Here is a 71,237-nt window from a genome sequence, read left to right as displayed (position 1 = left end):
TTTTTAGGTTATATTGTACTTTTTTTCTTTCCTCAAATACAATTTTTGTATTTGTTTGTTAACAGCTGAGGATTTTGGAAAAAAAAATTCAAAAAATTTAATTTTTTGAAAAGAACTGGATTTTTGTAATTTTTTTCAAAAAAAATTGATTTTTTAACCTTTTTTCAAAAAAAATCCAAAAACATACCCCCTCCCGAAAAAAAGATCTTGCAGACGCCCCTGGCCACGCATTATTTAAAGTCCCGTGCTTTCTTATTTAAAAAAAAAACAAAAACATTTTTTGGCGCCCTTAGCCTTTGTCCATACAACCCATACCAAGGATCCGCACTGTGCAGAATGCTCCTAGTTCTCTAAGCATTTTGAATTATAAAAATATAATATATCAATTCTTTTAATGATCGAAAGGCCTATGGTTAATTTTGCGTATTCTCAGTCCCATTGGATAATAACGCATTCTTGTATATCACGTGCGTTACTCAACTTCTATTAAAAACTGTTCAAAAATATCCACTCTTCACTATAATAATAGTAATATAACGTGATTATCATTAGTAAATATAATATCAAAGCAAAGCACGACCAAGTGGATTATAAATAAATATATATATATATATAATATTTGAAAGGTAATTCCAATTAAGCTTCTCGCAAAACGAAGAAGAAAAAGAGAGAGAAGGATAAAAAAGTGAATCTGATAATAATAAAAAGAGATAACAACTACAAAAGATAAAGGGGGAAATTCATTTCGTTCTTCTTTCATACTCCAAAGCTACTTATCTAATATATTTATATTATTGCACGTGTCAGGAAAAATAAAGAGACGTTTAAGGATTTTGGGTAGTACTTTCTTCCTTTTGCAATTAGTGATGGATGATTTGCTGAATAATAATATATGTATACCAGAGTTTCTCCCTCAGAATCCCGGGACGCCATTGTGCCGGATTTCTCAGGGGTTATACATCTACCAAAAAAATCCGGCATTTAAACTTATTATAGTTAAAATCTATTATAAGGAAACCCCAAGACTAAATTTATCTTGGAAGAATGGTTAAAATCAAGTTAAATCAAACTTTGACAAATCTTTCGAGTTTGCATTTTGAACAAATTGCACTGAGATTAATTAGTATAGATAAACAATCTTGAGAAAAACTTAGACAAGAGTTTTAACACGTTTAACCATGAATCACTTCTAAATATACATATTGGTTATGTATTTCATAGTTATACAACCCCTAGTTCCAACCAAAATTAGCTTCGTAACTATTTATGTTTGTTTGACACAAATCGGATTGGGCTTTAAAAATTAAACAAAGGGGGATTGGCGGGCTTTTAAAAGCTATTAATTATTCTGATATAAATGAGAATATTTATTAGGTAAAAGTTAGTTCAAAATAATTATTTATTCTTAAAATAGTATATAAATAAATAAAACAGTACTACTTTGTATTCAAAATACGGATTCCCGGAATTCAGTCCAAAGACAATTTCCCGGGATGAGCAACCCTAGGGTATCCACTATGTATACATATAGGAACAATGATGAAAGTAGTGTTAAGAGACACACAATATGTATCATGTTTCAGACTTAAATATCAGGGTAAATAACTGAGTATAATGTATCGATGGTCGGTTCATAAATGCTATTCTATGGTATGTATATGATACGTGTGTTTGAAAACACATTAAAAACATACGCATAAGTTTCATGTACTTTATTGTGTATACATACAGGCCGTAATTACCGAGGGTGGGATGCTACAACCCTCTGACTAAAATATTGTTGACAACTTTTTGGTGAATTACTTCTTTTTTCGTCACAGTTTTGACATCAACAAAACTCATGATTAATTTGCAATTTCTAAAAAAAAAAAATTAAAAACAATATTTCAAAAAGGGTTCCAGGACATTATGGCGAAAGCTTTCTTGTCAAAAGCCACATTGCCGAACAGAAAAAATAAATAAATATATTTGATGATGATTCATTCTAATTATCATTTTCGTCCAGATTACAATTTTTCAATTATAAAATATTCGGTTATTTGTCACGAATTGCATGATTAAGTGTTTATAAATTAACTATCGTCTCCTACTCTATAAGTCTCTCAAGATGGTTTATTTATCGAACAAGAAACTTACATCACATAAGGAACATAAGTCTCTATAAAAAAGCAATACGAACAATATTCACCCAAGAAATCCAAATGTCGACAACCGACAACAAAATATATTGTATATTGTTGTTCTAACGAGGTACTACCGTGATTGATAGGGCATGAGTTTAGTTACAAGGGTTCTAACAGCGGCTTTGGTCAACTGTAGAAGAATCATCCTAATGAAATGCCTCAATTAATTATTAATTAATAAACAGTTCACATCAAACACACATTAATGATAAAAATAGACAGGCTGTAACTTTTTGAAGCTTTGCACTCCAGTTTTATAAAACCAAGTGGAAAAACAACGATCACGTTATCAATGTATTCCAAAACTTAGTTGGCTATAGTAATACTTTTTTATCCACATGGAGAATCACTGAGAGAACCATGAATATTACTCCATAACAAATTATGCGAATCCTTTGGAAATTTTTATTTTTCTTTCGGAAAAAAATTTCAATAAACTTGAATGAATTAAACTTCTTAATTGAACTAACAATGTCCATTTTGCAAAGGATATAAAAGTTAAATAAGTCACGAGAAAAACGTCAACTGTCTAAGAAAACGTTTCCAAACCTATTTACCTCTCCAGTAAATTATCGAGAAGAAAAGTTTTCTAGTCCTAACAGACACTTTTTCTTATAAATCCAAGAAATACCCGTTACATTGTAGGTTAAATTATATAAAAATTGACATAATATAAAAAGACTAAAATGAATTATATTTATAGTTTAAAATAACAAGAATCCAATTGATTAGTATTTTGTTTATAAATTTATTCATTTCAAAATATTAACCCCTTAAAACAGACACTGATTATAGGTTACATGTCACCTTTGTTTGGAAATTAAAATATGGTGATCCTATGATATGTTGTATAATTTTTTTTAAACATCATATTGCTTTTATGTGACGCAGTTTAGAGAGTAAAAGATTTGTGTCTATGAAAAATTTAGTTTTTACGAAAATTTTGGTCTTATCCGGGTTTGGTTGTTTATGCAAAAAAAAGTAATTAATCTGTCAGATCTTTTGGCAATTTTAATTTTTCGAAAAACAATTTCAAAAATCCACAGCTATTCACAAAAAATAAAATTTTTGCAAAAAAAAATTTTATAATTTAATTTCATATATTAATTTTTTAGGAACCAAATTTCAAAAATTATATTTTGAATATAAAATTTTTGGAAAAAAAATTCATAGCTCCACAGCTATTCACAAAAGTTAAAAATTTTTGGGAAATAATTTCAAAATCCACAACTATTCATAAAAATTTAAAAAACTAAACAATTTGAAAAAAAGTTTAAAATATTAAATTTTCTAATAAAAAGCAAAAATTCTTGCATTTGGGAGGTCTACAACCCCTCCAGCCCACCCCTGTGGATGCCCCTGAATGAGTCCAAGGTAGATTTTTTTAATCATACACCGAGTCCAACAAGGACTTACAATTATAACTCCACACAATTTTTATTTTTTTCCAAGAAATTTAATTTTTGAATTTTATTTACAAGAAATTTAATTATTGAACTTTTTTTACGATGAAATTTAATTTTTGAATTTTTTTTCCATGAAATTTAATTTTTGGAATTAAAAAAAAACCAAGCCCCCCACAAAAAAAGAAGAATATTTATATATATATAGTTCTGGAGAAGCCCCAGGGGATGAGGTCATGCCTTCCCCACCTATTAATCTTGAGGGATTAGTTATGCCAAGTCTAAAATATGTACCATACGAAACTAGAACACTAATTTCTCACATCTTTTTGAACAGGAAAAAAGTACTTTAAAAAGTAGGCAAAATACATCTATTAAAATTTGTATTAATAATTATGTATGTTAACAAACTAGAGGCCCCGCCCATTTCCTTCTCTACAGAGAAGAAGAAATTATGATTTTTTTATTACAATTTCAAGGTTAAAATAACTAATATGTAGGTATTAAGATCTCGTTTTATGAAGACATTTTAAATTTATCGTCTTTCAAAAGGTATCATCTATCACCTGATAAAATTTCATAAGAATGGAATGAACTATATTTGCGCAATTGGCAAAACAAAATTTATAGATTTTTATAATGATAAAAATAGCCACTTTTGTCAATTTGTAATTCTAATTTTTTCTATATTATAACTATGAATATTTTTTTGTTTGTTTGTTTTTGCCTATCGTCTTTTAAAAGATATCCTCTCTCACTGCACAACATTTCATAATGATGTCATTAACTACATTTGCACAATTGCTAAAACAAAATTGAAAATTTACGTAGAGAAGAAGGATATGGATTATTCCATCAAAATGTTTCAATTACTCCGTTCTTATCGAATAATTATCAAAAATATTGGCATCACGTAAAAAACTAGAACAAATTACATCCATTAAAGTTAAATTTATCATACAAATATATATTTTTTTAAATATTTTAAAATACATGATGCTTCAATTCTGATGAAAGGTTGCGAGACTGCATAGGTAACAAAATACTTAATATTCTATCTATGTACAATGTACATACATATAAATAAATAAATAGATTAATAGACACATGTATGTATGTATTCGTCAGTATTATGCAAATTTGCGTCACTCCTAAACCAAACAAGGGTGGAAAAAATGTTGATATAAACAAAAATGATTCATTCACAAACTTATGTATTTTCAATATGATCGTCGTCATCGTCTTATTTTACTTTCTTTCTCCTCCTTCCTTTTTACATCTCATCTAACATCCTTCCATTGGTAGTAGGGTAAATAATCTTTTATTTAAAGAGTAAACTCTTTTTCTTTCTTGCTTGCTGTAAGTGTATAATATTTACTTTTATTGAGCGTGGCTCCCTCTATAAACAAACCATCTTTAACGAAGGAAAAATATAACACACAATATTAAATGTTTTATTTTTCTGTTAAATTATAAGCACTTCCTAATATCCAAAAAGAAGGCGTTCTCGTTCTGACGTCATCATCGGCCATCTTGAAATTGACATAATCAATCAAAAAAAAAATCCTTCTTTGAAACTTATTTGTGTTCTGAACGTTGATTGCTTGAATTTGAATTATCTCTGATTAAACTGTAAAGAATTTCTAATAATAATTTAATTAATATTTTTTGTCAACACTCAATGTGAAACTTTCCTAGGCACGGGAAGTTTTTTAAAGGTCTGGCAAAGTGATAAATTTGAGATTCGTCATGACCCTAATTATCTTTTAAGTTTGATGTTAGTTGAAAAAGTACTTCTGTTTTCAATACAACATTTTTTTTTTTCATTTTAAAGTGATTAGAGGAAGTTTCCGTAAGTCCTTTATCCCCCAAGAGTTTGGGGTTTGTCATTTCATTCGACAAATCTTCCCAAAAATAAAAATTAAATATGCCAAACTTATGAATTTTGAGCAATACGTTTTTTTTTTTTTTAATTTACAACAAGAGCAAATCTATTCTATAAATATATGTTTTTCGTCGCATTTTTCTGCTTTCTTTGAATAGAAAAACAAAACAAAAACGATATAAGTGTGTTATTTTTGTTCTAAACGTCATTGATTCAACTTGAATTAAGATGTTTTTGATCGTGAACAATTTTCTACTATGATGCAAGATTAATGTAAATACAAGGTTAGACTATCATGTAATCGGGCTTGATAGAATTTTCAATCTCATGTATTTTGACAAAAAACACAACAAATCATAGTCTATAACGTTACTATTGCTAGAATTTTCATTTTAATGTATCGTAACAACTGCTGGGTAGGAAAAACAGATTTTGACAGAACACCCAACCACTCATCTACTGTGATGTCAATATTAAAAGCACGGTGGAAGACAAACATTAGTCGTACATGCGTTATGGTATAACCTTGTATTTCTTTTAACCTTGCTATGATGTAAATAATGAATAGATCATCCTTAAGCTTTAAAACAAAGTAGTAAAACGTGACTGTTAGCTTGAAGAGATACATTCCCCGTTGTGTTATCTTTATCACAAATGACGTCCCTATATCATTATTTGTCACATTCTCTTATGTAAACTTTTCTTCCCGTCGCAGAATTTACCTTGTTGATTCAGTTAAAAGGGTGAATTCGTGTAGGATGTTATAGAGTAATATTCAAGTTTATTCAAAGCCCCTGATCCAACAAAAAAAATTGTCGCTACAAACACTCCATTGTACAAGTGTTGATCACGCTGTGCTTCATTGTTTTAAAACTTTACACCAGGGATTCTCGACAAGCGGCCCACGAACGCATTTCTTACGGCCCGTGAAAATTATTCGATAACAACAATAAATAAACATAAATGCATTTAATGTTGGTATAATTAGCCTAAATTTTGCTTTCATGGCAAGACTGACATGTACTACCAGGGGCGTCCACAGGGTGTAAGTTCAAGGGGCTGTAGCTCCCCCCCCAAAAAAAAAAAATACTGGAAGGATTTTAAAAAAAAATTTAATATTTAAAGTTTAATTTAAATTTTCATTTTTTTTTTTCCTAAAAATTTCATTTTTGTGAACAGCTGTGAAAATTTTTGAATTATTTTTCCCAAAAAAATATTATTTTGAAAATAGCTGTAGATTTTTGAAAAGATGATAATATTTGTCATATTTTTTTTGAATTTTTTTTACAAAAATTTAATTTTTTTGAGAATGGCAATGGATATTTGAAAAAAAATTCCAAAAATATTATTATTTGTCAACAATTGTAGGCTTTTAAATTTTTTTTTCTAAAAAATTTCATTGTTTTGAGAATAGATAAGGATTTGTGCAAAAAAAATCCAAAATTTTTTTTTTTTTTCAAATAGCTGTGGATTTAATGTCAAAATAATATTTGACATATAATTTTGAAATTTTTTGAGAATGGCAATGTATTTTTGAAAAAAAATTCAAAAAATATTATTATTTGTGAACAGCTGTAGATTTTTGAATTTTTTTTTCCAAAAAAAATTAATGTTTGAATTTTTCCCTGAGTAGCTATGGATTTTCAAAACTAACTGATCATTCTTTCTTTTTTTTCTCTTTTTGGATGAGAATGGTTGCTAGATATAATAAACTTGGTGATATATTATAATAAGAGAATTTAAATTCATTTATTAAAACCATTTGAATTTAAATGAAGTAAATAATTATTTATTCATTTCAATATAGTTAATATACGTTCATCATGTGTACCTCTTTATTATAACGATGAATTAGTCCCCCTCCGGCACATTCTCAGTACAAATAAAGAACAAAGTATTTTATATGATTTTGATTCAGTACAGAATAAACACAATTCTTCTCATCTTTAACTGAATGCCCTTCATTTGATCAGTTGATCATCGAGGAATGAGTCTGAATCTTTAATATGGGCTAAACAAATCAAAAAATCAAAAATGTAGACCATAAAGGCAAACATTTTTTTACTTAATTATTCGATCTAATAGCAAACATGTGACCAGCAAACACAAAAACAGTCTAGAAATATTTTTTCTAAAAATTGTATGGGTTACATTTGTATTCTTCGACAAATTAATCTTATAAGCTCTTTGGGTGTATCACGAATTGCACTTAAAGTAGCCAAATTTGATCGTCATATTAAACAAAACCACCATATTTAAAAAAAAGTATTTGCTTCTAAAATAAATCATTCAACAGCAATCAAAATTTAAATTTAAACTTTTTAAAGCAGAAATTTATCAAGATTAAGTGCTGAATTTTGAAATTAAACCTTTTAGAAGCAAATACTCTTTTGTAAAATATATCAGAGCCATTAACGTCAGTATTGTCGATAGCAGTCATCTTGCGGCCTAGATAACTAAGGCCCAAAATAATAAGACTCTTTTTCATTCAGACTAAGGCAAAGGGTAAATTATTGCCATTTGCTTGGATTTCAAAATGGAACGGATAAATAAATTGACTTAAACCTTTACTCTTCATCAAAAATTCATGTTTTTAACTAAAAATAGGATTTACATTTATTGACAGTGAATTAATTATCACATTGGAGGGATATGATATTTTTTTCAAGCCATCCTACTTTTCTCATTCCCAATTTATCCAAAACACAATTATTTATAAAATAGGGATTTTCAGTAGGTTTTTATTAATTTAATTTAATTCTAATGTCACTGTTTATTATTGGCGTAAAGCAGTATTCAATACAGATGATTGAGTTTTTTTCCCTTTTTAAAACCATTTAATCCAAGCGTTCTAAAAAAACATTTTATGCAGTAAAAATATCAACTAGAATGAGCACTTGGGAGTCTGTTAAACTTCCGCCTAAAATCAAATTGAGTTATGTATCTCACTGTCTTCCAAAGTTATGGTCGATTATGCATTTTTACTTTTTGTGTTACCTTGATCTTAACCTCTCAAAAATTATTGGTCTCTTACTGTGACCATATATAATCTTCGTACCAAGTTTGGTGACTAATAAACAAACTAACTATAAAACAAATAAACATCGGCAAAAACATAACTTTTTTGCAGAGGTAACAATAAGCCCCCAGGATGATGTGGGCTTTAATAAAGATGCAATTTGTGACATAAGTGATATCGATATGTACTGAATATTATCCAGGGTTGACCCCTGGCTATTGCAACCACTGCGGTTGCAGTGGGTCTCACACTTCTATAAGGATTGATGAAGAAGAAAATTGAAACTATTTTTTTATAAAAAAAGGTCTTTTGAGAGAAATAAATAAGAAATGTCATTTTTCGTTTGAGAAGAATGAGATAAATTTCTTCTTTAAAAGAATAATTAAAATCAAACTTTGAAGGAAAAGGATCGGGCACAAAAATCTTTGCTCCAGGCTAAGCTCACACTGAAACCAACACTGATCCCATAATTATTATTATTCTCCCTAGTCAGATTGTAACTCTGGCCTGCGCAATCTGTTATGCATAGGACCCTCCAATAGATTAGCTCTCTGATCTGTCCTGGTAAAACTATTTAACAACAAAACCAGTGTTGAGTATATGTTAATATTATATACAACGCAAGGATTTCCTGTATTATTTTTTATATTTTCTTCTTATTAAACTTCTTATTTTCTGTTTACATTTGCATTTTATTATTATTCAAGTGAATTTGATGAGTCAGAAGTTGAAGGGTTTTGTTATTTGATCATTATGGTAGTACCTAAATAATAATGGAGTTATTGTCAATATACCACACTCAAATTTAATCATCAAATGCATAAAATACAAATTAGAGTTTATCTGCCGGGATCCCACCAACGGAAAATCCCTGGAAAACATATATTTTCCTGGGAAATCCCCCATTTAATCATCTCCAAATATATGCTTCAGCTAATCTTATGTATTAATAAAACAAAGTTTGTTTCTTTATCTGTCTGTCTGCTTGACTGTTTGTGGAGAACTTATTTTTAACAATGAGTCTGTGTAGCTTAATCTTAGTGCATCTAATTAAAAAAGAAAAGAAATGGGAGTTCATATACGTCTGTGTGCGCCGGTGCAGAGTCTTGATTGAATATATATATATCCAATGAAGTAATATACCTCCTGATGATACCATGGGTGACTTTGTGCTCACGTACATGGGCTCTGATTGACTTTGTTGGGTCTACCATGATTTATAAAACCGTCCTTTAGAACAAAGGGAGTTGTCCCTGGTCCTAACTTCCTCTTGAGGCTTACCCCGTCTCTTTTCATCTTACTACACGTTCCACAGTGCTAACAATTACGTAAATAATGGATGATATATATTTATGCATCGGCTGGCATCCAGGAAAGTGCATACCTGTTTCCATTTTCCCTTTAGTTTCGCCATTTCATATCCGTGTTTTTTTCTGCTTGTTTATATAGACAGCTAAATAACAATATGTACAACTCTTATTTAATGGAACAAGCTCAATTTCATAATTAAACGGAGATATTTTAATCTTAAAACTTGATCGTCCACCCAGTATTTACAATTATACAATCCCGAGCTCCACCAAAAATTATTTGAATATTCCTCTTGAAACCAGCAATTTAAAAATATTTTTCTGAAGAAATTAGAAAACCTAACATCGATATATTAGGGTTTCTTTATTGGGATCCCAGGATTTTTTTTTTATGGAAGTATTTTTCAAGATGCATGGGCTCTGAAATAGAAAAATATTACTGATGATGATAAAATAACAAAAATGGGTTAATTGATAATATTATAACATAGAAAAAACTAGCTTCAAATTTATAATTTCTCCATAAAAATATAAAAATAAATATTTAAATTTCACAGTATTTATTATTGACTAACAACAGGAGCTATAGATTTATTCAAATTTGACTTTTAGCCTTTAATTATTTCCTTTTTTTCTTTTTTTTTTAAATGTTCCTTTCATTGATCAGATAGAGTTGAACGGATTAAGTATAAGTAAACATTATAGTAGAACAGTTACTCCATTTGACCTAGGAATTGTCTTTGAAGTCCATATACACTATGTATATTTCATCTCTAGGAACTACCTTCTCGCGAACCTACGCAGATTGAACTCAAAAGAATCATTTCTCTCGAGCGCGTTTAAACTTTTGCAAAATGATACTATTCCAATTTTCAAAAGTCTAAATGAACTAAATATACTAGTTACTTTGATATTGGAAATGAAAATTGTCTGGAAAAAAATTGCCGAACAAATATTTTGCAGAAAAATATTTTCAATTATATTCATTACTGATTATTATATAAACACAATAGAGTAGAATGTTATTCTAATGTAGTTCGAATCATTACCATTGTAGTATTTTAAATAAGTTAAATGATAAACAAACCCGACAGCGATTCGAATGGAAGAAATGCTAATCACTTCTCCATTATTAATTAATGATCATCCGACATTATGAATTATTTTTGAAAAGAACCAAACATTAATAAACAGGAACGTCAGCAGGGGGTGGGCTGGTGGGACTGTATTAAGGAATTTTCGGGCTAATTATTCAGGTGAGCAAAAAATGTAATATTTAAAAAAAAATCCCAAAGATTTAATTTTTTGTGAATAGCTGTGAAAAATTTGTATTTAAATTTGTATCGAAGAAATTTAATATTTGAAACTTTTTTTCCAAAAAATTTAATTTTTGAGATTGCCAATGGATTTTTGAAAATTTTTTTCATAGATATTTAATTTTTTGTTAATGACTGTAAATTTTTGAAACTTTTTTCCAAAAAAATTTTTTTTCTCTGAGTAGATATGGATTTTAGAACTATTTTTTTTTCAATTAAATTTTTTTTAAAGATATTTAATTTTTTGTGAGTGGCTGTAAATTTTTTCCAAAAAAATTTCAAAAACCAAGCCCCAAAAAAAAAAAAAATAATAATATATAAATAAATGCCTGCGGACACCCCTGAAAAATAAACACATTATCAGGTAAAAATATGATTTCCACTTAGGATCCAAGATGTCTCTGAAGAATTAGCTCGCCTCGGTTAGCTGGGGTGAGGTAAACCACTGAGAGGATTAGGGGAAGCACTCAAAGATTGGGCCATACGAGACACGAGAAAATGAGAGACGTAAGCGAGGAAAACTGTAAAGCTCAGTCCAGTTGGAGCAATCTGGAATTGGAATAGAGAGATGGGAACGATGGTCTTTGTCTCTTCATGAACTGTATTGTTTGTCCAAAGAGTACAGAACAGTACCCCATGTAGTCACTTAAAAGATTCGAATCTTTGGATTTTTATAGCTAGGACTGGGAATTCATACCTCCGATGGATCTCAAGCCAATATATGGGAACTATAACAAATATAACATAATAGGCTCCTTCCACACATTTTTAAGCTTAATATTCTACTATGATAAAATAATATTTGAATATGTGACTTCATTTTTAATAATTGTTTTCTGTGGTATTCATCAAACAATATTAATATAACAACTATATTTATTAATTCATTCCTATTTTCTATTTATAATTACATATAATTATTCTAGAACTTCATTTATTTGTAAAACAAATATTAATGTCAATTTCTAAGTCAGTGTTTAATTCCATACATTTATTTATTTATTGAATAAATGTATATAAATACTTAATGACTAAAGAAACGACTTAAAAAAAAATTATAAGACACTTTATATAATTATATAATTTGGTTAATTATGGTACGTTTGGTTGGGGTCAACTCCTTGGGAAGGTTTCAAGACTTCGAACTACATTCGAATCACGTGCTAATGTGTTGTTTTTATATAATGATCCTTAAGGAATATAATTAATTTAAAAATATTTTTGTGCAAAATAACACAAATAAATGACATATGAACAATATCTATCATAGTATCATTTTAAATTGAATTAAAATGTGGAATTACTTATATCAATATATTAGATATCATTTATTGGGCATATATACCACATAGTCCTTGGGTGAAATGTAAGTTTGGCAAATTTTGCTTTGGCAAAATGTTTTGGTTCATAAGTCTTCTCACGAAGCCTTCCTTTACTCATGAAGCAGGCATTCCCAAAGTCCAAAATCAAAGTAAATGGTATTTTTTAATTAGTTTTGACCAGGGAACCTATTAAATTAAATTTCATGAAAAATGGAATTATAAAACAAAACTATTAAATACATATTTATTTCAAATATAAAAGTCTAATTTTTCTAAGCCAAACTGCTTGATAAAAGGCCAATCTAGGAACCCTGTTCAGGGACTTCCGCAAGATTCTTTTTTTCAAAAAATAAATCATACGCTGCATAAATTAATGAAAAAAATACTATTGAAGTGACAATTTGGCCGCACTTAAACATTATGCGGGCCACTATGCGCCCCGTGGTCCATGTGTTGGAAATACCTGGCTTAGACCTTTGAAAATGGATTTTTTGGAAAAAAATATGCAGATTATAAAATAATTAGACACAAAAATCCATGCAGAATTGCAGCGGATAAAATATTTCTGTTTTGTGGAGCCCCCTCATTTCCTTGGATCCCGATAGTTAAAAAATCATTTCCCGGGATCCCAATCAAAGATAATTTCCCGGGTATTAAGGTACCCAACTACATATAATATATATTTGATAGATGTCACAACAACAATTATTATTTCAGAATAAAAATCGTAAACAAATTAAATTGTTTTTATATTTTCTTTCTGGCACACACACTTTTTTGTGTGTGTTTCAATAAGGGATTAAGAAGAAAAAGAAACTCCATTTTCTCACGGGTGGTATAGTAGTACGAATGTACATACATAAACGTGATAATGACATTAAGAAGAAAAAAGAAGAAATCCAAACATATCCTTAGAAGGAAGGAAGTGAAGGGAAAAATCCCCAAAATGCGCAAACCAGTGGTGTCAAAAAGCAAAAGAAATAATTTTTTCGAGCTTTCACTGTCATTTCCAGAAGTATGAAAGAATGTTCTTATTCTTTCATACTTCTTCGTTCCCCGCTTCATTCTTTCTACTTGAATATATATTGTATATATATATATACATTTATACTGGGTGCCCCAGAGAAATCAAACTACATAAAACAAATGTGATCCGTTAACAGGAAAGCAAGCCCCACATCCGTCGAGCAAATCTTAATTAAATTGAAATCAAACAAACATGTACAGGGGTGATCATATCTAGTCGTACACTTAATTTAAATTTTAATAAATTGCAAAATTATTCGTTGATTCTCTTCACACTCGGCGAAAGATAGGTTTTGTGACTCAGGATTCCTTGTGTGAAGTTTCGACTCAATTAAAAACAAAATAAACGAGTAAAATGGAGTAACAAAGGTCTGCTACCATGGTCTTGGATGTTGTGGTCAGTACAAGTGAAGTCTGTCCTCCCATTTTTGTGGAAAGGAGAGGCTCAATGTAGATGCTTAAATCGAACTTTTGGATAAGAAAGTGCTACTTTGGGCCTAGAGAAAACTAGGGACAACTTTGTTTTGGCTCTAGACGGAGCTCCATGTCATTGTTCCACTAAGACCCAGAACTTCCTGAGAGACAGCTTTCCGACTCTTAGGATCTCAACATGTGACCGCCCTTATCTCCGGATGTGAACCCCTTGGACTACTCTATCTAAGCGGGTCTGGAGGAGAGGATGTATGCTAACTCTGAAAGGATGGTCCAGTCTCTAGGGGATTCCGTCAAGAAGGAGTGGATCAACCTCTAGTTTGACTACATATTCAAGGCCCACAAGGGATTTAGGCCTCGTATGGAGTCAATTTTTGGAGATGATGGTTCAGATATTGAATAAAAATTGTGTCGAGCACTATTTTCAGATGATTTTGTAAAATAAATGTCCTCGCAAAAACCTCTGGTTTAAATTTTACTCTAGAATTTTTTTGAAAATAATATACTGTGAATCACAGGATGAGATCAACCCTGTACAGTGTATATTACCTAAATAATTTTAGATGTTAAAATTTATGATAATTTGTTCATTTGTCTTTTATCTAAACATTTTTCAGTATTTTTTCTTGTCTCAAATTTGGTATTGATTAAAAAACAATCAAAATTTTCAAACAAAACAAGTCATTTCACTAAATTTTCATACAGGCTCAAAAAAAAGGACTTCAAAAAGGTCATTTAAAAAAATTATAATAATTACTTTCTAAAAAACCATCATTTACTTAAAATTTATTTTTACAGAAACGGCTTTTATTATTTTTCATAAAAAATTGTAGAGATCCAATCTTATTTTACAGGCTACACAGCTAAGAAAAGAGGACCCAAAAAGAGCATTACAAAAATAAAAACGTCATTCGATTAAAAATGATCCAAATTATTTTCACAAAAATGGTAATTATTTTCTGGGGAAAATTGAAAGGGTCCTACCTTTTTTTTTAAATACCTTATATCAAAGTCAGAAAAAGATGAAATGTCTTTCAGGAAAATGAGGAGTTAGTTTGAAAATTTGAAACGTCAGCTGAAATAAATGAGAAGTTTTTCGGTAAATTTGAAATGTCAATCGGAAAAATTAGAGTCAATCGAAAAATTTGAAAAAAATATTCAAAACCACCCTAAATAAAAATCCTAGTGCCGATCTTGTGTACTAGCTTATGTAAAAGTTCACATTTGTATCTCAAATACGTACCTACATTATTGTTACATTTAAATTTCAAATTGGTTAATCTTGAGCATGGCCATGGCCTACACTCTGGACAAGGAGCTGGAACAGACACTGACCATGAAATCCTGATACATATGATCCCACGCTTCATCAACGGAGATCTTAAGAACTTTCAGAATTCAATGGAAAATGTAATATGCCTTTTTCTCCACATTACCCGAAATGTAATCTTTGGTAAGAATGCGACCACATTCCTAGTAATCCAACAAATGCTCCTCAATCCATATGTGAGTTTTTCACTCGAGGTAGATTGATGATGATGTAACTAGCTCATACCTATGATGACGCTAATTAACAAATATTGTTCTATTGTACCAGTATCGTACAACAAATTCTCCATGGCACAGGGATGTCACTAAGATTTTTCCGTACAAATAGCATAAGATGTTCAATTTATTTATTAATTCTTTATTTTTTTACCTGGGCATGTTCTTTTTTAACATCCTGTCCAGGAACTTTTTTATAAATTCATTAAATGTCTGGTATTATTTAGGGGAAATTGCTTCTCTAAAAAATTTACTTAAATTAAAAAGGGAAAAAAAATCCAAAATATTTTACAAAAATATAATTTAATAAAATGGAAAATACTTTATTCCTAAATTTACTCAATTAAATTATTAACCTTCTTCCTTAAGTCATAGAATTCTAGACACCTGAAATAAAGACGGTATTTTTTATTTTCCCGCATGCGTCAATTTTTACTTTATGTGTACAAAAATAAATTAGGGTAAAAAAAATGCTAAATTTATTGTGTTTAACATTTCTAAAAATGTGAATATACAAATTTGCAGAAAGATTGATCTACCTCACATTTTTTAAAACAAATTATAATCTTAACAAATATTATATTGAAAACACGACACAAAAATAATAAATATAACGATATATTCTAAGGATTTTTTGACAATATTACTTATATTTTCTTTTAGACATTGATGATATTGCATTCTTTAGTCGCTTTGACAAATTGAATACAGCTGTTGTTAATTTCGTTTGTATCATTTTTGGCAAAAGTACAGAACAGTTTTCAACGTGAAATATATAATAATATTTTTGGACAAATCTAGAATTCTTTTTTTGAAAATCTGTAGAAGGGGTTCTACACGATTTTTCTTTTTTTTTTTGGGGGAGGAGGGGGCTTAGTTTTGGAATTTTTTGAAAAAAAAACCTTAAAATATTTTTTTTTGGAAAAAAATTTGTAAATTTTTTTTTTTTAAATTGAAAAATTAAATTTCCAATATTTAATTTTTCTTTAAATAATTGAAAAATTGACTTTCAAGTATTCAATTTTGTGGAAAGAAATTTGACAAATTAAATTCTTTGGAAAGAAATTTGAAAAACTAAATTCTTAGGAAACAATTTCAAAAATCCACAGCCATTAAAAAAAAAATTAAATTCAATCATTAATTTTTTTTGTATAAAAAAATGTAAAATCCACAGCCATTGACAAAAAATCAGATTTTTCCGAAAAAAAATTCCAAAATCTATAGCTGTCCTCAAAAAATAATTTTTTTGGAAAAAAAAATTACAAAATCTACAGCTAACTTCAAAATTACATTTCAAATATAAAAATTTTTGGAGAAAAATTTCAAAAACCCATAGTTATTGACAGAAAATTAATTTTTTTGCAAAAAAAAATCAAATATTTTACTTTCTAGTAAAAAGGACAATTTCCTTAAATTGGATAGAGAGGCGACAGCCCTTCTAGCCCACCCACTGAGGACGGCCCTGCTTAGTTAAAATGTAGTGTTAATTTACATGGTACACCCTGTAAATATCTGTCTTTGCTTCTTTTTTTTTCAAATTCCAACATAATACATAATACACAATATCCCCATTCTCTTGTTGTGAATGCCGTGAGCACATAATAATCATCATAGTGTTGTATAAACATGTTAGACACATCCAATACATTCTCATGCGTAATTAATTGTCACCCTATTATTCTTCTTCCTCTTCTTTCCCTTGGTTGTATGGTTAAAACGTTCCACCATATCCACAATGAAACCCCATAAAAGACAGAGAATTACAAACATATAAAAAAAGATCAATCTAGTGCACGTTGTGAGCTTCATGTAACAAACATTTGATTTTTTGCACGGCGTATAGTTCACTATACCAAAAATATACAGTGTACTTCATTGACACAGGGGCGTCCACAGGAAGTGGGATGTAGCCCCTCCCCCAAAATATCCCAAATTTCTAAAAAAAAAAATCAATTTTGTTTTTTTTTGCTGACGATTTTTGATTTTTTTTCTCCACAAGGATTTAATATTTGAAATTTTTTTCCAAAAATTTAATAATTTTTGTTGAATTATCGAATTTTTTTTTTTAACCATCATTTTGAAAGTTGATTCATTTATAAATATTATTTTTTTTAAAATATGAATCAGATAAATCTTGATTTAATATGGTTACGATATATTTATTTTAGGTGATACAAAATGAAATGTTTAATTTGAAAAAAACTATAAAGTTATTCATTTTAAATCCAAATCTTTTAATGCACTATCGAGAATAAATAAAAGTTATAAGATAATCACTAATTTCATCAAATTAAACCAAGACATGTAATGAGATTACATCAATTTTAATTTTAACATTATTGATTAATATTCATACTTTAAAACTTAAATTTTCAATGAATATTAAAAATATTTTATACCTATAAGTTTGAAGATAAAAATTTTATACTTTGTAGATCTATAAATTTTTATCGATTTTTTTTTTCAAAGAACTAAATTTTTTGTAAATACCAGTCTATTTGGAAAAAAAATTATAGATAGCTACAGATTTTTGAAATTTTTTTTGATAAAATTTAATATTTTTTATTTTCTTTTTGACATTTTTCCAGAAAATTTAATAATTATGATTTAATTTTCGAAAAAAAATTCAAAAAATTTAATTTATTGTAGATAGCTATGGATTTTAGAAAACTAATTAATTTTTTTTGAACAGATGTTGACTTTTTAATTAGCAAGCTACCAACTGATGTTGGGCCTTCCCCTGTTTTGGTCTAAAGGTTGCAATATACAATAAAGGTAACGACGTGTTTAGCTAAGAATATAAAACAAAAAGAGTAATTCATATGGACCGCAGGGCCAGTTTTAGGGCGTCATGGAGGACACTTATCCCAATTCCCTCAATTCCAGACTTTTTCCGACAGGTTTGTCTTGATAATGATGAAAAGTTTTAATGTTTATTCCTACACGCAGAAGTTACATGGTTAGTAAAGGGAATCTTCCTTAAACTTTTTTATTCTTTTTTCGAATCTAGAACTGAGGTTTGTGATGATTTGAAAACATCAAGGATGATTTTGCTTATTGTAGGATATATTCACAAAATTCAATTAAAGTAATTTCTCGTTGCAAGGAAAATATACCAATCATTTCAAAATTAGACCTGTTACCTCCACCATCCTCTCCAAGTGTAAGTAACGAAATTTAGCTCGCCTTGAACTTTACCAGTTTCCAATCCGCTGTGTATTAGATAAAGAAAATAAAATATCAGATTATCACCTTCAAGTGTATCCTGCTATCCTGCATGAGTCGCAAAGATACATACATGTCTGAACAATTTTTTCAGGACTTTTATAGAGCTAATAGTACCAGACTGTGTTATCAATCCATTCTTAGAAGTCAGCAGTCAGGAAACAAGAGAGGCAGAGCAAGAATTATTTTGTAATCAAGAACGACGGGTTCATTGTATATGTTTGCCCGTACGTCATACTTTATCTTTCTATATTGAAATTGGAAACAATGGATAGTTGAAATTCAATTATTGCAACCTTTTAATAAGGAAGGAAATAACTTTACAAAGCGAAGAATATATTATTGGATTAGAAAGAAAAGGGTCTCGACTTTTTCGAGATAGTCGGACAATTAGCACAATTAGAGAGGCCTTTGAAGCTATTCCAAGATCAAAAATGACTGAGCTAGACAAACAAAAAGCCAGAATGATCTTAAATATCATGGAAACAGTGTCATTTTCTTCAGTGTTGAAAATACCTTCACTGTTGATCCTGTTATTAATAGAAGAAAATGATAGATATATCTCTCGGAAATGGGATCCCGATAGAGAAACCCGTTTTCTGATCCTCCAGACCGTCTAGTTGCAGACGGTCTCGAGTATCAGAAATACTTTTAAGTGAAAAATGGAATCCTTTCTTTTGGATTCCATTTTTCACTTAAAAGTATTTAGTATTATGACCTAAACACCTAAAACTATCGCGTCAAATATTTTAGAGATAGGAATATTAACCCCAATTTAAATATGTTTCATAACAAATGTATTTGATTAGTATTTATTACAGATTAAGTCATCTAATCGACATATTTATATTTAAATTCTGAAATTTTTGACCTTTAAAATATTCATTGCTTCTTACAATTACTTAAAAACCTAATTGACTTAATTATATATCAATTTCGAAACATTTTCACGCAGCCTTACATTGCATAAATATTAAATATCATATAAGAAAATAAAAAATTAAACTGAAAAAATCAAAGTTGTAATAGATGGTTAATTATTTAGTTTTTGCTATTATATAATAAAATTGAATGAAAAATGTGTAAAATATTGGCTTCAAATAGGATCCTTCATTTTACTTGATTTTTGTATGATCAAACAGCTTTTGATGGAACTATATTCAAGATGATTAAATAAATAATTTATTTTTTTGAATACTGCAATATTTTTTATCAATTGTTACTACCTTAAATTTTCATCTATATAGTTATTTAATTTCAAAACATGGCTCTGAATCGAAATTATACTCAAAAAACGTGATTTTAAACAAAGGCCTTAAAAGCAAAATCTACTTCAAATGAAAAGTTAAATAATCATTTACGTGTCCCATGGCTTAAATAACAGATTCATAATTAGCGTTTGAAGTACTATTTATATGTGAAAATGGAATTCAAAATATTTTTGAAAAAGTAAAATTTTGTGGACTTGTGTTTTTCATGGACTGATCTAACTTTGCTTTTAATCTATAAAATTAAAACATTGGCAAAAAAAATAAATGAAGTTGAAAAATACTCTATTTTTCCGGTAAAAAATTTATGTATATCCACTAGAAAATTTGATAAAATGATATCAAGTCCTGTAGTGTTTGATTTGAACTCAAGTCAAATCCCCATCTCCGTTATATTATAAAGTGTGTGCAAAGATAGAATACTGTTAGAGTGCTCAAGTTATGTGAACAGGTGTAAAAAAACACTCTCAAGTCAGCTGTTGCTGCTGGTATTATACATACATATATCCCAACAACAAAAATTGTATATTAGATGGTAGAAAACAATTGAATTTATATACAAAGTGAATTATAAAACTTTTCAATTCAAAAGAAACTTTTTTATTAAATATTATTAAATTATCTGCACTTTATCAAGTAAGTGCCTTCAATGAGTGTAAGAAGTTGTCTATGGTGCATAATTATTAGGTTTCACCTCAAAAAATAGGTTGTTACTATGATTTTACTATATTAAGGCAGAATATATCGTGAGCAGAAAATTACCCGGGGAAAATTGGCCGTACTTTGTTCAAACTTCATGATGAATAATAACAAGTTATAAATTCGCTTAATATTATTTATGACAAATATCTCAACATACTTGTTTGTTCAAATCCCCAAGGGAGTACCTTCAAGTGTAAGGTATATTATTGCAATATAGGAGGAAGGGGGGATAAATAGCTTAGGGTCCCTTAAAATATGGTTGAATACTCTCCGCCCTTGGATTGGCCAGTGTCCTGGAGGTAGTGTCAATTGTATTAGATGAATGGTGGTAGTTTTTAGCAATCCCACACTACCCCGGGACCAATCTAAAGGCGGAGGGTATTCAACCATATTTTAAGAGGCCACAGAACCTAATGAATATAAATTTCGAATAAAATTTGCCATATGAAAAATGTTTTCTTTCAGACTCATTCTATCAAATTACGATAAAATTGAATACGTTAAAAGTGTAAAAACAGTTATTACAATTAAACGTAACAAATAATAACATGGATTATAACTTCCTCTGAAGTACTATTCAAATCAAAGTTTAGTACATTTTTTTTAGTAGAACAGGTAAAAAAATATTAATCATCTGTGCTAAAGGACAGGTTAGGAAAAAGATTAATGTTAAGCCCTGTACATAATAACTCACTAATTTTTTGGGGGTTTTGTCTCATGAGTGAGTCATGACAAAGCTGTTGTTATGACGTTTGACACAAATTAGAGAAAACTGCTTCATTTTAAGTTATATCTATATACAATAATACATTACAAATATTAATTAAATTGAATTTATTTCAAGTAACAAACTAATCACGAAAATGTATTGTAAGATCATTTGTTTAATTAGGTATAGTACATGTATTTAAAAAAGATTGGACAACGATTAATTATCAAACAGAACAATATTTTACCTTAGCTCATTGCATCTCCTTTGGATTTAACTTCCTCGTTAAGAAACAAAAATAAAATATATACTTCCATATATAAAATATATCAATTATTTACAACATGATTAAATAAAAAATTGATAAAAAAATAACTCAAATATATACAACTACATATCAATAAGATAAAATGTCATTATAATGGGATCATTTCTATCGCATATTAGTTATAAAAAAAAAAATATATTTAATAAAAGAGCTACTGCATTTCTTAATTCAAATAAAGCATAGTTATGTAATGTCTACTTATCAATAAACAATGACCGGAGGCGTCCGCAGGATCATATATATTTATTTAACTTTTTTTTTTTTTTTGGGGGTAATTTTTTTAATCGAAAAATTACAATTTTTGGAAAAAAAATTCAAAAATCCACAGCTATTCACAAAAAAATTCAAGTATTAAATTTTCTAGTAAAAAGCAGAGATTCTCTCATTTGGGGGGGAAGAGATGCAGCCCTCCACCTCACCCCCAGCGGACGCCCTTGATGACGTAAATACTTGTAATTAGTGTTGTTTCGGTCCTTATTTATTTGGTTTAGTCCAGTATTAGGACTGGTCTTCAGACCGTCCGTCCTTCAGACTGTCAGTTCAAGAACTGATTAAATACAAAACAAAAAATACAGTTGAGTTACATTTTCAAAGACCAAACTTTATACGTTTTAGGACTCAACTGGACTTGAGTCCTACATAAGAACGAAACGAAACGTAATAAATATATTATTAAATAATTAAATTCTTTGGTTTTGTTATCACGAAATAATAAACTTGTAGATAATGTAAATAAAGTTTGACATATAAAATATTAATATGTTTCTATAAACCAGGGATCCCTCAACTTCTGTGTCGTCAAGAACGTTTGAATTTTAATATTTTATTACTTATTATCAGTTGGAAGATAATTTTATATAGCGACTACTGTGCAGGATATCTAAAAGACTCAGATATACGGCATTGCCTATTTTGATAAAATGAGCTTTGCATTTCAGGGCCGTTGACACTGTATTTAATATAAGGAAAAATATAGTTAAACTATTAAATACTTTTTGATATGCAACACACCAAAAAAACACCTTTTGATATATAATATTCAATAAAAATGTGTCAAATTGTAAGTTTTTTAAATTAAAAAAAAAACCTTTTGGTAAGTGTGAGTAGATATTTGTAAGATTTTGTATCAGCAAACATGCTAAGTAGGTAATTAGAAAGAAAATAAATCAGCAATCTTTTTTTTCCGTTATATTACTTCTATGAAACGTTTCTTTACTTGATAAAATAATTTTCAAGTCAAAAAAACTTATTTAAGGGTTGAGTTATTATTCATTATTTGAGTTCTTATTTAACCTTTGTAATAATCACATATAATATAAACTTCAAAAAATAAAATATCTAGAAAAAACTGGTGCATATGAGCATTGTGTCATTAAGGATTAAGACATAATATAAAATGAATGCTGGTCCGTAAAAATATTTTTTTTATGAAACCTGTGAGTCGAACAAAAAAGGTTAGGGGCCCCTACTTTAAACTATTAGTTAATAAAGAAATGCAGCAGTCAAAAGTATACACAAAATATAATCAGATTTGAATTGTCAATAACTGATAAAAACATGAGGAGCAATAACAGAATATTTGACAATTACATACTGATTAAATTTCATGTATTCAGTAAAAGATCGCTTTCACTAACATCGTCCTCGTTCAGTTCCTCCCTCTCCTCTTCAACTCCTTCTTCGTCATTTTGAGGCACTTCATTTGGCTTGAATAATCTATGAATCTCATCCAATGTTTTCCCTTTGGTTTCCGGTACGAATGCAATTGACAGAATTAATAAAATGATCATAATAGATCCATAAATAAAGAAGACCATGTACTGTCCAACTAGATCAGATAAAATAGGAAATGTCAAAGTGACAAGAAACCCCATACCCCAATTCGAGCCACCTATAAATATCGGTTAAAACAGAAGCTTATAAGAGAAAAAATAAGTCTTACTAGCAATGGCACTCGCAAACCCTTTAACTTCAGGTGCAAATATTTCAGACATAAGAAGCCAAGGAATTGGACCATATCCCATTGAAAATGAGATAACGTGAAGACTCAAACATAACAAAGGCAACCAACGAATTGTTTTAGCAATTGCGTAGTTATGAGAATCCAAAAAATAGTAGGTTCCAATAGTAAATAATGTTAATATAATGGAAGAACCAGATATTTGTAGCAATACCCTTCTCCCTAACTTATCACTAACGATTGCAGCAAAAAAAGTAGCTATAACCATGACTAAATCCATTATAATTGTTTCCGCCAAAGGCTTTAAATTGGTATGAGCAGATTTAAATATGGATTCGCTGTAGGATAGAACAGCATTTATTCCAGAAGCCTGTTGACCCATCATCACCAATATACTTATAAGAAGTGGCTTCAAGTTACAAGATTTAAGCAAATCAGAAAAGGCTGCCTTTTCATTTAATGATGCAACCACATTCTTCAGCACATTAACTTCTTCTTCAATATCTTCATCACCTCTTAATCTCTAAAAAAGAATCAAGTATAGTTTGAACAAAAATAAGATCCATTATACTAAAAAAGTATAATACCTGAAGAACGCTCCTTGCTAAAGGTTCGTTGTTATTTATCAGATGATAAACTGGGGATTCCGGAATAAAATAGAGAAAAAATAACCATATGGAATCCATTATAATAATAGAAACAGTAATCCAACGCCAACTTTCAATCAATCCTATAACATTTATTAGAAGAATTCCAATGGTAACCATAATTTGAAACATTATTCCTAGTTTCCCTCGATTACTCGCTGAAGAAATTTCTGAGATATAAGTTGGGGCACTAATAGAAGTAAACCCACATGACACACCATTTAAAAAACGTCCTGCAAATAGCATCCACTTATATTGCGCAGATACAATAACTCCAAGAGACAATGCATACAATACAGCATTGACTCCTAACGCCAATTTTCGACCAGATTTGTCAATCAGGTATCCAGCGCAAGGACCTAAGGAAAATGAGGATGATTTAATCCTGTTCAAAAGTGAATAGATATTTACCTCCTGCTATGGCACCAAAGAATAATATGGAGGCCAACCATCCCTCTTCTGACTTGCTGAGAACAAATCCATCCTTTGATTTACTTAATAATACGATTACGGGACTTGACCAACCCAAACTACAGCCCATGAGAAGCGCAGCTTGTGATGCAATTGAAGCAGTAAAAAGTTGGTATAGAAATCCGTTCGATGAACGAATTTCAACATTTACAGCATTGTTTGTATCCTCCATACTTGGATATACTATATGTATGTATTAAAAGTTCAATGCTTACAAATTATAGATTAATTATATTAACGACACTTCGTTTAATGTTTTTATCAGATAATTACTGATGTACAAGGTAAAACGCCCATATAAAGATTAAAGTAATGAAATGTGATATTATCCAGCATAAAAAAATATATATGATACTTTTTCAGAAAAGACGTCTTATAATAAGAAAGATATCTACAGTACAATCCACAGAAGAGACCCAAGAAATATATATAATCTAAAGAATTTCTTATGACATCCTAAAAAGAAATAATAACATTAATTATATTGTGCATATAACATCAAATATTATATAAATTGATCAATAATTATATTATTTGCTGATCTTTTACAAAATAAATCATATTTTGTCAAAATATAATATAAATTAATAGATAAATATATTATTTGGTAATCTTTTAGAGAAAATAAATCATATTCGGGCAAAAAATAATTTAAATAAATAAATAAGCCAATGACCACAGATTACTTCACACTTGATTATAATTACCAGCCAATTAGCAATCTACAACAAATGTTGAGACTTCTTGAGTACAAAATTGAAATTTTAGTCTGAGTATATAAAAATTAGGTCCCATTCAGATGATGTTGAAATTTTTAAGGTCCTATGGATAAGAAAAAATACGAGTTATATCAATAATTACAATTAAATAAGTTTTTTTCTTCAATATTCTTTAGTTTTAAAATAATAATTTATTGTATTAAATTACCTAAGATGATTTTCTATTTTTTAGTGATTCAACTCCTGTAATTTCTTGTTTTCCTCAATGACGCTTCTAAGTAAATCTAGATTTATAACTGCTTAATATACTTTAAATTGAAACATATAATATGTTAACTATAAAACTAAGCTCATGGAAACGACGGAATATTTAAAAAAATCTGATTTCGATTTATGGAAGCAGGTATATTATTAAAGAGTTGACTTTGATTTAAATATCGCTTTACCAGTAGAGATAAAGCCATTGTCATTGTGGTCATGGACATGATATGTTATTAATTATTATATTTCTTGTTAAACTCTTCCAATACTGCTATAAAATACAGCTAAAAAAATAAATAGCCTAACAGTTGAAGAGAATGGGTGACGTAACTGGATAACTACCATATCATTTTGGGCTGTTTCCATTAAGAGATTAAGTGATTCGGATAATATATATATATATTTAGCAATATGAAATTACAATATGACTTGACTTTGCATATATTTGAAAAATATTTTTATTGATACATATATACTTTAATTTGATGTATAATGAGGATATATAACATAAATACATGGTACATTTATCATCTCCTTCAATGTTATTTCAAAATACAAAGATTTCATTATCATTATGAGGTGTAAATAAGTTTACATCAAATATAAGGTGTCTAAAGGCTGAGTCTGGCGAGAGTGTTCCTTTGTTGTGCGTCAAAAAAGGAAAATGGCCAAGAGGACTATATATAGTCACCTTGAAAATGGCTATGTTGTAAATGACAGAAACAGAGTTACAAAAGAAAGAAAGGAAAAGAACGTCGAAGCTGAAACTGCAAAGAAAGAAAGATTTTTATTTATTATTAACTAAGAAAAGGCGTAATTAGATTTTTTTGTATTGTAAATAAATAGAATGCTCGATTTAGAAGTCGTTCCAGAGTATGGACTCATCAGTGATAATGTTGAATTGATCTTGGGTATTGTTTAAGACATTTATTTCTACCATTTATTACATTTCATCCTCTCTTTTTCAATTTCCAGGGATGCATTTTAGTAATGCAATCGCTATAATTCAGCATATGGTCGGAGTTATCAAATCCGTGGAAATACTTTATAGTGAAAAGGTAATCATATTGTACTAATGGATCAAGCGTTTGTTTAATATCTTTTTTTCCCTGTTTTTATTTTTTTCAGAATCCTCTTGGAGTTGATCTAATTGTAAATCTAACTAATGACGGAATCAAATTAGTTTTTGATCCAGTGAGCCAACGTCTAAAAATTATTCAAGTATATGATTTGACTCTTTTGAGATTAAAATACGGGTAATAAATTACTCCAGTTAAAATATATATATATATATACGTAATATATTCAACTCTTTATTTTGTTTTCGCAGAGATCATTTATTTAATTGTCCTGAAGTGACTCCAACCATCGAACAAATTGATCAATCATTTGGAGCTACTCATCCTGGAGTATATGACGATGAAAAAAAAGTTTTTACTCTAACATTCAGAGGTCTTTCATTTGAATTTCCGGCTGGAACTGAATTCCAAGTAGATTTTTTTTTAATTAATTTTAAAATCAAACTAATTGTTTGATTTTTAATATAGCCAAGTAGTTATGGAGGAATCAGACGTGAACTAGGCCGTTTGCAGTTCCCTGTAGGAGAATCTCCTCGTGTATCCAGAATGTCTTTATATTGCGGAAATGATATATCCAAAACGGAAGCGCCTCAATCTCCCATGCCTCGTTATCCTTCAGTGAATCATTTAGGGGTGGAAATTATTCGTAAAGGCTCTAAAACCCTGGGTATGAGGATACGCCTGGTAGCTACTCCTTCTTCTATAACTGAAGAACCTCCAGCTACTTTTTCAGAAAGAATGTCTGTCATTAAAGAGGTGTACTTTGGGGATTCCGTCCAAGATGTCTTATCGGCTTTAGGTGCACCAGCAAAGGTCTTTTATAAATCTGATGACAAAATGAAAATACATTCGCCAAATGCACATCGTAAAATTTCTGCTCAAAAATCCGACTATTTCTACAATTATTTTACGATGGGTTTTGTAAGTATCACGAATGCGTCCGTCTTTTTGTTCTTGCTCATGAGTATTTTTATTTCATCAATCTAGGATATTTTATTTGACGCCAAGAGCAATAGTGTGAAGAAGTTTGTTTTACATACCAATTATCCGGGACATTACAATTTTAACATGTTTGTACCAATCTATCATGGATAAATTGAGATTTCTTTACTCATTGACTATTTATTCATTAGGTATTATCGCTGCCAATTTGAGCTACCTTTATCAAGAGATCGTTATGAGGGAGATACGCCTATTGTTGTGTCTAGTTTTTCCCGATGGGACACAATTGCTAGCAAAGTAAACCCATCTGAGCGCCCTGTAGTTTTAAATAGAGCCTCTTCAACAAATACGACTAATCCATTCGGCTCAACATTTTGTTATGGTTATCAAGATGTAATATTTGAAGTCATGCCGAACGGTCATTTAGCTTCAGTAACATTATATTGTAGTGCTCAACAATTGATTGAGAGAAAGCTTCGTTTACTGCAGATTCATTCCATTTGAAACATACACAAAGTGAAGAAGTTATTTGAAAGTTCTGGGTACAGGCCCTTTTATGATGATTGTATTTAAAATAGTTTTATATTTAAATGCCTTGATTTATTTTATATGTATATTCAAATACATATTATAGACATTGTACCTTTTCCCTTTGCCCTCTTTTAATTTACTTTGAAAATATATAAATAACAAAAAAAAATTACCTTCAGAAAACATACCATGAAAAACTTCAAAAAATATTTGTTCTACTAAAGTATTTAATTTTTCTTTCTGTTCAAGAAATCAAATTTTGATCTGTTGAGTCAGTTATAAATTTATCAAATTAATAGTTAACTTATGCCAAATTATGATTCAAAATAATTATTAATGTATGTAATTGTTTCTTGTGTATTTATTTATCTTGAAGATTTTTTTCTTGATTCTTGAATTTAGAATAAAAAACGACCGAATTTTTTAAATAAGTAACATATCCATTTTAAATTTTGTGAAATCTTTTTATACATTTACTGTTCTGTTATTTTTTATTCATTTAATTTTAGTTAGTTTTATTTGGTGATTTTTTTTTTGTTCACCAGTGTACTGCCCACTTAAGTATTAGATATTTTAAAATACTTAATAAAAGGGGAATTATTTTTTGTTCTTGTCTTTGTAATTTAACTTAAATTGACAACATAAGTTATCAATAAATATTTTAATTTACTTTATCTGTATACTTCTTTTTTTTTCCTTTTAGAAGATAAGTGTTTAGATTTAACCATTTTTAAGCCTAAGGTTATAATAACATGTGATATCTCAACAGTAAATTAACTTTTGCAAAGAAAGGGAGAAAAGTTTATTTATATATATATATCTAACCAGGGTAGCCTTAACTATTGTCTATTGAGGGACTTAATGTAAAATGGATTACAACGGAGCTCAAATAATAATCTGGGAAGAGATAAGGATAAGTTTAAACTGAGTCTATGTCTGATTTTACCGTGAGTGGGATAGAGATAAATGTATGAGGCTCGTTTTAAAAATTTGAATTTAATTTCGAATCTTATTTTGATAATAAATATATATATACTTATTTTTGAACTTTCACATTTTTCTCATATGACCTTTATTTAAAAAAAACACGCACTCCCTATAATCCTTCCTGAGCCTCCTAGAAGAGTGGAATCTTGCAATCAAATCTCTGAGGCAAGTTTCTTACGTATTTATTATAAAAAAACCTATAAACCCTACCTCGGCCACTTCAAAGTTTTGTCAAAGCACGGTCAGATTTTCAAATTAAATTTGGATCATCCTATAAACTCAGTAACGAGGGATCATTAGGTCAGAATCTGCATCTAAGAGTCTTGTATTAGAATGGAATACTACTTATTTTATTCTCTTACCATTACTGATTTTATTTCATGTTGGTACATACTTTTATTTTTATGACTAATTTACATGTATCATTTTATACATTACCTTTATCATATATCCTTGGGAGAGTATTGTGAGATCTAATATGAGCTAATAAAACTGCAGAGTACATATTCTATGGTATTATTATTGAACTCTCAATCAAGTCATTCTATGTTCAAAGTTCAATCCTTCTCGGGGTAATTTCCTTGATATATATACATATATAGTCATGCCCATAAGTATTGGCACACTACAATTTTTCTTATATAATCTATTATATTAACAAACAAAAAAAACCCGATAGGATAAAATGATAATAATAATAAATATTATTATTTATAATTTATGATCATTTATTTTAATTTACAATTAAGTTCAAACAACTTGTAGAAAGAATATTTTGCCACTCTTCAATACTCTTGAATATTTTTGGGGTTTCTGGCATGAACCTGTTCTTTTAACTCACCCCAAGGATTTCCAATAGGATTGAGGTCTGAATTGAAAGAAGGGCAGTACAAAACCTAAATCTTTCTCCTTTGAAGACACGAAGAATCAAATTTGCTGGAATGCTTCGGTTCATTTTCCTGTTGGAATAACATCTTACCACCAAGGCCTAATTTTTTCGCAAAGGATTTCAAATTTTCGCCTAAAATATTGACCTAATCTTTTTTCTTTTTACCATTCACTCGGACAAGCCTTCCAGGTACCTTGGAAGAAAAGGAGCCCCAAAGCATGATTGATGCACCACCTTGTTTTAATGTAGGTATCGTTTTACGAAGAGAGAAGGCCTCTCCAGATTTGCTCCAAACGAACTGAATAGAGCTGTGACCAAAAAACTCGATTTTTATTTCATCTGACCACAGTACTGTTGACTAAAAAGGTCATATCCTTCTCCAAGTGTTCTATGGCAAACTTTAATCTTGATCTAAGGTGTCGGGGTTTGAGTAATGGTGTCTTTCTTTGACGTCTCCTATGAACTTCTTTGGGAAGTATTCTAGATTTCCTTCTTCGTGAAACAACAATTCCCTTCTAGTTTCAATCATATAAAATCACCTTGGTATTTGTTCTGGGGTTAATTTATACTTCCTTGACCACTTTTCTCAGCAAGTGAGGAGATAGCTTTGATGGCCGATCGGTTCTTTTACGATTACAAACTTATCCATATTTCTTGACTATATTCCGAACAGTTGATTCAGGAACATCTAATTTCTTGGAAATTGATTAGTATTCACTGCTTTGCTTAAAAAATTGAGCAATCTTCCCTCTGACTTGAAGACAATGTTCGTTGGTCTTAGCTATACCAGGTAGTTTATCATATATAAAAAAAGTTATCAAGTGAGGATTTAAAGTACTCAGATTATAGAAGCTCTCAACTCTCCTGATCTATTGTTTGAGTAAAAGTGATATTCTAGACTCGGATGAAAAAAAATACAACAAATATCAAGAACTGACCATGAAAATAGCCGAAACTTTTAAAGGTGTCAATACTTCTGCACATACTAGTATCTAAATAAGCTATTAAATATTGATGAAAATCTATCTAAAAAACATTATTTAGTATTTTGTTAATAAGCAATATTTATTTCGGCCCAATATATAACATGGAATATTAAAATATCATAGGAAAACCCCAAAAAATATGTGGGGTGCCAATACTTATGCGCATTACTGGATATATAAAAGTATCAGTACGTTAATATCCCAATATTTGTAAAGATAGTTGTTGAATCTAGTGGGATTGTTAAAAGTAGAAAAGTTGATGACTTTAATCACAAACAAGTCTTCTTAACTCTCGAAGGACCTTGGTAGAATAATATACAACATTTGCGTAATAATAAATTTAGTCATCATTCAGTTATGAATATAAATATTTAATTTTTATGAATAAATTTATTTCTTTGACTTAAATAGCATTGTAATTATATTTTTACTGAATTAAAAGTTGTAAACACAATGGGAACGCCCACTTTGACCTTTTGACAAATCACACCATCATTGAAGATAAAAGGAAATATAATGCATTTTATTTAATAAATAGGCATAAATTATATATTTTCCTACTTAGTCTTATGTATAAATATATTTTGCTTTTTTGATAATTTGCACTTGGATAAGTCTACTTATGATGAGTCTTATAATACCCCTTCAAGAATTCTGACCGTGTAAAAGAAATAAAGCAGTAACTACATTGGTATTTTTTATCTTTTCATGAACGCATTCAATATGGATCTTCAAGTGTCCAGAGCGTGTAAAAGAACTAGAGCAGTAATTACATTGGAATTTTTTTTTTTTTTCTCATGAACACCTTCAATATGCTTAGTCAAGTTTCCAGAGAATGTAAAAGAACTAGAGCAGAAGCTACATAGGAATTTTTTGATCTTCTTAGGAACTCCTTCGATATGCCTCTTCAAGTCTCCAGAGTATGTAAAAGAACTAGAGCAGAAACTACATTGGTACTTTTTATCTTCTCATGAACACCTTCAATATGGCTCTTCAAGTGTCCAGATTGTGAAAAACAACTAGAGCAGTAACTAAATTGGAATTTTTTATCTTCTCATGAACAACTTCAATATGTTTCTTCAAGTTTCCGGATAATGTAAAACAATTGGAACATAAACTACATTGGAATTTTTTTATCTTCTCATGAACACCTCCAGTATCCATTTTCAAGTATTCAAAACTTGTAGAAGAAATTGAGTAAATTTCATTTTTTTAATAACACTGTAACTAAAAGATTTCGGAGTGTGGGTTCCACTCCTCCAGCTTACGACACAGCATTAATCCGAGTAGGGAAAAACTGCTTATACTTCCCACATCAAATCTGAAGTCGTGTTCAAGTCCTTGAATATTTTCGAGTTATCAGACGTAATTCAATCTCATTTCAAGTCCATAATTATAATATTAATATAGGACCTATAGTGTAAAGACTTTTCCTGAGTCTGCAATATACTAGCTGTGGAGTCCAAGTCAAGTCTCGAGTCTTTGACTGTGATTGTCCTCAAAATATTGTCGCAAGTCTCGAGACCAAGTTCAATGTCTTGCAATAATTGACCATTGTATCTTAAATTATTCATTTATTATTCTACTATTAATGATTATAATAACAATTAATAAATCCTAAATATATAATTGAAAACTCATCCTAACTTTGGTGAGATATTCAAAAAAAGGAAAAAATCAAGTAACTTGTTGAAATTAATGATCGTATCATTTAATTAAGGCTAACATGCATGTAGTATTCAAAATATAGTATAGTATTATTATTTGTTACATTACATCTCGAAAGTTAAATAACATAAATATACCTAAATAAGAAGTATTTTATTATGAAAAGATCAGCTGTTAATAACGTGCGGTTGCTCACATTTTGATTTTATAAAAATAAATATACTTTTATGAAATTTCCAAGATCGGTGGCAACATGTCCATGTGGCGATGTTGGTTCAAAATTAAACGGCTCCAAAACTATCAAAAACTAAATTTCAAATCAGTATCGACTCTTACAATTCCACTTGGTGATAAAAGGTAATTTCATTTCATTTGTAACATTCATTTTTTTTTAAATATAAGAGTTCTTTATATTTTTTAGAGGTTCTTTAGAGCTCCAAACAGGAAGACTCGCCCGTTTCGCTGATGGGTCTGTATTGTCATGTATGGGAAACACGTCTGTGAACGTTACTGTCGTTAGTAAAAAGTCCCCGAGCTCCAATACATCCTTTCTTCCTCTTACTGTAGACTTTAGACAAAAATCTGCTGCTGCTGGACGCATCCCCACAAATCATTTACGCCGAGAATTAGGTCCAACGGCAAGAGAAATTCTTATCAGTCGAGTTATTGATCGATCAGTTCGTCCTTTGTTTCCTAAAAGTTATTTTTATGAAACTCAGTGTGTGGCTAATGTGATAGCTACGGATGGAATATACGATTCAGATGTTTTAGCAATAAATGGGGCGTCAGCCGCTTTATGTGTATCTAATATTCCTTGGAACGGACCTATAGGGGCAGTTCGTGTTGGTACTTCCAATGATCGTAAACAATTAATAATCAACCCTACTCGTAAAGAAAGAGCTGAAAGCTCACTTAATCTTCTTTTAGCTGGAAATATAAAGGGCGAGGCTATCGTGATTGAAGCGGATGCTGATGTGCTGGAAGAGGTATCCTTTATTTTTCTTGCTCTCAATATATAGGTTCATTATATATAATAAACAATTCTTATGATTTGCAGAATATATTTGTGGATGCTGTTGAATATGGCCTCCAAAGTTGTTCTTCGATTGCTTCTCATATTGCAGAATGGAGTTCAAATATTCATCAACCCAAAAGAGCTTTAACTTATTATCCAAGTGAAAATAATACTAATAATGAAATTCTTCAAAGTGTAGAGTTGCTTACAGCAAATAAATTGAGGAATCTATATGAATCCAAGAAACATGATAAGATTGAGAGAGACAGTGCCATGTTTGCCATACTTGAGAACTCTCTTCCATCCCTTAAAGAATCATTCCCGAATTCAAATTCTGATATTTTTTATAGTGCATTTTATGACATAAATAAAACTGTAATATCCGATTTAATTTTTGAAGATGGATTAAGACCAGATGGGAGAAAGCCTGGTGAAATGAGAACACTCTCTTGTGAAGTGGGATTACATGCCCCTCTTCATGGTTCAGCTCTCTTTCAACGTGGACAAACTCAAGTTCTATGTACTGTAGCATTAGATTCTATTGAATCCTCTCTTAAAAATGACTATATGTCTACGCTAACAGGGTAAATTTTATGGTTTTATATATCTATTCAAAGTCCTAAAATTTGGCTTACATTTCAGAGGAATAAAGGAGAAGAACTTTTTCCTTCACTATGAGTTTCCATCTTATGCCACAAATGAAATTAGTCGTAGCTTTGTGGCTGGTAGAAGAGAGCTAGGTCATGGTGCTTTAGCTGAAAAGGCTTTGATGCCACTGATACCTAAAAACTATCCTTTTACTATTAGACTTACATCTGAAGTTCTTGAGTCTAACGGTTCTTCCTCGATGGCTACAGTTTGCGGAGGAAGTTTAGCTCTCATGGACGCAGGAGTCGATATTAAATCTCCAGCAGCTGGTGTTGCGATTGGACTCATATCAAGAAAACATGACTCAAATGAAGAGGAACATACACTACTTTTGGATATAATCGGACAAGAAGACTATGTTGGGAACATGGATTTCAAAATTGCAGGAACCAGTGAAGGCATTACTGCTCTACAATTAGATGTTAAAATTCCTGGCCTTTCTTTTGATATAATTAAAGCTGCCACTTCCTTAGGATTAGAAGGAATAAAAACTGTGTTAAAAACTATGAACTCTTGTCTTTCTCATCCCAAAATCGATAAGTCGAACCTTCCCAAAATAGATACAATTACAGTTCCGATTAACAAAAGGTCAAAGTTTATTGGACCATCGGGTTACAATATTCGACGCATTACAACAAATACTGGAGTGCGCATTACTCCAGGGGATAGTGAAGACACTTGGAACATTTTTGCTCACAATTCAGAGGCACTAGATGAAGCAACAGATTTAATCAATAATTCGTTGAAAGAGGAAAAAGAGATTGAATTCACATTTGGAGCTTTGTACAAAGTTAATGTACTAGAAACAAATGCATCTGGTATTAAAGTTCAGATCGATCCCGCATATCCATTAGTTTACATACCAAACTCTCAACTCACGTCCAATAAAGTAGGCCATATTTAAAGATTTACGTGTTTCATGATTTTCACTTATTTTTTAGATTTCCCATTCTTCGGCTGCTGGAATTAAAGAAGGGCAAGAGTTGCTTGTCAAATGTTATGGTAGAGATCCTGTGACAGGAAATTTAAGACTATCGAGAAAAGCTTTAACTGTTGCTCAGTCAGCAGCAGTTAAATCTATCTCATCATCATCTAAAAGAAGGTAGAGATAATGATCAAATTTGCCTCGAGATTGTTCGAAAATTAGTGTACATATAGATAATAAAGAAGTATCGTCGTAGGACTTGACAACTTGTTCTGTTGACAAAATATTTTTTTTATTGAAAACTGAAAGAAAATATTAATAATATATTTGTAATTTATATATATTTTTTATGAAGTGATATGATTCAGGTACAATCATCATCTGACTCGCTCTTTCAAGCTGGCGTTTCAAGCTCAAATTCCTATGATGTTGATAAAATGGTGGTTAATAGTAGACCAGTTAGATCATTCCTGCAAGACTGCTCCTTAAATCAATATATAATAAAACAGTCTGAATTAGACAATGCAAAATCTACCATAAATAGTATAGAAGAAGAATTGAAAGGCCTATCTGGAAAAATGATGACGATCAAGGATACAAAACCGGAGTCACTCCTTTCAGAGTGTTACCTACCTTTTCTTTACGAACGCTACAAAATATTAATAGCTAAACGAAATGAATTAAATGAGAGTATGATCAGTAAGAAAACTGTGGAGAACAAGGAAAATTTAAAATCAACGTCAATGCTGTCTCTGTTGGTTGAAGATAAACCCTATAAATCAGTCATAACCAAAATTGAAAATAATGGTATCTATGCTACAATATGTGATGAATTATTGGATATTTGTATCAAAGATATTTTTATTGCCAATGCATGGCTATCAAAGAAAAGCTTGGATTGTGCTTCAGTTGGTTTTAAACTAAGTCTTCTTTATCGTGGAAAAGATTCCATTACTAATTATCCTCGATTTGTTGAAGCTGTTTCTGATAAGGATAAAGAAAAATCAACGCAGAAGGTAATAAAATATTAAATATATAGATTGTGTACCAGACAGATCTCGTACTTACTGAAATGTATCTAAGTAGTCATATACATCATGGACCCAGTAACGGATCACTATTTGTCAAAAAAAATTAGCTCACAATGGTATAGTATTTGTCATATTTGAAAAATACTGAAAGGAAATAAATTCAATACCTTTTGAGAAATCAACATTACAAAATCTAACATACCTTGTTTTGAATATCTTGAGTTAGTAAACTTTAATCGCCTATATTCTGCACTTGGTACACGTATATTCTATTTGTCAATATGAAAAATATTTATTCCATATATTTTCAGAATACATTTCCAACATTCAAACCAAAGGAACTATTCAAAATGGACGTTTGGTCTTCTTCATCTAAACAGAACACAATAAAAGACATTAATAGGCTATTGTCAAAATGTTCTAATTTGAGCAATCTTAGGAAGAAAGAAGATTTTCTTAGATATTTCAGAATGCAATTGCAATACTGTCGAAATTTAAATCCACTTGTGTCTGGTCCTCTCTCTAAAATAATATCTTTAGAAATTGAAAATGAAAAAAAAGATATATATTTTGATCTTGAATGTATTCTAGACACTTTAAATTCAGTTGATAGTGCTTCTAACGTAGGAAATAAAGTCATCAAACTCCTTAACAAATTTGTGGAAAGTCCTTATGAAAGCGAAATTGATCATGAGCAAAAATCTGTTCATATGCTGGATCTCTTGTGTAGCAATATAAGAATAATGGAAGATCACGTGGCGAATATTGTGTGTGATAAAAATAGAATTCCTGGACAAGTTTTAGTTCCTTTTGAAAAAATCGATATTCAACGACTATTAAAAATTGATCAAAAAGCTATAGGGGAATCGATTGTTTTACTTATTGACAAGTATTCAGAGTTGATACGAATGAGGAATCTTGACTATTTAAACGATTGGATTGACTACGATAAACTTCCTTCTTTTGCGTTAAGCCGCCCAAAGATTTATAGTATTATTAAGGATAATGATAACATTGATTCGTTGTTGGATGTCATAATATTTTCCAATGTTATTGAAAATGTTCCAATAAAACAATACACATTTTTAATGAAACAATGGATGAATTCTGACTTCAGAGTAAACATTTCCAAAATGTGTCATAATTACATCAGCGCACATGAGAATATAAGGGATAAACAGAAAAAATGGTGGAAAGGCGAAAATTCAGTAAGCTCTGATGAGATTGAATTAAAAGCTAAATATGCGGAAATCTTGAGGACAAAAAATTTAGTCAAAATTGTATCTCTTGAGATTAAATTGTTAAAAAATGTATTGAAGGTTATGGATCTAGATAATGAACTTTCCCATAAAGAAGTGGACCTAATGTTAAAAGAAGTTTCTCTAGGAAATAATACATTCTCAGATCATTTACTTAATTCAGTAGAATCCTATCGTATCCGTGTTAAAGATTGTATATTGAGACACTTTTCGTCTTAATAAAATTTAACTAAAGTTAACAAATTTCATTATGTATTTACTTTACACAATTTTTATATGTTATATAAATTATATGATCTCGTTCTGTTAAAAAAAGTATACTTTCAGAAGTCTTGTATTATTAATAAAACTATTTTTTAGACATTGATCTATTTAATTTCATATAGCAAATATTTATTGATAAACTGTGCGTTTGTGTCTCACCTGCCGAAGAAGGGATTCATTTAATTACATAGTTTATGCAAATTATGAATGTGACTTTTTTATTGGTTGAAATATCATTTATAAAATATTATTCCACGTTGCTTCGTAGATATAAAACTATTCTATATCCTTAATCCGAGTACTTTAAGAACAATCTTCTTTTGCTGCTTTGACACCCTAAGCAAAGAAAAAAAAAATCAGCCCTACATCCAACGTACTCACCAGTCACAATCTATCTTTCTCTTGCTGTACTCGAATACTTGATAAATATTAATAAATCATAACTCAGGGAAACCATTAGGGGGGGGGGGTTGCAAATGAATTAAAGCAAAAAAACGAACTATAGTTATGAGAGAAATCATAGCTTATATTATGGAAACATATTCAATGTATAATTTAAAAAAAGATATATTTAAAAAGTAAGCATCTCCAAGGATTTTTTTTTCCATTTTGTATTTTTTAAGTGATCCAAACCAAAAAAGGAATTTATATTTGAGTGCAGAATCCAAAACTGATCTCCGTTTCTCTCTCAGTCATCAATTTGACTGAAACATTCCATAAGAAGAAACTAAGTTATAAATCTAAGCTTCAGAATTCAAATTGACAGTGGCAGCTCAGCTGATATATATGTTTATGTGATATAAACTAGATTTTTATGTAAGCATACTTTATGTACAATCTATAAGTTCTTATACTATCATAAGAACTCATTGGTACAATGTTGTTGTACTTTTATATTTTTGTTTTGGCCAGGTATTTTAGTATTTTGTTGTCCTTAAAAATTTGACCTCAACAGTGGAAAGAAAGTGAGGTTATTCAATAAATTAATCAATCATTGTAAAGATTAATTGTTTTTTGTTTTTTCACTATGAAAGAAAGTTATACCTTGACTTTCAATATTTCAAGATTGGCGATTTTTTAAAATAACCCCACTACTCTTAATTCATTGACTATACCATTCTACAATTTAAAAAATAAACATATGAGTGTGTTAATAGTTGTCTTTTGTCTTAAAATCGTGCCCACCCTGCCATGAATAGGGTTCATTTGCTTGTTTATATCGTTTGGATCAAGAAAAAATTATCCGTTTGTAAGAAAAATAATTTAATTGGAAAATGGGTTACAGGATTTTCTTTCTATATAAAAAAAAATTTGAAGCCGGAAGAAAATTTTTAACGAATCCCCCACCTACCCCCAAATATATAATACTGTGGGTGCCCCTGTCGTACATACCTTCCTAATAATGTCACATCCCCTATTGGATCAAATTTTATATTATAATAGCACAAAACATCATAAACATAATTAACTAGAATAGGCACTCGGTAGAGCGCAAAACCTCCACCTATGGTCATTTTTCTAGCTGTATGAAGCATTTTTATTAAACTGACAGAAACTTAGACTGGACTGGACCGAATAAATAGGGAAACTATTTATACCTCAATATGTTCCAAAGTTATGGTTGAATATGCATTAGTTACGTTTTGTGCTACCTTGACCTTGACATCTCAAAATTTAATGGCCTTTTACTGGGACCATATATAATCTTTGCACTAAAGGTAGATCAAAATCAATTTGCCATAATCTTAGTGAGCAACAGACAAAAAAAAAAAAAAAACTTAATCTCCATTTAACTTTGTTGTCCCCTAAATGCAGAATTTTTTTTTCTTGGTTCAATTTTTCCCCACTCAAAATCTTAAACGAACTCTATTTAAGAGATAAAAAGGTTTAAATTATTAAAATCAACTCTAATTAGGGTTGTCTCCTTATCCTGGGACAATGAATGAAATATATCCTAGCATTATCCCATAAATGGGGCGTGTGTAAGAAGTTCCAATAAAGAGGTCTACAAAGTTTAGCTAAAATACGTTTACTCAACACTTGCAAAATATATTATTCCTAATATGGGGGAAACCTAATTCGACTATTATTCTTAATTAAATCGAGAAATAAAAATTGACAAAATTAAAGTAAGAAATGAATTAACCATCTATTCAGTGGCGTCGCTCAAGCCCCCCTAAAAGTTTTTGGGGAAAAAAATAATTTTAATATATTCATAATGATGTATACAAGGCAAATTTTCTTCGCCTTTAAATGCATAATTTAATTACAATATTAATCATTCTAATTACCAACTATTAATAGATCCTTTCATTTCATTTTGGTCTATTCAAATTACATAGCTATTATATACTTATGTGTAATATAACTGGGGACATTTGAAATTTATAATGTGTCAGTAAATATCTTTATATGAGTAATTTAAATCAAAATAGCAAAAATTATACCGTTAATATATAGATCCATGCAATATTCAATTATTGAACTATTCACTTATGTCAAGTACTGTAAATCCTTCATTTAAACTCATCCTTCTAATTTTTTGGAACAACATATATATATATAATAAACCAATTTTATTAAGTACTAATTGTATTACGGTGTTGATGATTTTTGGAGCTCAGCCCCTCCAAATGATGAAAGCTAGCAACGTTTCTGCACTTATTCATTATTTTTAAAAAAATGGTGTTTTTCCATTCAAAATACATCCTCAATAATTAATATAAGTACACCAACTCTGAATAAAGACCCTTGAGTATTAGAAAAAGAAATGTAGGTATGTACTTCCTCATTTCAATACTTTAGGTACGTCGCCATTAATTTAGCCTTCCCACCAAAATTGAGTGTACCCATCTACAACAATTTGAATATGACAATGATTTGTTTCGATTGATGAAATTAATGGTTACGTATTTATACATCATAAACCGGTATGCCCAAAAAATGATACCTTATGCAATTAAGCTTTTAAGTATTTTTTGAGTTGAAGTTGTAATTTCTTCGTTTTATAATGTTCTATTTGATCATAATATTAACCATTTTAATTAATAATTGATGATATAATTTTATTTTGATCTAATAAAATTAGTGAGGGGACGATTAATCGTATTCGGAGAATCGGGTGTTTTTTTCTGGAAACGGAATTGGGATCGGGATTGGGAAAATAATGTTTAATTTACGATTACGATAAATCCCCCCCATACTCCCCCCCCCCATTAAGGAATTTTTGATTTTTATATTAGAAATTTAATTTAATTTTTCTAATTTTTTTCCTAAAAAAATAATTTTACTGAATGTTTTTCCCAGAACTTTTTTTTTTAGAGAAGAGCTGTTGATTTTGGAATTTTTTTTCCAAAATTTTTATTTTTTGTGAACAGCTGTAGATTTTGGAAAAAAAATTTCCAACTAGTCATGTGTTTTTGAAATTTTCTCCCAAGAAATTTAATATATATATAATTCTGTGGACGCCTCTGATAGCAAAATTGTATTTATTAACTATTATTTAAAATATTAAAGAATTGGAATAGGCTATTTTTACCGGAATTGCATCAGAATTGGCATCTGGATTTGTTATGGAGTCGTCCCATCAGTATCACTAATTAAAATTATTTTACTCCTGAGTAATTTAACTGTGTGCAACGGAGCTTTATAATTTGTCACATAATGCTTATGAATTAATAATTTTCATTCAAAAATTAATGCATTATGTGGACTATTTAAATAATCACATATACTCTAAAACCTTAATCTAATTTTTTGCGTGGAATTTGTACAAAATCACAACTTGTACACAACATAATTAAAACATAATTATCGCCTCTGAGAATATTACTATTACTTGAATCTCTAAACCTCTTTTCAGAATAAAAAAAAACAAGAAACTGCAGCTGAGCATGACGGAATATTATTTTACTAGCGGGAAAAGTGTCTGCCTAAGAAAAGATCAAACTCACTGATATTTAATTGTACATTTTGATATTTGAATAGAAAAATGTCTCTGTGGGTTGATAAATATCGTCCTAACAAATTAAACAAATTAGACTTTGGTTTAAAACAAGCTGCATATTTGGAGACCCTTGTTAAAAGTGAGGATTTCCCCCATTTGTTAATTCATGGACCATCCGGAGCTGGAAAGAAGACAAGGATAGTGGCATTACTAAGGGAGCTCTATGGTCCTGGTGTAGAAAGGCTGCGGATTGAGCACCAAAATTTCGAAACGCCGAGTAAGAAGAAACTCGAAATAATGACGATTGCGTCTAATTATCATATTGAAGTAAGCCTCACTATTGTTGTGATCTTATTGTCTGAACTAGCAATTTGTATTTATGGATTTACTTTTTTTTCCAGCTCAACCCAAGCGATGTAGGTATTTATGATCGTGTCGTGATCCAAGAATTAATCAAAAATACAGCATCTGCCCAGCAAATTCATGGAGATTCACAAAGAGCAAGCTTCAAAGTAGTCCTTCTGAATGAAGTAGACAAATTAACAAAGGATGCTCAACATGCTCTGAGACGAACCATGGAAAAGTATACATCGACTTGCCGTCTAATATTATGCTCTAATTCCACTTCTAAAATTATTCCTGCTATTAAGTCTCGTTGTTTATCCATAAGAATCCCGGCTCCTTCTGCTGACGATATAATTCAAATATTAGTTACTGTGTCCAAAAAGGAGGGATGTTTACTTCCTATGGAATTAGCAAGGCGTATCACTGAGAAGTCAAATCGTAATCTAAGGTACATTCATATCGATACTTAGCTTTAATGTCATTGCAAAATAATTTTTGTCGCAAGATGAATTTACCCAATTTTATTTATAATTTTTTTTTCCCTTTTGTCACTTGGGATTTTGGCACATAAACTACAATACCTATTGAATAGTATTGCTTACAATGAGTTTTCCATTGATCCCCCAGTCATTTACAGAATAAAGATTGAATGAACAATGTTTCTTTCTTTTTTAAATCTCCGAATACAAAAATTATGAATAAAATGCATTCTTCAAAAAATATTTAGGTTATGAAGCAAGGTTCCCGTAGAAAGAAAACAGTTTACATAAAAAATCATTAGAAATATATTAAAACTTGAGAAAAATCACATGATGAAAATGTTAGCAAACTAAGCACAAATAATATCGTTAGCCTCTGGAGATATACTTAAACGGTTTTTTATTCTTTTATAATAGACGAGCCTTATTACTTACTGAAGCTTGTAAAGTGAAGCAGTATCCTTTTGTTGATGGACAGGATATTGTTGACTTGGACTGGGAAGTATATTTAAAAGATACTGCACGTATGATTGTTTCGGAACAAACTCCCAAAAAGTTGCTTGAAGTTCGTGGACGTTTATATGAGCTCCTGGGTCATTGTATTCCTCCTGATGAAATTTTTGTGTAAGTAATATTAATTACAATGCCGGCTATCAGAAATTAAATGAGTGTTTCTTTTTTAAACTTTAGTGGCTTATTAAAAGAATTGGTAAAAAATTGCGATGGAGAGCTAAAAACACAACTTACATCTTTAGCAGCCTCCTACGAGCACCGTTTAAATCAAGGAAATAAATCCATATTTCACTTGGAAGCATTTGTTGCTAAGTTTATGTCATTATACATGAAGTTTATGGAAGAAACAATGGGTTGTGGATTTTAAATAATAAAACCGCTATATAACTGAAATACTCCATTTGCAATTCCTTTTTTAACGTTGTAACAAAAATTTATTACAAATATAATATAATTTTTAAAATTTATTTTTCTATGTTATTAAAGCGTTATGACTTAGGACCCTAGATTTGGAATTATGAATATTTGAATTTTTTATGATATGTAAGGTAGCCAAATAAGTCCTAAACATATGATTTGATCAATTCAAAAGTCCTTTTTTACGAGTTTGGGTCGCTTCTCGAGTATGAACGAATTTTTAAGATCTTAGAATGTTCCTTTTGATCTAAAAATATAATAAGCAAGTTTTAAGTCGTTATGAAAAATAGTTAGAGGTTGCTCAACGAGTAATATTTGTAGTTCAATTAATCGTAGCGTTTCGGCTTTCTGTTTTTTCGTTAACGTATCATAATAAAACGATTTAACTGATTCAATAGCCGATAAATCAACAATTGCGCGTACATATACTTACATCAATAAAAAAGTGAGAATTTTAATGATATGTGCGACATTTGTTCAACTATTATTTGAGGAAAAATTCCTTTATAACCAAATTTTATAGAATAAACCCAAAATTTATATAACAAAAATAAAATTGCAAAGAAAATTTAGTTTGGAGTTACTTTTACACAGAAATGACCATTTAATTTTGGTCAGTTCTCGATTTTCAGTCGAGTCGTGAATATTTTTATTTCGAATCTAAAGTCGCAGCTTAATTAAACTTAAGTGTGACTTGAGCTAAACTTAAAATAAAGGATGTTTGGAAGTCATGAGTATGAGTTCCCAGTTCTGCATTTGAGCTGATACGCAGAGTTGTTACGAAAATAAACTTACTCCTGAGTGAAAAAGTAGTTTTAATTCAGAGGTGTATGCATGATTTTGGGGAGGAGGGGCTCATAGCTGGCGTAGAAATTCCATTGGCCATAACATATTTGGAAGGTACAACATATGTAAATTGTACAGTAAAAATTTATAATATTTTTGTAAATAACAATTTTTATTTTCTTAATATAAAAGGCAGGGTTTGATTTTTGTTTGAGAGGAAAAGTAAGGCCCAGTTGTTTTACCGTGAGTGGGACTTTAGTTAAATACTTGGCTTGGAGTTATTTCAGGGTCGTAACTAGGATTTTTTATTGGGAAATTAGTTTTTTAGCCCATACATTTTTCTAAACTAATTTGGGTATCATTTACATATATACATATTTTTTTAAATTGACAACATTATTTTCTTTTTTTTAACATTGATTATTCATTATGCAAATGTATTTCTAATTTTGACGGAAAACCAAATTGTTCTGTTAAATATAAAATATTTTTACAAATTTATTAAAAGTAGCGGGAGTACACGAATTTGTTCAGATTTACAACATTTTTTTAAAGCTTAAAAAAATGAACATACTAATTTAAAGCACCATTTTCCATTTTGAGGATATAAAACCCCCAAAATCAAATATTGATAGGAATAAAAATTTCTTAAAATATTTCTAGCTTTTTCTCAAGATATTTTGGCTTTTAAACAACTTTCTTTGGGCTATTCGAATTTACAAGGAGAGGATCATCATAATTATACTTACTACTCTTTCATTCTTAATTATATATATATTTCTGCTGTAAGGATTTATTGCAAAAAAAAAATGGCAACTTGATTTGACCAGGTTACCAAAAACGCAGCCAAGTATTTTCTAATCAAATTTTATGCTGATCGGTTGGTTTGTTTTTCTAATTTACTCCGAAGAAAGAGACTATGATATTATTTACAATGTGCTGGATTCCTATTTTTTTTTTTTTTTTTTATATTAATGCGAAGGACCTCGGCCAAGTGCCTCCCTAAAATCAATACTTGGGCTAGCTCATAAAATTCATTTGAGCGGGAGGTCAATCCCCTTCAACCCTTCCCCCTCTAAAGAATAATTTCATGTTGACTTACCAACCTGTTATAACAAATCAACCAAAACCTTAATCATAAATATCAAAATTCATTTGAAAATTACTCAAAGCCCTCTTCTTGCTCTTAACGAGGTTGCAACAAAGATTTAATTTGCAAAAACTTTTTTTAATGTTGACTTGTACAAAACTAAGGACAAAATCCGCCAATGCACCAAAAACCAATTGGGAAATTGCAGTTGCAACTTTCCTGGTAGGATAATTACTTCATAAAATGTACAATCTCAGAGTATACTCAACCATTCCTTCTAGAACCAAACAATTCGATTCTATTGCCCATGAAAGAACTTATTATTATTATTTTGAAAATTGTTACAAGTGTACTAGGACGTCCTAGTAATTAGCTTAACATGAATATGATAACTTTTTAATGAATATACTATCTACCTTGCATTAAATATTCTATATCAATTCAAAAAATTACAAAGAATTTTGGCTCATTAAAAGTATTTTTTTACATGACTTGACTACTCAACAATCATGAAGGATCGGTTCATGTTTTTAAATTCTTTCTGTCACCTCAAAAAAAAAAAAAAAAAAAATTGTTATTATTAATTATTATTATAGAATATTCATATTTAAAAAAAGGTAAATAATTTAGTTGAGGCTAAGGTATTTTTAATGACACTTGATGTTTTCATGTTAAAAAAGTTCATTTAAAGAGAATTAATACATTTTTTTAAAGGTGATATATATCTAATAAACGTTATTACTTTATATATTAATAAATTGCCTACTTTTAAATTATATCGTGATTTATAGTAATAATGAAAAGCTTCAAACAAGTAACCCAATCCACTAAAAGTATTGGAAGACCCCCAGAACATAAGTTATTCTCAACAGCAAAGAATATGGGTAAGTAATAATTTGAAATAATAAAAAACACATTTTTAATTTTGGCTCAATAATTATAATATTGCAGAAGATGTTAGAAATGAAAGGGAATTCTCACCTCCTGAAATCCATTGGAGAGAAGCTTTGAAGCGTATGAATCGGGAAATTCGCAAAGTTCAAAGTTTACCTCCAGTAGAAAATCTCTTAGAAACAACGCCCATTATAATTAAATCCTCTTTAGAAATTCGTGAAAAATACTTCAATAAAAAAAATGAGGACTTAATTCGGAAAGCTCGAGGGATTTTTGATAATCCGATTCCGAAAAATACGTATGATCTGAAAAACATTATATCTTTATGCTATGCAGACATAATGTTCTTAAATGATGATGATGAACTTGTAATTTATGAGTGCAAATACTTAAAACCATGGGATTTTCCCTTTGAATTTGTTTCAGCTACAATAATGGAAGAATGCATTGGTTTTCATAAAATAAATATTATTGACCTTATTAGAACTTTTTTCTGTCAAGACCGTCTTATTTCAATCAAACAAAAGATAAATGTAGATCCATCGAAACCAAAGAGAAAGTATAATAATTATTCAAAAACCAAGATTAATGGGACTAGTGCTGAAACTTCAGACTGGCGATCTGAACTTAAAAACCGAGGTAAATTTGTTAAAACAAAAATACTGGAAGAAATTGATTTAGGTGTACCTGAATATAAACCTCCTTTTCGATCAAGTGCTATCGTAATGGATTGGAGAGACGTTATGAAATCCCAAATGGAAAATGCTGAGGAAAATGATCCCTTTCTCAAATGGAATAAATTAGATCCTTCGCCTAATAAATCCAAAACAAGGATAAAACTCAAATCTCCAAATCAAAAGACAAGAATTGCAGCAGAAAGAAACAAATTTTCAGAAAATTCGAATGATTCTATATTTGGAGCAAAAATAAAGCTAAGGCCATCAAACAAGGATCGTCCATTGGCTATACAAAGTGTTAAGAAAAAGACAACGAAAATTATCAATTTTGTAGCTATATCTGTCACTACTGAAGAGGAGAAGGTGATCGACGAAATAGATCATTCCCCTATGACCCCAAAGGTAGACAATGCGGCACTACAAAGTGAAAATATTGAACTAAAAAGTTTAATACTTGAAACTTTTTCTGATTCTACCAACACACCAATTAAGGACAATTTGAATAATAATATAAGTAATTCTGACATTGTCAATACGAGCAAGGACATAGAAAGAAAAGATAAACTATCTGACGATAAGTTAATTTATTCTCAACATTCTGAAACAAATAATGATAGATTGCATGAAACAAACAAGCCTTCAACATTAAATACAAAACCACTAGAGGACTCAATCAGTAGAACTTTCAAATTCAGTGAAGAAAAACGAAACTTTTTGGTTGATAGTTATTTCCTTGGCAATTTATATATAGGTCCACAAAAGTCTAAGTTAAATGAATCTCTGAATCCATTACGGAATATACATATTAATAATATAATATGAAATAAAATATACTGTGCATGATTGACACTTGAGTAATTTCGAACAAAAATCGAGAAAATGAGAAATTGTTTTGGTCAAATTTCAAAATATTTTGCAGAAAAGAGAATGTGAAATTGTTTTATCATCAAAAAAGAATTTATTTTTTCTCTAATGCAGGGATTACTATAGACTCTTATGTACTCTATAGATAGTACTACCTGCCCAATGTTGTTTTAAGGCTCTGATATAAACGTTCTACATAAAGTTTGGGCTTAAAATACTTAGGAATAAATGGCAATTTCATTTGGCATCAAATTTAAAAAATAAGTTTTGCTTTTTTAAAGAAATCAAACGATTTTAATGCACTTTTGAATTTTACACATTTCCAAAATGTGTCTACTTAAAATTCAGGTCCATTACTAGCTTTTTTCTTTTGGGGAGTTATATTTTTTGACAATTTCTAATTGTCACAAAAAATAAACATTTTGAAGACTTTCTTTCATTATTTAAAAAAGAAAAGGACTAACTATTTCAAATTTGACAACAAAGATAATTTAACCACGGGGTTGGTTCAAATTTTGAATTAAATTGGTTTATTAGTATACACCAATAGGCATAGGAGACGTGGAGAGGGGAGGCATTGTCAATTAAGTTAAATGTAGCAATATTTTGGACAGTTAATTTTTTAACTATAATTGAAATTTAAAACAAAATTAAAAAATATATCTTTTTTTTAAAATGTCATCAAATTGAATGAATTTTTTTTTTTTTTAAATCAAAGTTTCAATATCATCATGCAAAATTGAAGTTGAACTCAACACCCCTCTGTCCCTTAAAAATTATCATATTCTACACTTATGGGACTATAAACTAAACACAAAGGCTATTTCACCAATTTCCAAGCCCTTGTAAATTTTGAAATACTTGAAATTTCGAGTTGAAAATGTATTATTCTGCATACCTTGTATAAAGAGACATTTCATCCATATTTGGACAAAATCTGAGGTGGTAATATTCAAAATTTAATTTTTTGTCTCTCTTTTATATGGAATAATCCCATGAATCATTTCTTAAGCAAATCTGTTGCGGGAAGAGCTCAAAGTTTAAGGCAATTTAGTTTATTTTCTACAAAAACCATAAATGTTATTATAACACAATAGTGAAGAAATGTCTAAGTGGAGTTCTAGACTTTTAATACATATTAGTGATGTGCCGCGAGTTGAATATTACTGAATAGTATTTTCGACTTTCTAAAAAATACTTGAGGAATTACGAGTTTTACTCGTTTCTCGCTTGAATACTCGTTACTTACCTGAACTCTCGATACTAACCCTAACACTTTTCGCTCCCTAAAAAACTCGTCAGTCAAAAAATTCAAAAAAATTTAATAAATTATTGAAACTTGTCATTTAAAAATTTGTGTAGTTCTCTCGAGGACTCTCTATTTGTAATTGTATATATAAAAGGATATTATAATAACTATAATTCTAGTATACCAGAAGGACCATAATATATTTAATATTAGGTACTGAGGAGCACAAAAATTGTTGTCGTTTTTTATATTTCACAGATTAATATAAAAATTAGTCTTACATATTTGAATCGTGGTCATAAGCGTAATTCAACAGTTTAAATAGTCAATAAATCAATATTTTACTATAGTCTGGTTATAACTTATAACAAATCTGTTTTTAGTGGCACTGATGCTTATTAATATGAATGTAATAAATGATAATATATAAAAATAGACGGCGAAGTAATTTAAGCAATGTCGAATACTCCCGCTAGTCTTTTAAAAAATCAAACAAAGGATTTTAGGAAAAAATGTCAAGATAAAAAAATGGAAAAAATGGCAAGATAAAAAAAGGAGAAGTGTCTAAATGGAAAAAATGGCAAGATTCTATTAAACTGATATAATATCATTATTTAATCAATGATGTCATAAGTAGTTCTTCCTCCTCCTTGCACGCTTTTGTATTCTTACCAAAATTGTCAACCTTGATCATTCATAAATCATAATTCATAAATACAATAATATTTTTTCAAAGGCCCTTGAAAAGTTCGTTAAATTAGGGAGGGGTATAAATTTATAGAAATTAGGAAGTTTAGTTTTAGCCCAAATTTCTAATAAAATCTTGGTAGTATTTGGGTTCATTAGAAAATTTGGGCTAAAACTAAATTTCCTAATTTCTATAAATTTATACCCCTCCTTAATTATAGAGGAATACGCTATTAACCGCATAATATCTTTATTTAATCCAATGATATCTTTATTTGATTTAAAATTCTACATAGTTTATCGTGTCTACAATTTTCCCTATTAAGAGTCGTCTTAATGGAGTTGGAGTTAATCAAGACGAACAAGGGAGGACCAAAGCTCTGTTTCGAGGGATATATATATACAAAACAAATAGCTACGAAATCCAAGATAAGGTGGAGATGTGTCCGTCGGACATCTTGGTGCAAGGGGATGATGACCACAAATTTGGAAATGGGTGATCCCAAGAACAGCCACCCTCATAATCACAGTTCCGACAATGGTTCAATTTCTGTAGTAAAAGCTGTCAATGCCATGAAAAAAAAACCTCTGAAACTCAGGACAAGCCTTCAGCAATTTACGCCGAGTTCGTCCAAACTTTGGACAACTCTACTAAAGCGCAACTCAAGGACCAAGATTCTATCAAAAGGACTCTTCGAAATCAAAGAGCCCAAACTTTTCCACCTGTACCGTCTTCCCTTCTGGAGCTACGAGTGGAAGGTGAATGGACATTATCATCAAAAGGGGATCCATTCTTATTTTATGATAATGGTCCATTGTCAATAGCCCGAATCCTTGTTTTTGGTACGTATTCTGGCCTTGAGTATATGTGTAAGGCAAACACCTGGATGATGGATGGGAATTTTTCAATGGCACTCCCAGGCTTCTTACAAGTTTACGTTATACGAGTTCCTCTTGGAGATACATCGGTTGCCACAGTATTTGCCCTACTTCAAAATAAGACTCAAAATATTTACCAGGAGTTTTTTGATGCAGTTTTGAGTCATTGTCAAGATCTTAATTTCATGCCTGACCCTGCTACTGTCATCCTGGATTTCGAACAGGCGGCGATCCAAGCCGTGAGACTATCTCTGGATCCAGAGGTACAAGCACAAGGTTATTTTTACCATCTGACCCAAAGTACTTGGAGGAAAGTTCAAGAACTGGGTCTCATAAATACTTATAAGCAAAATCAAGAATTTCGACAGTTTTGTGGGGAGATAGATTCTTTGGCCTTACTTCCAATTGAAGATATCTCCAATGGTATGGCTTGTCTTCGCAGGCGATGTCCACCTAATGCAGAGCAATTACTTTCACATTTTGATGCAACATGCGTTGGTGGTATAAATCGCTTTGCTCATTATCATGCTCCGAATGATGTCAGAGGTGTATTGCGGCATATTCCTTCGCGCTTTCCTCCCACACTCTGGAACGTCGATCGTGCGACTATTACTGACTGCCCGAGGACTAATAACCAGTGTGAAGGATGGAACTCCCGTTTTTTCCATCTCGTTGGACACCACGACCCATCAATTTGGAAATGCATACAGGCATTTCAAAAGGAAGAATCGACAGTTTCCACCATACTTGTTCAAGAAGCGATTGGTCAACTTCCTAAAAAAAAGCGCAAAAGGATATACATTGAGCAACAGCAAAGGCTTAAAAACTTATGCGAAAGCTATGTTGCTGGGCATAAGACTATATCCCAGTTCCTTTCACGTGCTGGTCATATAATATCCAATCTGATGTCTAAAACAAGGGAAGAATTTCTTAAAAATTTTACCAATAAAAGTACAATTAATTAAGTTTATGTTCCAGTGTATTTTTTTTATTAATAATGTGGTTTCATTGATCCTGTATCTTGTATTGAACTCGAGATATTTTTATTTTTTTTGGGTGACAAATGATGAAAAACGACACTCTTTTCTTTAGACCTTTTTAAGTTATTCATCATTCTATGATAAGGAATATCATAGAAAAGTATTTCATATTTTATTTCTTTTAAAAGCCCTAATCAAAAAATACACATCTTTAAATATTTTTTTATTTCTTGAGTGATCTTATATTTTATGGAGCTGTACAAGCAAACACATAACAAAATTATCTTATTGTATACGATTTCAATATTTTATAATGACTCCGTAATAAATAATCCTATATTTGAAATATTTAAATTCCAAGCTCTTCTTAAACATCCCTTCATAGCTTCAATTCTTGAATCTATTCAATTGTTATATATGGATTGATAGGACTCTCCACCCAAGGAAGGAGTCGACTCTCCTCTTTTGAGGCTTAGCTTGGTTTGGTTTTCATCTTCGGATAAAGTTTCAATCTGCCATTATTCCCGTAGAAATTAAAATTCAAGGATCTCATGTTGATGATAAGAGTATCTCGGATCCCTTCTTTTGTACTAAGTCTTAGAGAACATGAAAGTATTTCTGTCTTTAATTTATGAAGATCGATCTAAACATATGAAAAACATTTCTAAATTAAAAATGTGTCGCTTAATTTATTCAATTGTTTGTGTTTATTATTTTTGATATGCTTCAACATTAAAATAATAACTAATATATCATATTCATACTGTGATAATCCTAAGTAAACATATTTATTTTATCAAAAATTGATAAATGTAACTTTTATGATTTTTTTATTGATTTTTTCCCCATAGAATAAGATCTAAATTACTTGAAAGGTACGCATTTTTTAAACATTCATGAGCCGAAAATAACGATTGAAATTACTAATTTGATGATATATATTTTATTCATAAAACGAACTTTTTAAGGGCATTTGAAAAAATATTAGTGTATTTATGATCACCAGAAGTGGACTAATACCCACCATGATCAAAAGAAATAAAAAAGATTTTATTTCTCTGTAATTAAAAGGAATACCTGAGTTTAATAGACACAGCAGTTTCACAAATGCCAAAATTTTAAAATACAATATAGTTAAGAGAAATATAAGGCACCTGAAACTTTTGAGGGCCTCAAATCTTCCCATTTTTAGCTTCGACTCCACATCCTTTTTATCATTATTATTTAGAAGTACCGTTATTAAAAGATAGAGTGCCAAAGTCATAAAAAAATGTTATGGGTCTTATTAGGAGCAGTTGTTGAGGAATGCTACTTTTAAGTTCGAATTAGAAAGTAATTACTAATTTGGAGACACAAAAAAGATCAATAAATATTTAAAGGCGAAATCATTCGACCCCATGTTTGAGAGACCTCTCTCGTTAGTGAGGCTCAGGCAAAATTTCCAGTTCCGCGATAAAATAATAATAAAGTGTAAATAAATTGCATTAAAGTCATCACGTCATTAATAAGTTCAATTAATAATTACGTTTGTATCATGGTTGTTAGAGGATTGAACTTGTAAACTTCACTCGGGTAGGGCGTAGTCTACCACGGGGTAGGTGTCCTTTTTCCATCTCTATGTATGGACCGAACTGCGTTTTACCGTTGGATGACCAATATTTAAGTTCGAAGCAAATCATACGTACAGCTGCTATATAGCTTTTAGCTATAAAACCAAAAAATTGAAGAAAAGCTAAGAATTTTGGTGGCTGCCATCTTGTGTGTAGCTGTATGTAAGGTTCTGTGGACTGTGGTGTGTGAAGGTAAGAGACTACACAGCAGCAACTAAAGTTCCATCATTTGTCCATCTGATTAAAGTATTTATTTATCTTTGATTGCATTAGTCGTAACTCCATTAGTGTGGTGAAGAATGGCAAGCTTAATTGCAAAGAACGCTTTGTCTCTCGCAGGCAAAAGATCCTTTTCCGTATCATGTGTGGCCACATCCAAAGGATCCAATATGTCTGATCCCAAGTTTCACGCCACTGGCCTTGAGAAATACGAGATATTGGCTGCTGAAGCCGGAAACGACGTATGTTTCACTTCCCAATCCACAATTGACCAGGACTCGTTCTCCAATGGGGGATTAAGGAGATGATTCCCCCGCCCCCTCCATTTGGGAATGAAATTCTGGTCTTTTTGGATGTCTATGAGACTCCGAGTCGGAGGTGGAGGTACTCATTTTGGAATCCTAAAATCTGTTCCTTCGCCTCTGTCTGAATTGTGTACATAAATCATATATAATTAAATCAAGTCTTTCTCCCCGTTTATTTGTGCGTAAAAATTTCAGAATCCCTTTGACACTTACCTTATTCGACCTGAAACTGGACAAGGAGATTCCGCTAAAACACCTATTCGTATCCCTTCCATTGAAAGCTCTCGTATTGTGGGTTGTTCTTGCGAGTCGGATTTCAAGGACGTTGTATGGTTCAATTTAAATGCTGGAGAACCTCAGCAATGTGATTGCGGAGTCTATTTCAAATTGTTTCATCATAATCCTTTACAGTCCAAATAAACGGGGAGATTGCATTTTATAACTTTTTTTTTCTTTTTTTTTTCATTTCTTTTTCCCTTAATAATGACATTCATGTAAATATATCATTTTGATTTTGAAGGATCCCTTTTTCTTAAGAGCTAAACATATTGTAAAAGCAACAAAGGAAGAACCTCATATTGTGGATGCCCTCGATGAATATAGAATGGTGGGATGTCTATGTAATGAGCACGATACCAACATTAAATGGATGTGGCTCTTTGAGAACAAACCTAAGAGATGCCGTTGTGGACATTGGTTTAAATTGAAGAAACACGCTGCTCCTGATCGTTATGAGATGCCTCTATAAAAAATTAGCTTTTTAATTTGTGTTCGTATTCCTTTGTCTCTCCTTTCTAAAATGAAATTAGTCAAAAAGATACGATGTTTTAATGTGTTATGAATGGTAGTATTAAAATCATTGATAGTTGAGTCGGGCTTTTAAATAAGACGTTTTATTTCAATAAATTAAGTATATAATCACCTCACAGTAATTGCTTTCTTAATTGTTGATCTACCATATCCTTATGAAGGTTCTCTTTTCATGTCAAGTTAGGTTTATAATTATAGAGTCAGTTGGTTTTTTTTAAGGTTTTGTATACTTTAAATCAAATAGCTTGTGTTCATTTATGTTTATTATAATTTTAACAGTAGTGTTTGGTTCATTTAGTTATATAACTACTAAGAAAATATAATCTTATAATTGGAAGGAAAGTAAGAACAACTCATTGGTTCCAGCAAAAATGTGGCTCTTTTCCTAAGTGAAGTAGAAATTGCTAATTTTTGATTCTTTAATCATATTGGGGACCTGTACAATGAAATAAGACAATTTGCTATTAATTTCAAACCATTTTTTTTTTTTTTGTATTTCCTTAACAGTGGGATTGTCAAGACATTATTATAAAATAGACAAATAAAACGAGAGATTAAATGGTCTGTTTTTAATTTTTTTTTGTATCTTTCTCTCTGTGAACTTTCAAGGATTTTATACGCAAGATATAAGACTCATACGGATTTTGAAGGAATATGCTGATTATGTGTGAATTAGTTCATGGGAGTTAAAGTAGTGATTTTTTCCTCCTAATTGGATTGGACAATATTTTCAAAGCAATTGCAGTGTGTCAATATAACATAACTGGGCTTTTTCAAATTACGATTATTATAAATACAGAACTGAATCCCAGGTTCATGTCCCTTGATAACTACTCACAATGCTAAGAGTGTAGAAATTTTTGGATATCAGTTCATTGGATATCGTAGCCTCATAGTGCTACATTTTCTTTTGTGTATATAATTATTTGAAATTACTTATTTCCAAGGTATTTGTACTATGTTCGTCGCTATTATGTGAGATTGTTTCCATTAACTTAAGATTTGGTTTTGAATAAAACTGGGCTGCATACTTTCAAAATGGTTTACCGTGGAAAAAATGATGGGCGAGGAGACAACTCCTCTTCAAACAAAATTCAACTTTTTGTGCACTTTTATAGATTGATATGGCAATGCCACCGTCCTTTCCTCTGTACTGAGCTAGCACTGGGTTTGGTTTACACTATCATTAATCCATATGTGTATTTTATTTGTCCAGCATATAATAATGGAAGTCGTGTTATGTTGATTAGGTTATGAGCTATTATCTATTGAGAGAATATTGGATGCTAAGCTTGTACGTTTTTCATTATTAATTTTAACTAGAAACAATGTCTTATTAATTATAAAATTGTTAAAAATGAGCTAGCTAAATCTCCAATGATCCTTAAATATAATATTTTAATCTGTAATACGATGTTAGATTTGGAATGAAATAAATTGCACACGTAATGCCATCGCTTAAAATAGCATTAACTTGTTGAATGGGCAATTTTCTAATAAAAAGTGAAGCATAATTTTGGTCCATTATTTTTGGTTTTGCTTGATGAAAACTTATGGATTCTGTTAACTAATTAGTTTTTGAAAGAAATAGATAGAAAGCGAGATTTGCTTAAATTTGCCAACATCATACGAAAAAACACCACGTGAAGGGTTACATTTTATATAACACATCAATAAACAATTTAATATTTGAGATGGATTACAAAAATTTTAATTAGATATTATTTTAGAGTGTATTAAGGATCAACTTTATTCTATATATGTAAATACTCCTAAATGATCTGTTCAAGGCGACTACTGAATGAGTGGCAGGCTTTTACAATTCCATCATATATTACTCAATAGGTGTTTCGTAATGTTGGACATGAGAGTGACCGTGCTGCTGTGAGGTTATTTAATTATAGGTTTGACTCCATAATTTTTATTCATATAATGATCAAGATACTTGAATCCGCGATTCCCAAAATGAAGGAACGTTTTCTTGTAGGCAATTTGTTTTTTTTTTTGGCCATTTGAGACAGAGCAGAGTTCTGCTTCAACACTTGAAGAGTCCATATTTTATACTTCTACTTATGCATAACAATGTTGTCACAAAAGTTGTGATTTTGCTCAAATTGTAGAAATGACGATTTGTATGTCTCATAACGCCTTATTTAATAACAACAATAGCCATTTCAATTACCATTTACTAATTGTTGATATCACTCGATTTTTGATGAAAATTACCTAATCAAAATTGACACCCTTATGTTATCGATCATCTAAAGAATATGCAATTATTGCATTATCTTCATTACAAGCACATTAAATCCTTCAGTGATTCATGATTGCAACTTGTACACGAGGGATTAGTTTTCATTTCCATCCTCTCACGGCTGTTTGTAGTCGATCTGGTAAAATCATCCCGTGACAACTAAACTGCACTCCTCCCAAAAGAATTTCATATTTTCAGGTGTATGTGCAATATTCATAATATATCCTAAGTTAACTTCTCATATCGATCAAATCTTCCAAGTTTTATCTACCTCTCTATAATCTCTAGTTGTACTTTATTCTAAATAAAATTTTATAAAAATCAAAGTATACAATATATTACAATATTTAAAGCCGCAAAACAAGGTCGACGACAATCATGCTTTTAGTGATATAAACAAAAAAAGGGTATAGTTATAATAAATTTAATTATTTATAATCTATTCAACGATATCTTATAAACACTATGAGTGAGGTAGTCTACAAAACTACAATCTCAAAAATCTAGGTCCTTCAGCCGATTTTTGACTAAATTCTTCAACAAAACTGCATTAAATTACAGAAATAAAATCTCATTATTGAATTTCTCAAGGTTACTTAAAAAATTCAAATTGTTTTTTTTAAAGAGTAAATTATGCAAATATAATCGATCCCAAACAGGCAGAGTTTGCAAGATCAAGGAGGCCTCATAGAACAAATTTTATATTATTGGCTCCTATTAAATTTCAAACTCCACATATGATGCCAAAATTATAGAAGCTACTTTCAGGATTAATATTATGAAGATTATCTTATCTTAAGTAAGCTTTAACGGTATATTTTGTGATAAAATTGGCCGTACCTAGTCACTTATATATTGATACAAAAATGTTTTTGTCTTTATAATGAAATGAAGCAAACTTTGCTACTTTTCAAAGCGTATAAGCTTATTAATTATATAAATTAGGGATATCGCTGGGTTAGTGAAAAAGTGACGTAACTGACCATTTTCTCAATCTAAGATATGCTCATTAGAAGTTTGTTTAATGTATATTGAATCGTTTTAACGGGTGTTGTTTTTTTCTCTCCATAAGTCATGATACTCAACAACAGTCAATGAATTATGTCCTCGGCACAAAAAGTCAAAATGCTAATTATTTATGGAAAAAGTCACTTTCACGTTTTTATGCTGCAAATTATATCCTGCAAACACATACCGGTACATACAGTTACATCCATTTGGCACCAACTTATATATTTTTTGGATTGTGCCATGCAACTAGTATAAAATTAACCTAACTGTCACTTACGTCATTTCGCGCTGCTATAATCTCTCTAAAAACTTACCGGTCATAAATATCTATCTTTGAGAATATGTTCTGTATTGCTTATAAAGTCAGATAAAGCTATAAAATATGATTTTGTTGTTACGTCACTTACGCACTAAACCCACAATGTACACAACGGTAAATAGTGTGAATTAAAGATGTAGGCAAATTGTCTATCCTGGGGAAGGTCTAAAGGGGAGACCCGTGACCTTGAAAAGAGGGCAACTGCCCTTGTAGTCATTAACGTATGGGTGAAGCATAAAAACTTTTTCCCACTAATGAAATTAAATTCCCAGTTTCAACAAGGAGTGATACATTATCATAACATAATAACCCTTGTATATTTTTGGTTAATATTATCAGCAGAGATTAGACTCAAGTTATTAATTTGATGACTTATTAAGACTGGAATAGTAATTCAAGTCATGAAATATATGTATTCAATAATTATGTAATTAATTTAAGTTTTCGAGAAGTTACAAGTGAGCGAACTAATTCAGAAGTTGTTAGTTCTATTTGATATATTTAAACAATTTATCAAGTATAAATTTGTAAAGAAATATTAAATAGATATTTCTTTAGATCGAATTAAAAGTCAAATTTTAAAAAAACGAGAGCACATGCTCGACAATGTTACGTAATATACTAATCAAAAATATTTTTATTTTGACAAGTGTTTCTAATGAATATTAATATCATGTTGAAAATAAAAAGCATATTATAAAACCCTCTACAGCAGAATATGAATTAATTGGTTATAAAACTTTCTTTTTTAACAAAAAGCAATTATCTTATCTACATCAAGGATATTTCGAAAGAAATATGCGCAGAATTTTGAAAAATAGAAACATTGATATAGTAATCTGTAAGTATTTGACCAAATATGTTGGAACCGGAATTACAACTATTTCCAAAATACATATAGGTGTATTTATCAGACACGATTATGAAACGTCTTTCATTAAAATGAAAGTTGTTTGAAATTACACACAAGGAAAATGTAATAACCATATTTTTTAGAAATGAGTCTCAATCCTGGAACCTCCTCTCAATTTTAAAAGAAATGAACCATACTTTTAAGTAAAAAAATAAGTATATTTTAATAATTAAAATACTATTAACAGATCTGGAAGAGCTTAATTACCATAAACACATCTACCAGCGTAAATTTTCAGACACAGTATGGAATTAAGCCTCAATATGTACCTAATAGAACATGAAAAAATTTATCGTAAATAACAAATGCAATATGCCTAGTCCTGCTTTTATGCTTCTATTTATTTCGCGAGTCCCATCTGCCATTATCCACTAAATTATAAAAATTCCGTATTTGAGTATCATATTTATTCGCCACAAAGTGTCTTTTCAACTTGAGTGTAGGCCCTAACTCACCTCCACTCACACTAAAATCATCATTGAGAATTACAAACTTTTGAATCTTCTGAGCATTCGACGTTGCTTTAGAATTAACCCTATCAATACCCTTTTGTATGTGATCCATAAGAACAGGATCTTTGAGAAAGTCTGAAACAGTTTGCACTTGATTAGATGGTGAAATTGAGGAGCACATTTCAATAGCGTCTTTAGTGAGATTATCAGAGGGCTCCATAGTATCTGGGTCTATGTTTACTCTTAGTGTTAGAAGACAAGACAAAAACTTTTTTTTATCTCCAATAACCATAGCGTTACTAAGAAGAGGAATTTCCATTTTGATTATATCTTCAATTAAAACTGGAGGAACATTTTCACCGCCGGCTGTGATAATAAGCTCCTTAATTCGTCCCGTGACTTTGAAATATCCATCGGCATCTACTTTACCAATGTCACCAGAATGTAACCAATCGTCCTTATCAATGGCTTCTTTAGTTTTTTCGGGATCAAATAAGTATCCCATCATTACATTTCTGCTACTCATGCATATCTCTCCTTCACCATTTTCATCAGGTTCATATATCTTAGTAACACAACCTCCAACATTGCCTCCTACTGTCATAAATCGGTGATTCCCTGGTCTATTGCCTGTTTGAGGACCCGAAGACTCACTCATTCCGTAGCAGTCATATAGAGGAATGTCTAAGCTAAGAAAATATTCTAATGTTTTTCGAGAGACTGGAGCTGCACCAATCCCACACATTCTAGCTTTATCTAATCCAAGGCCTTCTTTCACTTTTTTAAATATTAGCTTTTTCGCCAAGGGATAAGAGATTCCACCCGGTTGTTGACCCTCTAAAGACTTCATATTGTGATTAAGTCCAGTTTTTTTAGCCCATTCTCCAAAAGCCTTTTTGAAACCTATTATATTACATATAAAGAGTAATTAAAACATATTTGAGAAAATATTGTAGGTGCTACGCTACCTGTATTTGCTTTTCCTAGTTCCCTCATTTTTTCTTCTATTTTTTCATAAACTCGAGGAACGCCAAAAAAATATGCTGGTCTAACTTCTCTTAAAGTACTCACGAGGGAACCTTTCAATGCATTTCTATCACAAAAATACATACTCATTCCTTGGGCAATAGGCATCCAGATATCCATCATTTGAGCAGCAGAATGACTCAGTGGCAAATAGCTGACTCCTCTATCGCCATGTTTAAGACCCAAATAGTGATTTGAAGTTCTTGCAGTCCATGTGACGTTATCATGGGACATCATGACTCCTTTTGGAGGGCCTGTTGTCCCAGATGTATAGATCAGGCTGCAACACTGATTAATCGATATATTTTCAAGTCGGTTTTGGACATTTTCCCCTTTCTGAAATAGTAATTAAGAATTAGAATATTACAAAATAAGAAATAAAATGAGAGACGAAAAGATACCTTCTGAGCGTTTCTAGCGAGATCCATAAACTCCCTCCATGAATAGATGTTGTCTCCTCCTTCAAACTTTTCTTGATATCCGTAGACAATGATGGCCTTGAGAAAAGTAAGTTGCTCCTTGATGGCATTCACTTTTTGTAGTTGCTTCGAGTCTTCCACAACAAGGACTTGAACTCTACAATCATTAGCAACATATTTCACAGCTTCAGCTGAATTAGTAGCATAGATCCCTGCCCCGAACCCTCCAGCAAAAATAGCCCCAACTAAGCTCAAACTCCACTCGGGCGCATTGAAGCCCAAAATCCCAACGGAATGGAAAGGTTCAAGGCCGAGCTCTATAAATCCCTCGGCTGCTAACTGTGCTTCTTCATAATACTCTTTGTAGGTCCACTTATTCCAATGATCCGCTCGTTTGACGGCCATCGCCACACTTTTGGGGTAGGAATCCGAAGCATTCTTGAGGAGTGTGGGAACGGAGAGAGGTAGAATACTGTCAGGACTAGATCGAAGTTTCACTGCTCCGTTCGGATCAGAATTCGTGTAGGAATTGGCGTCAAGTAACCTATCCGGACCCTTCATTTTATCAGTTGAGAATGAAAAAGACAAGATGGGAAACACTTTAAATGACGATGAGGTGATGTAAAAAATATCGTACGATATTTTGAATATAAAGAACGCACGCCTTATACACTATTTCACACGCCGAACAGACTCCTGCTGCACCAATAAGTAGATTGTAAAAAATTAACTTGGTCGTCGAGCAGGGGGCCCTTCCTAACAGCAGCTCACTTTCCTTCTTTCTAGTACAATGTCAATATCCTACTTTTTTTATTTTCCAGATTTCCTTTCCTCCACTCTTTAATAATTTCTCTACTGCTAGCTACTAGCTGTAAATTGTAATACGTCTTTCTAACCAATGTTACATTGTTACTAACTACGTCATTATTTATTTTTCAGCTGCCACACGTTTCTACAGAACCTACCAATGACGCCATTTTTATACAAAATATACCATTTACTTTAATAAATTATTAGGAGAGAACCTGGTTGATTGTCTATATACTATTTATAATATTTTCAATAGATTTATTATAATGCAGGTCCTTGTTTATTTATATATGCCTTGTTTCGACCTGGAATTTAACTCAATGATACTTTCACGTCTTATATAATATATGTTGTGTACAAGTTGTAAATTGTATAAACAATAAAAAGTAAAAAAGTTACAGCTTCTACGTTTCATTATGTTTGATTGAACTACAATATGATTCATTCTAATTACAAGCTATTAATGTATATTATCGCTTCATTTTGATCTATTAAAACCAAGCATTTATTACATATGCATAAGTGTCATAACTGTGGAACTTTAAACGTGCCACAGAAATCTTATCAATTAGTAATTTTCATTACAAAAGTCAAAATTTATATTATTTATACATCGAACACCAATGGAATGAATAATCATTTTCGTTATCTTTCTGAGGGGTGCTTTGAATTCTTCATTTAAAATAGTACATCGCATTTTTGAGTTTAAACTTCTACAATTTTCTAATACAAGTTACAATTTGTACAAAGCAAATAAGCTCCAGGTTTCTCAAGTTTTGAAATCAGTTTTGGCAGGATAATTATATACTTACGACGTGTTATGAGTGTACCTATGGCGCTATTCAACTGTATTTATTAAGTTTTTAAATAAGTTCTAATAAATAAAGAATAATGCATGCAAAAAAAAAAAAGGGATTTCAGATTAAAAATTAAACGGCACTTGTAACTTGTTTTGAGGCCTTTATAAGTGGAGTTACGTGGCTTCTAAGTTTCATTTGAAACATAGTAGTTTTGAACTGTTTTGATTGATGATGCAGCATCATCAATCAAAACAGTTCAATTGCGTGAGACTTGAAAGCCCTGAATCTGTTCCATTTAAATTTTTATACATCTTTAGTAGAATGCGTTTTTTATGTCTTAAAATTATTTTTTAAATGACGTGTTGGCGGTCAATATCCATGTGGTTGATTGTCACAGACAGCTTAATATACTATAACGTAATATATTAATGACGATTTGGTTGATCCATTATATCAATAAATAAGAATTAATCAGTTATGTACTATTAAATAGGTAATATAAATGAATCCTTTTATCAATTTAAGATCAGAGAAAATTGATTGACTTCGATGTACAGTAATATCAATTCAATCATTAAATAGTCTTATAAATTGAGAATTTAAAATATTTAAGAAGTAATACATGAAAAAGTAGAAATTAAGTAATTACAAGATAATTTAGAAAATATACACAATAAGGGGCTTCATTTATTTCCTATTTAAACTCCGTGGTGAAGCATAAAACAAGTGATGTAGTAAGAAATATAAAATTATAAATGAAGTCAGAAAAAATGATTATTATCTGTTAATTTAAAATTATAATAATTAAAAATTGAAGACTTGCGACTCAACTTAATCTCACAATCAAAGACTCGAGACTTGATTAGAACTCGAAAGCTAGATATAAAACGTTATTCGTTATTTTATTATACAATGCAGCCTTACCTCCGACAAGAAACAGAAAAAGAGGCCAAAATCAGTTGATAGATAGCCAAATTCTTCCCAACAAAATGGAACTTTTGTTCAAAGATTGATAGAAATCATTTACAGCTTAGCAATAACTAATTCTAATTAAACCAATCAACGTTCAGAACACTTATTAGGATAAAAGAAGCAGAAACATCAACACCTGACAACAAAATACATTTTAATAATGTTCTTATACTAACGAGGTAACGCCGTGTTAGGTTAGCACTAGTGTTGAGACTCGGTCCAGAACGGAATTTTGTTCTTGAGTGTTTTTTTCTATACCGATATTTTTTGGTCTCTCTTAATGGACCGATTTTTTTTCGGCCTCACATATTATGAGAAACCGAATTCCGACTTTTTTTTAGTTCAACCGTCATTGATGTTTTCATTATATCAAACAATGATCTTCATAGATTATAAATATCTGGATAACCTTGAAAATTCATTGCTTACATATTACATTTACAATTTATTTATCCATATATTACAATATGAAGTTAAAACCATAAAAATAAAATATATGGTTTTAATTCGACAATTACTACGGCCTATGATCACTCTTAATTCATTAAGGTCGGAGTAAGTTAAAATCTGTGTTCTCCAAGAGATAGAACTAAAGGAACATAAATGAATATATGTACTTTAAGGTTGATCATTCATCTTAAAAGACGCTCGATTTCGGAGTACTGAATTTAAAGAGGGAAACCTCTTCATTTTGAAGGCTATTGAGGTTTGAAGATTATGAAAAGCAAAATTATTAAAAACAAATTGTCAATTACGTGTACACAAATGATTGAAATTATAACCAACCCTAAGACTCGACTTGGAAAAGTCATTTCAATTTCTTGACAGGGTATAAAGTACTCTTTAAGGTATACTTTATTTTCTGAGGACTTGAACTGGACTCTATAATAATATTTATGAACTCGATGAAAATATTCAAGTACTTTACTTGAACTTGTGACTCGACTTGGATTTACAGTAAAATGACTTTTTCTCACAATAGACGTATGTAGATTGATAAAATTTCGACTTAATATTAAATGACAAATTTAATGAATTTAAATTCGTTGATGAGGTCGTGAAGTCTACTTCTGTGGTAGTTCTCACAGTACTTAACTTTTAAGAGTTACAATGGGAAAAATTATTTTCTTTCAATATGCTTCTACATAATATTTCTAGTAGGGGTCTACCGATGCATCAGATCGGTTTTTTAAAGTACTGGAATCGTCTCTATGCTGCCGATTCCCCCTATGCATAATTATTAATATGGATAATACAAATTATTTGAACCCATTTTTGAAGACAAATTACGGTTACAAATCAATAAAATAGCTGGACTAGACGACGTTGTTCAGACAAATTCAAAAACAAAAAAAAAAAAAAAAAAAGGGATTGGGGGAGGGGGATGGGGGGTTTGGGGAGAAGTACATAGAAACAGTATACACATTAGCAGGTTTGTACAGGAAATTTACTTGAATGTTTCAATTTAGAAATAACCACATTTCAATTTTAGTGCCCCATACATTTGAATTGTATCATAAGTTGTTCAAAAAGTCTGTAACGGCGGGAATTGGATTGAGCGTTTTACTCTGAAAGCATTAAGTCCCTTTTTCACTCTATGCATATTTCTTTTTGAATGATTTTGAATAATATTGTTTATAACAGAACTGAAGTCGAGTCCATATTTATCTGAGTCAAGTTCGAGTCATCAGTATCTGTCCCAGGTCCATTAAAAAAGACACAAGTCCATACTGGAACATTGGCTTATACATAATTCAACTCCTAGGGCAAGTGTATAAAACTCAATTAGGAACTTGGGATAGTTAAAGATTATTTGATATAATTTGGGCCGAACCAGTAAGATAATAGAAAATAGCCTATGCCCTATGACCATTTTTTTTTATCAGTAAGGCAGTTGAAATTAAATCCATGTATGAGAAGCGAGGAGGCTGACTTTAAATATCTAACAAACTCCCTAATATGAGCGAACCAGAAACAAATTTACTCCTGAGCACGGAGAAGAATTACTTTTTAAAATTAAAACTTGTTATAAAATTATGATTGATAAATTTACGTATTTTTTTCCTATCCGTAATTAATAAAGAGGAAACAATTTTGTTATTTGTTGATGAAATTCCTCTATATAAATATCAGAGTCGTCCATAAAGAGTGTATCGGAACCAGAATTGGCTGAAAATTTGGTATCGGTACATCCCTAATTTCGAGACTTGGATAACTATTTTTTCTAGTCTTTTCAAGTCCTAGACACTTTTTCGAATTCCAAATCAAAACCCCGCAAAAATTTTAGTCACAAGCTAACAAACTAACGGAAAATATTTATAATTTAAAAAAAAAATTTTTGTCTCCCTTTATTTTTTCCTAAGATTTTTTGTCTCTCTTTAATTTTATTTTCATTTGTAAGTCCTAAACATTTTAGCATGCTACTTTTTTTTGTTGTTGGTAATCTTAACAATGTTTTTTTATTTTCTGTAGTTGTTAGATGTTTACTCCTCAAGAATGAAAGAGTAATGATAAGTATTGAGTAACTAGGTTTTTGTGGGCTCATAAAACAAAGAGTAACTCTGAGAATTTTGGTGGGAGCTATCTTCTATCTTAATTAAGTAAATTTATATTATTAAATTCAAAATTTGTCTGTTTGTTGACGCCTAATAACTCTGAGTAATGCCGAGTACTACTCCTAGTATAATTATAAATTGTTTTCTTTCCGCTCTCTCGTTCAACACCAGGTTCTCCGGAACTAAATAATTAAAATAAACTAACGAAACGCTAGAGGAGATACAATGGTGCAGTATTTTATCATTTTTTCTTAAGATGTCGCTTTTCAATTGACGCTACTCTGTTATTTTCTTACCTACGTAGACTGGGATATAATAATGAGGGATAATCAGTATCATTAATCCTGGAAAAATTTTAGTTGGCCTTTTTTTTGGAATTAGTCATCGGAAGAATTAATTTTCTTTTCCTTTGCAGTTATCATTATTATTTAATTTCTGAGTAGTGAACATCCTTTCCAAACAGATTCAATTATGTTCAAAACCTGATCGAACATTCGTGTGTGCTCATAAAAGACGGAGCTTAACCATGAGGATTTGTTACAGAGTTTTAATTGTAAGTCTTTGTTGGACTAAAAGTAGAATTAAGGATCGACATTGTAGTAATTTTAGCAAATGTAATTGTTTATATCCTTTTCTCCTTGCTTCCTATTAACAGCTGATTGTAGCTGATCAATGAAACGTCATGGGCATTATTCTTTCTCTCCCCTAAAACATTATAAATTGAAATTGTCAGGGATACCATGTTAATTTTCGGTTTCCTTTTTTTAACATGCCCATTGTGCGCCGGATTTTCATCACTAGAGATGATTGATGATGAACTCTCCAAACTCTAAAATTGCTGTGGGAATCAAAAAATTATTTTACCCTTTGATTTGTCCTTTTTTGAATGTCCCACTAAAATGAAAAGGAGTTTTCCATTATAGATTTATGATTTATTGATTGTTATTATAATGATTAAAAGTATCATAATAAATGTATTTTTAAGATGCAATAGTCAATTATTGTCAGAGATGGGAGCTAGGACTCGAGACTTGACTTAGACTACATAGTTTATTCATAAATATATATTTTGACATTGATGATCTATTAAAAATAACGAATAATTAACACCATCATCTTGGAACTCAAATAAATAAATTAGTTGGTTAACTAAACTCTAAATTATAAAAGTCTAAGATATGTCCGTCTTCCGGACCCCGAATGAACATCTTCTAGAATGTAAACTATATTAGATAACATCCTAACGTCTAATTATATCTCCAAATAATAACTAAACTAACTAATTTTTTGTGTACCTAGACATTTTTCAGCTATAAATCAGGTGATTACTCGGTTTTAACAATAATAACCAAAACTAAGTTTGTACCCTGTTCAGGTTCAGTGTTTCTATCGATTCGGATCTCGATTCTTTCATTTCAACGGCTTTGCCCTCAGTCTCGGTTCAGCTTTATCGTTCTTGGTTCCAGTCTTCGGTCTAGATTCTTTTTTATACAAGCTCAGTTTGGTAACAGGGACTTAAAACAAGGGGCATCGCTAGAAAATTCGGACCGGGAAAGGATATTAGGTATAAAATAGGGCCGCAGCTACTTTATACGTAGAGTGCGTAGTGCCACAAGTTCTAGGAGGGGCCTCAAAAACATAGGTTGCTTAAAAAATATGGGTTTCAAAGTGGCAGGCTAGGGGGTGCAGAAAGATGAAGAATTGAGGATTGCTATCAGTTTACACATGTATTATTGTAGGGGGGGCCTCGGCATAGTATTTCTGAACTCCTTTTAAAAATTGTGAAGAAGTAATATGAAAAAATAGTCACATTGTACTTTAAAGAAAGATTTTAAATTGATTATTAAAAGGTTAATATACCAAAAAAAATACAACAAACGAAAATAAGCACAAGAACCGAGACGGATAAGCATTATATTGCGGTCTCAGTTCGATTTTGTCGGTTCAAGAACCGGAACCGCTTAAACCGCTAGACCGTTAAGGCACAATCTTGCCCGAAACCCATCTATACGTACATTTTTTTGGATATTCTCTGCAATACTCTCTAAACCTTTCTTTTTTACTTATCTAAAGTTTCTAATAAATCTATGAGCTTCAGAAAAACTTCTGGGGCAACATAATTAATTGCATCATGTATCAAAGTTTCTTTAGCTTCACAGGGCTCAAACTCCTTCCCCCATAGGCATGAGCGGTAATTAGTAGATTCAAAATATTTCTTAGCGTAAATATGACAGATTCCTATATTTAAATTCTACATTTTTCTATGGATTATTCCACAACGAAATCTTTTATTACCCTCTTGCGCATCCATAATACCCTTCTCTGTTAGTAAGAGTCTATGAACATTTTGATATCGTACAATGTTGAAGACAGCGAGGATAAAATCGTATAATGATTGAAAAATAATAAGACGAGACAACATTTTGCAAAAAATCACTATTGTAATTACACTATGCATAAGAATTAAAGCCTTTTATAGTATACATATTTTGTTTCTATTCATGACTAAGGAAGCGGTTAATGTACTCTATGACCCCAATAAACTGATCTTTTATTGGGTGTAATTAAAATTTATTAAGTTATTTATGTGCGTGATACAATGTATATATTGTTCTTGATACTAACCCTATTCAAAAGGAAACTTCTTGCTTGAATAGCAGTAGATTTTGAATTTTATTTGGAAAAAAATTAATATTGAAAAAAAAAAAAAAAAAAATGAGTATTCAATTTTTTTGATTTTTTTTTCAAAAATAATACCCATAATTTTCAGTAAGGAAAAAAAATTAAAATGCTTTCGTTATTTGTTTTTTTGAAGTCATCAGGTTACTTTTTTGAGGAGAACTATGGATTTTTGAATCAAAATTCCAAGAATTTAATTTTTTCTGAATATTTGTGAATTTTTTTTTGAGAAAGATTAACATTTGAAATTTAATTTTTCATATATTTTTATTAAAAATGTAATTTTTGAAATTTTTCATATGTTTTTGTTTATGTTGGTAATCGGAGTTTTTGATTAATTTGATAACTCTCTGAGGTGTTTTAAACTTTTAATTTCCTTCTTGCTCTTCAATTTAATGTTCATTGCTTTGATTCGAATTCCTCAACGCGTTTTTACATAACGTTTCAGAATTTATTGGGGATATTTGACTCCAAACTCTTTCCTCACTCTGAAAGAAACATTATTCCCTATTTAAAGATGCATATAATAAAATATATATACAGGGAAGGGTAGCAAGACATGTTTATTTTTTCCATTACTATGAAAAGGTTTAGTGATTATTTTTATATTCGTTTTCCACCGACCGCTATAAATTTTTTGATTTAAAAAAAAATATATAATGGAACTACCCTTAAAAGAAAGTAGCGAAACCCACCTGCTAGCTTGATAAAAATTCAGTGTGATACGCGTAGCCTCTTATCCCTACTAGATGTATTCATCTTCTGACGTCATAAATTTAATATGCAACACTCAAGGTTTTTTGTTATCGTCTTCAAAACTAAAGCTTCTGTAACATCCTCTCTATCATAATGAAAACGTTTCTTTTGTGGGCAGAGGATTCTTTTGACTTGAGCTGAAGTTTCGTCAGTTTAAGAATATATCGGAGGGAATCTTTTTTGTATTTTTTAGACTGCAAACGGTTAACCTCTTTTTTTAGATTTGAAGTCTCCACTTTTGACAATTTTAGCTCTTCCTGCAGTGTGCAATTTTTTTCTTTCAGGGCTAGTGTTTCTTCTTTCTCGTAGAACATTGACACCAAGACTGACATTAAAGACTTGAACTTGAGGGATAATTTCAATCGAATCTAGATGCTCCACTGCCCATAAATGTTGTACAGTTTGGTGAATCTCCCTTTTCCAAGACCTTTTTTGTTCAATCAGAAGGAACAACTGAGCTTGAAATACTGGAGGTGTATCAATTTGCAGAGGAGCAAATTTCGTGATGCTAGTCCATGTAACTCATTACAAAGATCTCATTCGTAACAGTCTTGGCTGGAATGGTAGCTGCAGATGCGAGATGTGAATGGATTGAAATTATCTTTTCTTTTGTAGGCCTTTACCCAATTCCGGAGCAATGCAGGATCCTTTGGAAAATGGTGATCTGATGTATCAGCTGAGGACGGAAAGGAGACCACAGCACACGTAGCACTACTATAACGCGTTTCTTTGACTGTAGTGATTCTGGTGGTCGTTATTATTCGATTTCCTGGAAAAAATCATACAAATAATTTACAGTGGAAAGTAATATATCAAGACTTATGAATAAATATAAACCCATGTCCGCCCATTTGCCCAATCATTTTTTGGTATTAATTAACCTAAGAATGAGCTTATTGTTTGCTAGCCGAAAATGGAGTTTCACACAAGAAGGAAATTGTAGGAGCAGATGAGGCAAGGATGAGTATCTCGATGAATACTGTTATGTATTTAATATGTTTCCTGTATATTCGTTTATGTATTTAAGTACTGAGTTTTATGTATTATAAATAGTGTCGTCTTATGTAAATATATTTAGAGTATAATAAGAAGACACGGTGTTACATTATTCCTCCACGTGAATTCTTCTCCTCATGTCTCTTGGTCATCCTGGATCTCTCCACCTTATAAATAAGATTGGAAGACGAACATTGGCGACGAGGATGGGATCAGGATCACGTCCTTAAAAGCTAGCCCCTTTGGAGTTGGGTAGCCCTTTTCGTCGATGGGGAGAACGCTCGTTCGTCTGCGGAAGGCGGAGCAATATGGACTGTGCCTATGTTTGGGCACTTTCAAGAAGTGAAGTGTGTGTCCGGGTGAGGGACCAGGGATTTGTTCCTACGCACTTTTGGTTCTCTAAGTTGTTATGCTTCTCCTCAACAAGGATGAATTTTTAAAATACAAGGAAGAATGCTTTGTCCTCGCCTGGACATGGATGGAGCGGATCTATAGGCTGCTGTTCATGGAGAGGAATCCTGTTTAAGCACCGCCATGGATTTGGTGCTTGGGGGTGATGTTATGTATTTA

At 30.7% G+C, this 71,237-nt stretch overlaps 7 protein-coding genes and 2 long non-coding RNA genes across 13 annotated transcripts; 5 read left to right on the top strand and 4 right to left on the bottom strand.

Annotated features, from left to right (window-relative positions):
- Positions 1 to 16,958: 16,958 nt before the first annotated feature.
- Positions 16,959 to 18,962, bottom strand: LOC139905008 (uncharacterized). The gene is made up of 2 exons (XR_011779419.1): positions 18,740 to 18,962; positions 16,959 to 18,653 (listed from the first exon to the last, which is right to left on the bottom strand). It is a non-coding gene; the product is annotated as an uncharacterized lncRNA (long non-coding RNA).
- A 2,493-nt stretch (positions 18,963 to 21,455) lies between these two features.
- Positions 21,456 to 26,029, bottom strand: LOC121115046 (facilitated trehalose transporter Tret1). 2 transcript variants are annotated; one of them, XM_040709202.2, is made up of 7 exons: positions 25,679 to 26,029; positions 25,459 to 25,573; positions 24,692 to 25,207; positions 24,221 to 24,639; positions 23,616 to 24,156; positions 23,311 to 23,564; positions 21,456 to 21,778 (listed from the first exon to the last, which is right to left on the bottom strand). In XM_040709202.2, exons 3-7 carry the CDS (start codon positions 24,921 to 24,923, stop codon positions 21,773 to 21,775), a joined length of 1,452 nt encoding a protein of 483 aa, XP_040565136.1. In that variant the 5' UTR covers positions 24,924 to 25,207; positions 25,459 to 25,573; positions 25,679 to 26,029; the 3' UTR covers positions 21,456 to 21,772. The 2 variants fall into 2 exon arrangements, with proteins under 2 accessions (XP_040565136.1, XP_040565134.1); XM_040709200.2 differs by lacking the exon at positions 21,456 to 21,778 and having other exon boundaries at positions 21,926 to 23,564.
- A 385-nt stretch (positions 26,030 to 26,414) lies between these two features.
- On the top strand, positions 26,415 to 28,953 carry LOC121115045 (PHAF1 protein CG7083). The gene is made up of 7 exons (XM_040709199.2): positions 26,415 to 26,642; positions 26,707 to 26,789; positions 26,860 to 26,987; positions 27,062 to 27,221; positions 27,279 to 27,731; positions 27,798 to 27,880; positions 27,944 to 28,953. Exons 1-7 carry the CDS (start codon positions 26,579 to 26,581, stop codon positions 28,254 to 28,256), a joined length of 1,284 nt encoding a protein of 427 aa, XP_040565133.1. The 5' UTR covers positions 26,415 to 26,578; the 3' UTR covers positions 28,257 to 28,953.
- Positions 28,954 to 32,973: 4,020 nt separating this feature from the next.
- On the top strand, positions 32,974 to 38,067 carry PNPase (polyribonucleotide nucleotidyltransferase 1). 3 transcript variants are annotated; one of them, XM_040709197.2, is made up of 7 exons: positions 32,974 to 33,170; positions 33,235 to 33,799; positions 33,871 to 34,412; positions 34,471 to 35,365; positions 35,418 to 35,578; positions 35,757 to 36,417; positions 36,744 to 38,067. In XM_040709197.2, exons 1-7 carry the CDS (start codon positions 33,067 to 33,069, stop codon positions 37,908 to 37,910), a joined length of 4,095 nt encoding a protein of 1,364 aa, XP_040565131.1. In that variant the 5' UTR covers positions 32,974 to 33,066; the 3' UTR covers positions 37,911 to 38,067. The 3 variants fall into 3 exon arrangements, with proteins under 3 accessions (XP_040565131.1, XP_040565132.1, XP_071743481.1); XM_040709198.2 differs by lacking the exon at positions 36,744 to 38,067 and adding an exon at positions 36,488 to 36,688 and having other exon boundaries at positions 32,984 to 33,170; XM_071887380.1 differs by having other exon boundaries at positions 33,033 to 33,170; positions 33,216 to 33,799.
- Positions 38,068 to 41,840: 3,773 nt separating this feature from the next.
- RfC38 (replication factor C subunit RfC38) lies at positions 41,841 to 43,705 on the top strand. Its single transcript, XM_040709196.2, has 4 exons — positions 41,841 to 42,228; positions 42,303 to 42,694; positions 43,143 to 43,349; positions 43,416 to 43,705. Exons 1-4 carry the CDS (start codon positions 41,947 to 41,949, stop codon positions 43,603 to 43,605), a joined length of 1,071 nt encoding a protein of 356 aa, XP_040565130.1. The 5' UTR covers positions 41,841 to 41,946; the 3' UTR covers positions 43,606 to 43,705.
- A 40-nt stretch (positions 43,706 to 43,745) lies between these two features.
- Positions 43,746 to 48,008, top strand: LOC121115042 (uncharacterized). Its single transcript, XM_040709195.2, has 2 exons — positions 43,746 to 46,415; positions 46,483 to 48,008. The coding sequence occupies exons 1-2, from the start codon at positions 46,328 to 46,330 to the stop codon at positions 47,922 to 47,924; spliced, it is 1,530 nt and encodes a 509-aa protein (XP_040565129.1). The 5' UTR covers positions 43,746 to 46,327; the 3' UTR covers positions 47,925 to 48,008.
- Positions 48,009 to 51,969: 3,961 nt separating this feature from the next.
- LOC139905007 (uncharacterized) lies at positions 51,970 to 53,425 on the bottom strand. The gene is made up of 2 exons (XR_011779418.1): positions 53,287 to 53,425; positions 51,970 to 52,404 (listed from the first exon to the last, which is right to left on the bottom strand). It is a non-coding gene; the product is annotated as an uncharacterized lncRNA (long non-coding RNA).
- Positions 53,426 to 53,540: 115 nt separating this feature from the next.
- LOC121115040 (cytochrome c oxidase subunit 5B, mitochondrial) lies at positions 53,541 to 54,765 on the top strand. Of its 2 annotated transcripts, none has more exons than XM_040709192.2 (2): positions 53,541 to 53,832; positions 54,416 to 54,765. In XM_040709192.2, the coding sequence occupies exons 1-2, from the start codon at positions 53,671 to 53,673 to the stop codon at positions 54,641 to 54,643; spliced, it is 390 nt and encodes a 129-aa protein (XP_040565126.1). In that variant the 5' UTR covers positions 53,541 to 53,670; the 3' UTR covers positions 54,644 to 54,765. The 2 variants fall into 2 exon arrangements, with proteins under 2 accessions (XP_040565126.1, XP_040565127.1); XM_040709193.1 differs by having other exon boundaries at positions 53,548 to 53,832; positions 54,091 to 54,765.
- A 4,574-nt stretch (positions 54,766 to 59,339) lies between these two features.
- On the bottom strand, positions 59,340 to 62,214 carry bgm (acyl-CoA synthetase bubblegum family member 1). Its single transcript, XM_040709191.2, has 3 exons — positions 61,082 to 62,214; positions 60,623 to 61,016; positions 59,340 to 60,557 (listed from the first exon to the last, which is right to left on the bottom strand). Exons 1-3 carry the CDS (start codon positions 61,658 to 61,660, stop codon positions 59,539 to 59,541), a joined length of 1,992 nt encoding a protein of 663 aa, XP_040565125.1. The 5' UTR covers positions 61,661 to 62,214; the 3' UTR covers positions 59,340 to 59,538.
- Between the last annotated feature and the right edge of the window lie 9,023 nt (positions 62,215 to 71,237).

The sequence above is a fragment of the Lepeophtheirus salmonis genome, chromosome 3 (genome assembly GCF_016086655.4).
Source record: "Lepeophtheirus salmonis chromosome 3, UVic_Lsal_1.4, whole genome shotgun sequence".
Classification (NCBI taxonomy): domain Eukaryota; kingdom Metazoa; phylum Arthropoda; class Copepoda; order Siphonostomatoida; family Caligidae; genus Lepeophtheirus; species Lepeophtheirus salmonis.
The sequence above is the reverse complement of the archived record's forward strand: the minus strand, read 5'-3'. Positions and strand labels throughout refer to the sequence as shown.

Bases quoted from the DNA above. Each gene is read 5' to 3' on its own strand.
- LOC121115046 (XM_040709200.2), bottom strand. From the start codon at position 24,923: ATGGAGGATACAAACAATGCTGTAAATGTTGAAATTCGTTCATCGAAC. The intron at 24,640-24,691 runs GTAAATATCTAT...CATTTTCCTTAG, and splicing joins CTTTGGTGCCATAGCAGGAG to GTCCTTGCGCTGGATACCTG. The intron at 23,565-23,615 runs GTAAGACTTATT...CGATATTTATAG, and splicing joins GTTTGCGAGTGCCATTGCTA to GTGGCTCGAATTGGGGTATG.
- RfC38 (XM_040709196.2), top strand. From the start codon at position 41,947: ATGTCTCTGTGGGTTGATAAATATCGTCCTAACAAATTAAACAAATTA. The intron at 42,229-42,302 runs GTAAGCCTCACT...TTTTTTTTCCAG, and splicing joins CGTCTAATTATCATATTGAA to CTCAACCCAAGCGATGTAGG. The intron at 42,695-43,142 runs GTACATTCATAT...CTTTTATAATAG, and splicing joins AAGTCAAATCGTAATCTAAG to ACGAGCCTTATTACTTACTG.
- LOC121115040 (XM_040709192.2), top strand. From the start codon at position 53,671: ATGGCAAGCTTAATTGCAAAGAACGCTTTGTCTCTCGCAGGCAAAAGA. The intron at 53,833-54,415 runs GTATGTTTCACT...TTGATTTTGAAG, and splicing joins CTGCTGAAGCCGGAAACGAC to GATCCCTTTTTCTTAAGAGC.
- PNPase (XM_040709197.2), top strand. From the start codon at position 33,067: ATGTCCATGTGGCGATGTTGGTTCAAAATTAAACGGCTCCAAAACTAT. The intron at 35,366-35,417 runs GTAGGCCATATT...CTTATTTTTTAG, and splicing joins CTCAACTCACGTCCAATAAA to ATTTCCCATTCTTCGGCTGC. The intron at 35,579-35,756 runs GTAGAGATAATG...TTTTTTATGAAG, and splicing joins TCATCATCATCTAAAAGAAG to TGATATGATTCAGGTACAAT.
- bgm (XM_040709191.2), bottom strand. From the start codon at position 61,660: ATGAAGGGTCCGGATAGGTTACTTGACGCCAATTCCTACACGAATTCT. The intron at 61,017-61,081 runs GTATCTTTTCGT...TTACTATTTCAG, and splicing joins TCGCTAGAAACGCTCAGAAG to AAAGGGGAAAATGTCCAAAA. The intron at 60,558-60,622 runs GTAGCGTAGCAC...GTAATATAATAG, and splicing joins ACTAGGAAAAGCAAATACAG to GTTTCAAAAAGGCTTTTGGA.
- LOC121115045 (XM_040709199.2), top strand. From the start codon at position 26,579: ATGCTCGATTTAGAAGTCGTTCCAGAGTATGGACTCATCAGTGATAAT. The intron at 26,643-26,706 runs GTATTGTTTAAG...TTCAATTTCCAG, and splicing joins TAATGTTGAATTGATCTTGG to GGATGCATTTTAGTAATGCA. The intron at 27,732-27,797 runs GTAAGTATCACG...TCATCAATCTAG, and splicing joins ATTATTTTACGATGGGTTTT to GATATTTTATTTGACGCCAA.
- LOC121115042 (XM_040709195.2), top strand. From the start codon at position 46,328: ATGAAAAGCTTCAAACAAGTAACCCAATCCACTAAAAGTATTGGAAGA. The intron at 46,416-46,482 runs GTAAGTAATAAT...ATAATATTGCAG, and splicing joins CTCAACAGCAAAGAATATGG to AAGATGTTAGAAATGAAAGG.